A 72089-nucleotide genomic window follows, 5' to 3' on the forward strand; every position below is an offset into this window, starting at 1 on the left:
AAATATTTTTAAGAAATGTGAGAATGTTTGTGATAGAAAGGCTGGATTATGCATAGTTGGACTCATGGTTCCAGAGTTACTGCATTTCCTATTCTGTTTTTTTGTTGTCACAAAAGAATGCTTTGGATGAAAAAATACAACAAAGACCATTTTGAGATGGAATCTGTTCACAGGGATTGTAAAGGGATTGCATGGATTTGATATGTAAATCTCTGTATCGACAGGAATCGGATGAAATTCAATAAGCATTGATCAAAAACTCAAAAGTGCGGAGAGCAATTTCAAAATCTTGCGACACATATCTGCAGTAAGTGTGACAGATCAGTTCCACCAGTCAGCTAAATGTGTGTTTGCTGTTCGCCATGCATGTAACAGTTCAACCTGGTCTCCTAATCAACCATATTGTCTTCCCCCAACTTAACTGATACCCTTTTCTTAATAGGCGCGAAAAGGTGTCCAATTTAGGACAGCTTTAGTCTCTGTACGAGATGTTTTGACTTTATTGCAGTGGTTTGCCACTAGAGCTCACCCTAGATCACAAATTACCATCCCTCTGTGGTAAGAAATATAACAAAATAGCTTTAAACCCTCAGCTGATACATTCTTTCACTTTGTGTAAACCAAATCTTCTTTTTGCTATTGTGCGCAATGGGCATCAGGTCCTACAATGCTGTCACACACTGAGTGTACAAAACATTAAGGACAACTGCTCTTTCCATGACATCGACTGACCAGGTGAATCCACCTGAAAGCTATGATACTTTATTGATGTCACTTGTTGAATCCACTTCAATCACTCTAGATGAAAGGGAGGAGACAGGTTAAAGATTTATTTTTTAGGACATGAGACAATTGAGACATGGATTGTGTATGTGTGCCATTCAGAGGGTGAATGGGCAAGACAAAAGTGCATTCGAACGGGGTATGGTAGTAGGTGCCAGGCGTACTGGTTTGTGTCAAGAACTACAATGCTGCTGGGTTTTTCGCGCCCAACATTAGTGAATCAAGAATGGTCCACCACCCAAAGGACAAACCAGCCAACATTACACAACTGTGGGAAGCATTGGAGTCAAATTTTTAATTTAAAACACAATAAAATAACAATAATGAGGCTACATACAGAGGGTACCAGGGCCGAGTCAATGTGCGGGGGTACAGGTTAGTCGAGGTAATTTGTTCACGTAGGTACTGTATGGGTAAAGTGACTATGCATAGATAATAAACAGTGAGTAGTTGCAGTGTAAAAACAGGGGGGGGACAATTTGCCCGGATGACAATTTGATTAATTGTTCAGCAGTCTTATGGTTTGGGGGTATACGCTGTTAAGGAGCCTTTTGGACCTAGACTTGGCGCTCTGGTACTGCTTGATGTGCGGTAGCAGAGAAAACAGTCTTGGGTGACTGGAGACTTTGACAATTTTTTTGGCATTCCTCTGACACCGCCTAGTATATAGGTCCTATATAGGTCCTCTACCCTCTGTAGAGCCTTACGGTCGGATGACAAGCAGTTGCAGTGATGCAACCGGTCAGGATGTTCTCGATGGTGCAGCTGTTTAACTTTTTGAGGATCTGCGGACCCATGCCAAATCTTTTCAGTCTCCTGAGGGGGAAAAGGCGTTGTCGTGCCGTCTTCACGACTTTCTTGGTATGTTTGGACCATGAAAGTTTGTTGGTGATGTGGACACCAAGGAACTTAAAACTCTCGACCCGCTCCACTACATCCCCGTTGATGTGAATGGGGTCATGTTTGTCCCTCCTTTACCTGTAGTCCACGATCTTCTCCTTTGTCTTGCTCACGTTGAGGGAGAGGTTGTTGTCCTGGCACCACACTGCCAGGTATCTGACCTCCTCCCTGTAGGCTGTCTCATCGTTATCCATGATCAGGCCTACCATCGTTGTGTTATCAGCAAACTTAATGATGGTCTTGGAGTCATGCTTGGCCACGAAGTCATGGGTGAACAGGGAGTAGAGGAGGGGACTAAGCATGCACCCCTGAGGGGCCCCCATGTTGAGGATCAGCGTGGCGGATGTATTGTTACCTACCCTTACCATCTTGGGGCGGCCCGTCAGAAAGTCCAGGATCCAGTTGCAGAGGGTTTAGTTGCAGGGTCCTTAGCTTAGTGATGAGCTTTGTGGGCACTGTGGTGTCAATGAACAGCATTCTCACATAGGTGCTCCTTTTGTCCATCTTGGAAATGGCAGTGTGGAGTGCGATTGAGATTGCGTTATCTGTGGATCTCTTGGGGCGGTATGCGAATTGGAGTGGGTATAGGGTTTCCAGGATGATGGTGTTGATGTGAGCCATGACCAGCCTTTCAAAGCACTTCATGGCTACCATTTAGGCAGGTTACCTTTGCTACCTTGGGCAAAGGGATTATGTTGGTCCGCTTGAACACACTAAAGTCAGATGACGGAGATTTTGAGTTCCAAGTTTCCAGTTGTCTTGAACGTGGCATAAAGACCAAATCACGGAAGACGTGCGTCAAGCTAAATGAGCATCTTTCTGCCCAGCTAGAGCATTGCCCCTGGACTCTGGTATACAGCACCCAGAGACATGGCACCAGCCTGGGCACTCTGTACAAGAGCATGGGGGGCATGGACTAGCACCAGTAACCTCACGGTCATCAGAGACAACTGTGGACAGGTGTTTGGTGCATTTTGTCCTATCACTCTTTGATATACTATGTCATACTATGGAACAGGACACACATTCCTCTTCTCCTTCTCTCCACAGCTCCAGGTTTATGAATGGAAGTTTAGTAACTTTGTGAAGGGATGTCCAGACTACCTGGCATTTGATGGATGAGGGACGTCTCTTTGGCCTGTGATTAGACGATGGCCTGATCTGTGGGCAGAGCCAGAGGTGTGAGACATTTGACAATTACGTGTTGTCCACCTCTGAAGACTTCCTAATCAACGACCTGGAGGTTTGGGACATCTCCTGAAGACAAGGGACTGCATGCTACTGCTTACTTAAACATTATACAACCATTGTGACAGTGGATAGAACGGAAAAGACTGCACCTCCCATCTGAGGATCAAAGCATGGCTCCCTGTGCAAGGCTGTATCACATCCGGCCATGATTGGGAGTCCTATAGGGTGAGCATAAAAGGCATTTAGATCGTCTGGTAAGCTTGCGTCACCAGGCAGCTCACAGCTGGGTTTCCCTCTGTAGTCTGTAATAGTTTGAAAGCCCTGCCACATCCGACGAGCCTCAGAGCCGGCGTAGAAGGATTCAATCTTAGTCCTGTATTGACGCTGTGCCTGTTTGTTGTTTTGTCTGAGGGCATAGCGGGATTTCTTATAAGCGTCCAGATTAGTGTCTCGCTCCTTGAAAGTGGCAGCTCTAGTCTTTAGCTCGGTGCGAATGTTGCCTGTAATCCATGGCTTCTGGTTGGGATATGTGGGGATGTTGTCGTCGATGTACTTATTGTGGTATACTCCTCGATGCCATTGGATGAATCCCAGAACATATCAAATCAAATCATCAAATCAAAGTTTCTTTGTCACGTGTGCCAAATACAACAGTGAAATGCGTACTTACATGCCCTAAACAATGGTGCAATTTTTAAGTAACAAATAGGTATTAGGTAAACAATAGATAAGTAAAGATATAAAAAATATAAAAACAGTAAAATGACAGTGAAAATAACAGTAACGAGGCTATATACAGTTGGTACCGGTACAAAGCCAATGTGCAGGGGGCACCTGTTAATCGGGCTAATTGAGGTAATATGTACATGTAGGTACAGTTAAAGTGACTATGCATCAATGATAAACAGAGAGTAGCAGCAGCGTAAAAGGTGTAAAAGGGGTAAAAGCTGTTGAGAAGCCTTTTGGTCGTAGACTTGGCGCTCCGGTACCACTTGCAATGCGGTAGCAGAGAGAACAATCTATGACTGGGGTGGCTGGGGTCTTTTTAGGGCCTTCCTCTGACACCGCCTGGTGTAGAGGTCCTGGATGGCAGGAAGCTTAGCCCCAGTGATGTACTGGGCTGTACGCACTGCCCTCTGTAGAGCCTTGCGGTTGGAGGCCGAGCAGTTGCCGTACCAGGCAGTGATGCAACCAGTCAGGATGCTCTCGATGTTGCAGTTGTAGAACCTTTTGAGGATCTGAGGACCCATGCCATATTTCAGTCTGTGCTAGCAAAACAGTCCTGTAGCGTAGCATCCGTGTCATCTGACCACTTCCGTATTGAGCAAGTCACAGGTACTTCCTGCTTTAGTTTTTGCTTGTAAGCAGGAATCAAGAGGATCGAATTATGGTCAGATTTGCCAAATGAAGGGCATGTGAGAGTTTTGTACACGTCTCTGTGTGTGGAGTAAAGGTGGTCTAGAGTTTTTCTTCCTCTGGTTGCACATGTGACATGCTGGTAAAAATTGGGAAAAAACGGATTTACAGTGGGCTTCAAAATTACTGCCACCCCTGACTGGCAATGCACAAATAATGCTCAAACAAATATAAACAATATCATTATAGAGTTAAACTCAAAATACCAACATGTGAGAAATACGATACTTTATTAATGTTTCAATGGAACCAAACAAAATCATTTATTGATTTAATAAAAAATCAATGTCCTCCAGATCAAGGTTTCACAATTAATGGCATCCTTAAAGATTATTGTCATTAACATCTACCAAAAATAAACCACAAATTAAATTCCACTTATTTAAGTTTATCTAAGTCTTAAGGAACTATATTTATCCATTACATCACTTCCTGTTTCACTAGGGTATAAAAATGAGGTAACACACATGCAATATCCCACTGTTATCCAACACCATGAAGAAAACAAAAGAACTGGCAGTTCAAAAGAGACAGATGGTCATAGACCTTCATAAATCTGGTAATGGCTACAAGAAGATCCACAAACGATTTAATATACCACTGAGCACTGTCAGGGCAATTATTAAAAAATGCAAAAGATCTGGAACAGCTGAAAACCTCATGGGTAGAGGACGCAAATGCATTTTGCCCCCCAGGATAGGGAGGAGGATGGTGAGAGAAGCAACAAAATCCCCAAGAATCACTGTGAAAGAATTGCAGGCCTTGGTGGCATCTTGTGGTCAACAGGTTTCAAAAAGCACCATCAGACGCCACCTCCACAACCACAGGCTCTTTGGAAGGGTTGCCAGAAGAAAGACCTTTTTTGACCACAAGACACAGACGCAAGTGCTTGGAGTTTGCCAAACGTAATTTAAATTATGACTGGAAGAAGTTGCTCTGGTCAGATGAGACCAAAATTGAAAGTTTCGGTCAGATACAGCATCGGCATGTTTGGCGTCGAAACAGAGATGCATACAAGGAGAGGTACCTCATACCCACGGTGAAATATGGAGGGGGGTCAGTGATGTTTTGGGGCTGTTTTAATTCGAGAGGTCCGGGGGCACTGGTTAAGATTGATGGCATAATGAATTCTACCAAGTATCAGGCAATTTTGGCTGACAATCTGGTTGCCTCTGCCAGAAGGCTGGGACTTGGCCGTAGGTGGACTTTCCAAAAGGACAATGGCCAGAAACATACCTTAAAATCCACACAGAAAGGGTTCTGTGACAACAAAATCAATGTTCTGCCATTGCCATCTCAGTCGCCGGACCTCAATCCCTAATCGAAAACCTGTGGGCTGAGTGGAAGAGGGCAGTTGATAAGCGCAAGCCCAAGAATGTGAAGGATCTTGAAAGGATCTGCATAGAGGAATGGTCCAAAATCCCTCCAAATGTGTTCCTTAACCTTGTCAAACATTACAGGAAAAGACACCATGCTGTTATCCTTGCCGGAGGTGGTTGCACTAAGTACTAAATGAGGAGTGCCAATAATTATGAAACCTTGATTTTGGTTCAATTTATTTTGTTTTAAATAATTGTATGATTTTGGTTGGTTCCATTGAAATATTAATAAAGTACAGTATTTCTCACGTTGATATTTTGAGTTTATCTCTATATTCATATTGTTTATAGTTTTTTAAGTATTATTTGTGCATTGCCAGTCGGGGGTGCCAGTAATTTTGGAGCCCACTGTAAGTTTGCCTGCATTAAAGTCCCCGGCCACTAAGAGAACCACTTCTGGATGAGCATATTCTTCTTTGCTTATGGCTTTATGCAGCTCGTTGAGTGCGGCCTTAGGGCCAGCGTCGGTTTGTGGTGGTAAATAGAAGGCTACGAAAACTCTCTGGGTAGATAGTGGGGTCTACAGCTTATCTTGAGGTACTCAACTGCTAGCAATGCCTCGAGACTCCCTTAATATTAGACATTGCACACCAGCTGTTACTGACAAATAAGACACACACCCCCACCCCTCGTATTACTGGACATAGCTGTTCTGTCTAGCCGATGCGCAGAAAACCCAGCCAAATGTATATTATCCGTGTCATTGTTCAGTCACAACTCGGTGAAACATAAGATATTACAGTTTTCAATGTCCTGTTGGTAGGATAGTCTCGAATGGAGCTCATCTAGTTTACTCCAGTGATTGCAGGTTGGCCAATAGGACAGATGGTTGAGGTGTGTTTCCCACACGTTGATGAATTCTCACATGGCACCCTGATCTGTTCCCCCTGTACCTTATTTTCTTCATGCGAATGACAGGGATTTGGGCCTTGTCCGGGAGCAACATTATATCCTTTGCGTCAGACTCATTAAGGAAAAAATCTTCGCCCATTTCAAGCTTTTTTTGGACATAAGAGACGATAGCATCAACATTATGTACAAATAAGTTACAAGCAATGCGAATAAACACACAAAACAGCACAATTGGTTAAGAGCCCGTAAAACATCAGCCTACAATTCAGAGCCTACAACTCTCTCGCTGAAGCTCAGAAATCAGTGGACCTGTCTATAGTAATAAGGAGCAGAAACATGCAACACGCTTGCAGCTTCAAGCTAGTGTTAATAAACTGTCTAGTTTATGAAGTAACCCATCTAATTAAGAGATAATAACAATATGTCTCTTGTTGTCTCTCAGACCCCCAGTAGATACACTACATGACCAAAGGTATGTGGACACCTGCTCATCGAACATCTCATTCCAAAATCATGGGCATTAATATGCAGTTGCCCACCCCCTGCTGCTATAACAGCCTCCATTCTTTCCACTCGATGTTGGAACTTTGCTGCGGGGACTTGCTTACATTCAGCCAGAAGAGCATTAGTGTGGTTGGGCACTGATGTTGGGCGATTAGACCTAGCTCCTAGTTGGCATTCCAATACATCCAAAAGGTGTTCAATGGGGTCGAGGTCAAGGCTCTGTGCAAGCCAGTCAAGTTCTTCCACACCGATCTCGACAAACCATTTCTGTATGGATCTCGCTTTGTGCATGGGGGCATTGTCATGCTGAAACAGGAAAGGGCCTTCCCCAAACTGTTGCCATAAAGTTGGAAGCACAGAATTGTCTAGAATGTCATTATATGCTGTAGCATTAAGACTTACCTTCACTGGAGCTAAGGGGCCTAACCCGAACCATGAAAAACAGCCCCAGACCATTATTCCTCCTCCACCAACCTGTACAGTTGGCACTATGCATTGGGGCAGGTAGCGTTCTCCTGGCATCCTCCAAACCCAGATTAGTCCGTCGGACTTCCAGATGGTGAAGCGTGATTAGTCACTCCAGAGAACACGTTTCCACTGCTCCAGAGTCCAATGGCGGCGAACTTTACACCACTCCAGCCGACGCTTGGCATTGTGCATGGTGATCTTAGGCTTGTGTGCGGCTGCTCGGCCATGTAAACCCATTTGATGAAGCTCCCAATGAACAGATCTTATGCTGATGTTGCTTCCAGAGGCAGTTTGGAACTCAGTAGTGAGTGTTGCAACTGAGGACAAACGGTTTTTATGCGCTATGCGCTACGCGCTTCAGCATTCTGCGGTCTCGTTCTGCGAGCTTGTATGGCTTACCACTTCATGGCTGAGCCGTTGTTGATCCTAGACATTTCCACTTCACAATAACAGCACTTACAGTTGACTGGGGCAGTTCTAGCAAAGCATAAATTTGATGAACTGACTTGTTGGAAAGGTGGCATCCTATGACGGTGCCACGTTGAAAGTCACTGAGCTCTTCAGTAAGGCCATTCTACTGCCAATATTTGTCTATGGAGATTGCATGGCTGCATGCTTGATTTTATACACCTGTCTGCAACGGGTGTGGCTGAAATAGCCGAATCCACTCATTTGAAGGGGTGTCCACATACTTTGTATGTATAGTGTATGTCATCAGATTCCATTCTAATTATGTACCGTCCTTTTTTGTCTACTATCTGGATGCTATGATAACTATCTAGAATACATCTAGAAGAATAAATAACAGGTAGTTGGACCCTGACATCAACGAGAATCTATTGAAAAAGTCCCAAGCACAGGCACAGGCACCTTAATTGGAGAGGACCGGCTCATGGTAATGGCTGGAAAGGAATGAATGGAATGGTATAGAACACATCAAACATGTTTTCTATGTTTTTGAGACCATTCCATTCACTCCATTCCAGCCATTATTATCAGCCGTCCTCCCTTCAGAAGCCTCCTGTAGTCCCAAGCTATTCAGTCTAACTACTGTACTAAAAATCAATAGCAAACATGATAAAGCACCCCATCCACCATCCTACTGACTTTAGTACCAGAACCAACGCATCACTACATGTCTCTATCGACCCCCCCCCCAAAAAAAACTGAAACAGGGACACTGTAATATTTCCTGAGTAACAACTCCTGAGATTCACAATGGACAGCAGTACGAGAGGTTATTTGAGACTCTAGGGTAAAGTGTGGCACAACATAACACAGGGTTGGCATGTCTCCATGGGTAGTGCTGGGTGACATTTCAGTCACTCCAGGCGGCCCAGATGTGCTGCTTTGATGGAGCAGGGGCCCATCAGCTTTGACTGCAGGGCTGTGTTCCAAATGGCACCCTATTCTCTATTCAGTGCACTCTCTTTGACCAGGGCTCTGGAAATGCAAGAAGGGACAAAGGGGACTCCATGAGGCAGGAACTCAACTTCGAGCTCGAACCACTTATTGAAAGGGTAGTACTTGGTTCAAGCTCAAAGGAGAGGAGTTTGGAGGGACGGTTCAGTCTCGGCTGTCTCAGTCCATTGATCAGAGGATGTAGCAGTGGGCCTCAAATACAGGGAGAGGCACACTGAGGAATGGAGGAATTAAATAAAGCCGACTTATCACTTGCTCCATGTCAATTAATGCAGGGCTTTATCAAAGGATCCAACTTTATTAAAAAGCTGAGGCGCTGACAGGCCAATAACCTGGTGACAAATTAATTGAATTTTGACAGACGGCTCAGAACAGGCTGGGAGGACTCTCCGAGGAGAGACAATAGGGCTGGTAGCTTTGTTAGTGATAAAAGATAACAATGGAAAATGGGAAATAAAGCTATACACGGTCAAACATGCTTACAAATCTAAGACCTAGAGGAGTACTTAGTAAAAGCAGTAAAAGTAAATGCATATTATTCATGCATAACCTATGAGTTTATTCATTAAAATGCAGAGTTTAGCCCCTCTATGACACTATCTGTTTGAAGAAGAGGTGGGAGATCGACATATCTTTCCCCAAACAGTGGGTGGATGGTTGTTCACCTAGCACCTTGGCAGTGGTGTCAGTTTCTTAGAAAATGTGGGTGTGAGCTCTGCTCAGTACAAGGTGGACTGGAGCCAGTAATTGCAAGTGCTAACGAGAACCAGGAGGTCTGACGAGAGAACTGGCAGCAATTAGAGCTGTTTGATCTCTTACTGCGGCCGGGCCAGCATCGCACGTGCTCAATCGCACACACACACACACACTCACGTGCACACATACATACATACAATCAGGTCCATACTACATATTTTATACTTTAACAATAAATATACTGAGCTATATTGTATGCTCCAAAAAAATGGTGCTAATACAATTGCTCAGAGAAAGAGATTTTGTTAAATAAGTCAAATATGGTGGTGCATCTTTGATGTAATGAGGCTATTTTGCTTCCACTGGTCCTGTGACCCTTGTTAAGAACAACGGCATCATACATTTTTACCATGTACCAGGACATTTTAGCCAAAAACCTGGTTGGCTCTGCCAGGAGGCTGACACTTGATCGCAAGTGAATCTTCAAGAAAGACAATAATCTCAAGCACACATCAAAATGGTTAATTGGCCACAAAATCCACATTTTACAATTGCAAATCCTATATCTCTCGACACATTCACAAAAACAGTCATGGCCTCTAAACCTTCCAGCTACCTACTGGACCATATTCGAACTAGACTACTGAAAGAGCTACTTCCTGTGCTTGGCCCTCCTATGTTGAACATAATAAACGGCTCCGTATCCTCCGGATGTGTACCAAACCCACTAAATGTGGCAGTAATTAAGACTCTCCTGAAAAAGCCTATCGACCTATATTGAATCTCCCATTCCTCTAAATGTATTTTGAAAAAGCTGTCAAGTTCTTGCTTGGTATAGATCTTATCTGTTGGAAAAATATCAGTTTGTCTCTGTGGATGGTTTGTCCTCTGACAAATCAATGGTAAGTTTCGGTGTTCCTCAAGGTTCCGTTTTAGGACGCCTATTGTTTTCACTCTATATTCTACCTCTTGGTGATGTCATTCGGAAACGCAATGTTAACTTTCACTCCAATGCGGAAGACACGCAGCTGTACATTTCGAGGAAACATGGTGAAGCCCCAAAATTGCATACCCTGGAAGCCTGTGTTTCAGACATAAGGAAGTGGATGGAGGAAAATGTTTTACTCTGACAAAAAATAGATGTTTAGTTCTAGGTCCCAAGAAACAAAGAGATCTGCTGTTTGATCTGAAAATTAATCTTGATGGTTGTACAGTCGTCTCAAATAAAACTGTGAAGGACCTCGGTGTTACTCTGGACCCTGATCTCTCTTGACGAACGTATCAAGAATATTTCAAGGGTACCTTTTTTCCATCTTCGTAACATTGCAAAAATCTGAAACTTTTGGGCCAAAATTATGCAGAAAAGCTAATTAATGTTTTTGTCACTTCTAGATTAAACTACTGCAACACTATTCTATGGCTAAGCAGATGAAGCACTAAATAAACTTCAGTTAGTGCTAAATACAACTGCTAGAATCTTGATTTGAACCCAAAAATTTGATCATATTACTCTTGTGACTAGTTATCTACACTGGCTTCTTGTTAAGGCTGGGGCTGATTTCAAAGTTTTACTGCTGACCTACAAAGTGTTACATGGACATGCTCCTACCTATCTCTCCGATTTGGTCCTGCTGTACATTGTCCCTAAAATTTCTAAGCAAACAGCTGGAGGCAGGGCTTTCGGTAGCTCCTATGATTGAGTATAGACTGGCCCAGGGGCATGAATGTGAACGGCAAGACACTGGAGTGACGAACTGCCCTCACTGTCTCTGAATAGCCGGCTCCCCTCTCTCCACAGGGATTCTCTGCCTCTGACTCTATTACAGGGGCCGAGTCACTGGCTAACTAGTGCTCTTCCATGCTGTTACTAGGAGGGGTGTGTCACGTTGTGCCAAGCTTTTATCGCTATACTCGACTTGAGCTGATTGAGTCACTGACGTGATCTTCCTGTCCGGTTTTGCTCAGCCTTGTCTCAAGGTAGTAAGTTGGTGGTTTGTTGATATCCCTCTAGTGCTGTGCCGCTGTGTTTTGGCAAAGTGTGTTGGGTTACATCTTGCCTGGTTGGCCCTGTCTGGGGGTTTTGTCAGACCAGGCCATAGTGCCCTAGACCCACCCTGTCTAAGCCTCCAGTATCTATGCTGCAATAGTCTATGTGACAGGGGGCTAGGGTCAGTCTGTCCTATCTGATGAAATTGTCCTGTCTTATCTGATGTCCTGTGTGAACTTAAGTATGTTCCATCTAATCCCCCCCCCCCAGGACCATGCCTCAGGATTACCTGGCCTGATGACTCCTATCTATCCCCAGTCCACCTGGTTGTGCTGCTTATCCAGTTTCTGCTGTTTTGCCCATGGCTATGGAATCATGACCTGTTCACAGGACGGGCTACCTTGTCCCGGACCTACTCTTTTTGACCCTCCCTCTCCCTCTCCCTCACTCTCTCTCTCCCTCTCTACTGCACCTGCTGTCTTGACTTCTGAATGCTCGGCTATAAAAAGCCAACTGACATTTTACTCCTGAGGTGCTGACCTGTTGCACCCTCTACAACCACTATTAATTGACCCTGCTCGTCATCTATGAATATTTGAACATCTTGAAGAAAGATCTGGCCTTAATGGCCATGTACTCTTATAATCTCCACCTGGCACAGCCAGTAGAGGACTGGCAACTCCTCAGAGCCCTGTTCTTCTCTAGGTTTCTTCCTAGGTTCCTGCCTTTCTAGGGAGTTTTTCCTAGCCACCGTGCTTTTACATCTGCATTGCTTGCTGTTTGGGGTTTTAGGCTGGGCTTCTGTATAAGCACTTTGTGGCATCTGCTGATGTAAAAAGCTTTATAAATATATTTGATTTGTTCTCAATCTCCAGACTCGAACCCCATTGAAAACCTGTGGGTTGAATTGAAGAGGGCAGTCCACAAGCGCAGACAAAGGATATCAAGGATTTAGAAAGCTTTTGTATGTGTTCCCCAATCTCATAAAACATTTTAGAAAACGTCTCAGTTATCCTTGCAAGGGTAGGGTGCTGGAGTACTGAAAAGAAAGGTGCCAATAATGTTGACCCATATATCTTTTCGAGATGTTTTGTATTACTTGTTAAACAAAATGTATTTCTCTGAGCAATTGATTTCGTATAAAATAATATAATTTTGCAATTTTTTAGCATAAAATAGAGCTCAGTATTTGTATTATTTATTTGATAGTCTTTTTTGCTCATCTTTATCAAGGGTGCCAATAAATATGGACCCAACTGTACATGTGTATATGTGTTTGTACACACAAACACATACATGCTTGCTTACTTACTTGCTTGCTTATGGTAGTCCATTGTATCCGATGGTGACCTTGTGAGTCTTTATGTGACTGTAAAGTCTAAGTCAAATCCTTTGAGGCTGGAAAAGAATGATCCAAAGGCCCGATTAGTCTACATTTGATGTTGAACATCTGACTTTCATTAACTGATCAAGATGATCTGATCACTCTCACATTCAGATTGCCTTTTTATCTTGAATAAACTCCTGAATAATGTCTTTAATAAAGACGTGCTTTAGACATGGTTGTCTTTAATCGTCAGTGGTGCCTGCATTGGTACCCGATTTGTTTTATTTTTCATGTCAAAGTAGTTCAGTAGGCTACAGTTATTAAGACGATTACTTACAAACCAAAACGCCAATATGTGAAACCGTTAGAAACAGTGGTTATCTATTTTGGAATGCAGCCTCTGTGTCTTTCCAATGTACACACTCTGACAAGTTGTCATGGCTGCCAAGCTGAGAACCTCAGCAGCATACTAATATAATTACATAGATCTGTGTCCTTCTTAGTGGCGATTGGTTACCAATTACTCTAAAATGAGACGAGATCAGCTTTTGATAAATTGTAAGCATAATTGGATATGACTTAAACAGGAAATATACGTTGCCAATAAATGCATTATAATTTAATCTTGTTCATGGAACAAATCAACGCTCCTGTCATAGACGATTAGGCAGCGACATATACATATTTATTTGTGGCCCAGCTTAATATTACCGCACCTCTTAGAGTTTTCAATCTCATTACGTTCCTTACAGACCATGGTGGCTGAACTGTTGCTTGAGTGCCATCATCCAATTTACAACAGCTGCAGTCATAGGCCCATACAGTCACCATCCAATTAGAGTCAGTCAGCCACAGCCTCCTCTGATGTTGCACATTAATGTGTCAGACCAAGGCAGCTCAAATGTGGATTTCACCGCTTGTCACAGTTTCACTGGTGTGGCACTGACTGTAGTTTGTGCGTTTAGTACGTTGGTCACTCCCATCAGTTGGGTTTCGCTTGCTGTTGCTAATAAAATAAATCCTACTGTGCGCCCCAAATGGCACCCTATTCCCTAAGAAATGCACTACTTTAGGGTGCCATTTGGGACGTGCCAAAATGGATCAAATGAGGGGGAGCCTAACTAACTCAGCACATTTTGAGTACCACGTTTTTCCCACACACTATCAGTTCCAATGTATTCATGTGTGAGGCTAAACCAGAGGCAGAGTCAGTAAAAACAAATACATTGGGAGAACTGCTTCTGAGCAGGGGGCGGACTATTGCAGCCAATCATCTACTCCTTAATAAGGATAGGATTTTTGTATTTATATACTTGTAGTGGAGCAACTAGGTTGACTTACATCTCAAATTACAGTTTTTTTTTCACCAAGTCATCACTCATCCTCACTTCTGCCTGTTTGATATGCCTCTTTAATATACATTTGATATTCTAAAATAGCACCTCTATCTTTAGCATTACGTTCACAACTCATCTGTGCAGGCAGCAGCTCAGTGAATGCTCCTGAAGTAACGTCTCCCTTCATCTCTGTGAGGTGCCTTAGAGTGTGTCCCAAATGGTACCCTCTCCGCTATATACTATATAGGGGCCTATGGGGCCTGGTCAAATGTATTGCACTATAGATGGAATAGGGTGCAATTTGGGATGCAGCTTAGACTTGTTCCCACAGGTAATCCATTGGGGCTATAAAGAATCACTCCGCGAGGTTTATGCTGCTATAAGCACAGCAGGTTCTGGGATGGGAGATGATATGCTGGGTGATCAGAATGAAAAATACTTGTCTGCTCATTGGGTAATAACGTAACAACTTTGTCTAATCACTTCGAAATGAGATCTGTTTGTGAGCCATTCAGTTCAAGTATAATTCTCTTTCTTACACACAGCAGGCAGTGGTGGGAAAAGTACCCAATTGCCATACTTGAGTAAAAGTAAAGATATCTTAATAGAAAATGACTCACGTAATAGAGAAAATCACCCAGTAAAATACTTATTGAGTAAAAGTCAAAAAGTATTTGATTTTAAATATACTAAAGTATCAAAAGTAAACGTAATTTAACAATATAAAAAAGAAAAGAAACATGTATAGATAATTTCAAATTCCTTATTAGGAAAACCAGATGGCACATTTTTCAGGTTTCTTAAATGTATGGATAGTCAGGGGCACACTTCAACACTCAGACATAATTTACAAATGAAGCATTTGTGTTTAGTGAGTCTGCCAAATCAGATGCAGTAGGGATGAGCAGGGATATTCTCTTGATAATTGTGTGAATTTGACCATTTTCCTGTCCTGTTCAGCATTAAAAATGTAACGAGTCTTTGGGTGTCAGGGAAAATGTATGGAGTAAAAAGTAGATTATTTTCTTTAGGAATGTAGTGGAGTAAAATGTAAATAGTAAAGTAAAGTACAGATACCCCCAAAAACGACTTAAGTACTTTACCAATGACAGTAGGCACGAACATGCACGCACACACACACACACCGCATTGCACCATATTCCTTCAGAGGGTTGATGTTTCAGAAACAGACCAAAAGCACACAAGTAGCTCGTTCAAAACAGTTTTGTCAACGTTGAGTTCTCTTCCGAAACATGTTGTCCCTCGAGCAGCCCGTACAGGCTTGGAAAAATACATGATCATCATTAATTCATCCCCCTGCACTCAACAAATAGCTACTGAGCTACAAACAACTTGGAATGTTAGTGCTATCCCTATCTGGTGAGGAACCCCAGTGTACCATTGATAAAACACAAGGATTCAACACTACAACCTATGTAGAACACACTAAATGATTCAATAAAGTATTTTCTTAGTGTTTGCAGATGTGTGGTGGAAAATCACCCAGGAGGAACATCTCCTGTCTTTTCCTCTCCCCCTAATCTCCTGTTGCTCAGTGGGAACCACTCTAATGATGTCATATTTCTGCCCCACCACCTCGTCAAGCGCTCCAATGGCTCCCATTGCGGGTCATAAAAGTGTAATTTTGTAAAGGCACAGAATTCCTATCTACACACTATCACTAGAATCGCCTCACTACGAAGCACATTCAGTGACAGTGTTGCTGCAAACAAAGAGCCTCTGTGACTTCCATGGAGCTGGTTGGCGGCCATTATGAAAATGTCCTCCAGGAGGTAAATACAAAATATCTGCGACTGGCACTATAACTAAAAACAGATTTATCCTAGCTTCGTGTGAAATCTGGTGCCTTCATCACATCACTGAATTCCTGTCAAACAGGACAAAGTATGTGAAGCTGGGAAAACACCTTTCATACTCCCTATCTCTCTCTATTCCTCAGCAAGATTGCATGCTTTCCTCCAACTCTACACGAATGTCTGCACCTCCAACAACGCATCCATCAAACTACTGGAGTTTGCTGATGACACCACCCCGGTCGGTCTCCGGTGGTGATGTCTAAGTACCGAGGTGAGGTTGGCCGACTGGTTGCCTGATGCTTATAACTATAAGCTAAGTATAACTACAGTAAACACAAATATAAACGCAAAATGCAACACTTTCAAAGATTTGACTGAGTTACAGTTTATTTAAGGAAATCAGTCAGTTGATATAAATTCATTAGGCCCTAAATGTATGGATTTCAAATGACTGAGAATACAGATGTGCATTTGTAGGTCACAGAAACCTTTAAAAAAGGGTAGGTGCATGGATCAGAAAACCAGTCAGTATCTGGTGTGACCACCTTTTGCCTCATACAACGTGACACATCTCCTTCGCATCGAGTTGATCAAGCTGTTGATCGTGGCCTGTGGAATGTTGACCCACTCCCCTTCAATGGCTGTGCTGGATGTTGGCGGAAACTGGAACATGCTGCTGTACACGTCGTTCCAGAACATCCCAAACGTGCTCAATAGGTGGTGACATGTCTGGTGAGCATGAAGGCCATAGAAGAACTGGGACATTTTCAGCTTCCAGGAATTGTGTACAGATCCTTGCGATACGGGGCTATGCATTATCATGCTGAAACATTTGGTGATGGTGGCGGATGAATGGCACGACAATGGGCCTCAGAATCTCGTAACGATATCTCTGTGCATTCAAATTGCCATTGATAAAATGGAATTGTGTTCATTGTTTGTTACTTATGCCTGCCCATACCATAACCCCACCACCACCATAGGGCAATCTGTTCACCATGTTGACATTTGCCCGGTACATTTGGAACCGGGTTTCCTCTGTGAAGAGCATATTTAACCAGCGTGCCAGTTGCCATCGATGGTGAGCATGTGCCCACTGAAATCGTTTACAATGCCAAACTGCAGTCAGGTCAAGACCCTGGTGAGGATTGACGAGCACGCAGATGAGCTTCCCTAAGATGGCAGAATTTATTCGGTTGTGCAAATCCACAGTTTCATCAGCTGTCCGGGTGACTGGTCTCAGACGATCCTGCAGGTATAGAAACTGGATGTGGAGGTCCTGGGCTGGCGTGGTTACACGTGGTCTGCTGTTGTGAGGCCGGTTGGGCGTACTGCCAAATTCTCTGAAACGATGTTGGAGGCGGCTTATGGTAGAGAAATTATCATTCAATTCTCCTGCAGCCAATTGCACGCTCCCTCAAAACTTGAGAAATCTGTGGCATTGTGTTGTGTGACATAACTGCACATTTTAGAGTAGCCTTTTAATGTCCCCGCACAAGGTCCATTTGTGTAATGATCATGCTGTTTAATCAGCTTCTTGATATGCCACACCTGTCAGGTGAATGGATTATCTTGGCAAAAGAGTAATGCTCACTAACAGGGATGTAAACAAACTTGTGCACAACATTTGAGAGGAATAAGCTTTTTGTGCATATGAAACATTTCTGGGATCTTTTATTTCAGCTCATGAAACATGGGACCAGCACTTTACATTTGCGTTTATATTTTTGTTTAGTATATAAGACATCTAAGACGTGTCAAATAAATTATTACCAGCTCAGGGCTCCAGCTATGCATTTGTTTTTCTAACTTGCTTGTTACGTGGCTAGATGTCAAGATCAAGATTTTTTTCTTTCAGTAGATACATTGAATCCCTTCCTGGATCGAGATCCTTATGGCCTAAATTGTTTTGTGTGTAAATAGTGTCCCTTGCTGATGGTATGTTGGTACGTATGAAAATCTGGATATCGCCCAACCCTTTATCCCACAACCTCAAGTGGGAGGACAACATCACAGTGGTAACCACGAAGGCTCACCAGAGGATGTACTACACTCTTAGGGAAAAAAACTGCTAAGTAGAACCTTATACGGTTCTTCGGTTTGCCCTCATAGGGGAACCCTTTTTAGTGCTAGGTAGAACCCTTTGCAGAGGGTTCTCTCTAGAACCCTTTATGTAGGGCTCTTCATACAACCCATTTTCACTTAGGGGTGTACTCACTTTTGTTGCCAGCAGTTTAGACATTAATGGCTGTGTGTTGAGTTATTTTGAGGGGACAGCAAATTTACACTGTTATACAAGCTGTACACTCACTACTTTACATTGTAGCAAAAGTGTCATTTCTTCAGTGTTGTCACATGAAAAGATATACTCAAATATTTACAAAAATGTGAGGGGTGTACTCACTTTTGTGATATACTGTAGATACTTTTGTGCCTGTTTCCTCCAGCATCTTCACAAGGTCCTTTGCTGTTGTTCTGGGATTGATTTGCACTTTTCACACCAAAGTACGTTCATCTCTAGGAGACAGAACGCGTCTCTTTCACGAGTCCGGGTGGCGCTCGGCGGTCGTCGTCACCGGCCTATTAGCTGCCACTGATTGTCTTTCCTCCCCCTCCTTGTATGTTTATTGGTAGCACCTGTTTATGTATGATTAGTTTGTCTTTATTAGACAGCCGGCCCACCTGGTTGTTGTGCGGGATTATTTCAGTGTAACCTTCGGCTCTGTTGTAGAGGTACGTGTTAGTGCCTGGTCGTGATTTTTCCGTTGTACATTTTCATTCCCTGTGTTTGGGGCCGTTACTATTGTGAGCACCCTGTAGTGCGTTAGTGCTATTAAAGACGCACAGCATTGCACTCTCTGTCTCCTGCGTTTGACTCCACACCCACGACACCCGGAGCATTACAGTCTCCTTCCTGAGGGGAATGGCGGCTGCGTGGTCCCATGGTGTTTATACTTGCGTACTATTGTTTGTACAGATGAACGTGGTACCTTCAGGCATTTGGAAATTTCTCCCAAGGATGAACCAGACTTGTGGAGGTCTACCATAGTTTTCTGAGATCTTAGCTGATTTCTTTTGATTTTCCCATGATGTCAAGCAAAGAGGCACTTAGTTTGAAGGTAGTCCTTGAAATACATCCACAGGTACACCTCCAATTGACTCAAGTGATGTCAATCTGTCTATCAGAAGCTTTGAAAACCATGACATAATTTTCTGGAATTTTCCAAGCTAGTTTTAACTTAGTGTACGTAAACTTCTGACCCACTGGAATTGTGATACAGTGAATTATAAGTGAAATAATCTGTATGTAAACAATTGTTGGAAAAATTACTTGTATCGTGCACAAAGTAGATGTCCTAAACGACTTGCCAAAACTATAGTTTGTTAACAAGAAATTTGTGGAGTGGTTGAAAAACGAGTTTTAATGACGCCAACCGAAGTGTATGTAAACCTCCGACTACAACTGTATTGTGTATCCTCACTGTAAATTAGCTTATACTTCAGAGATTTGTGGTTCATGCTTACTGTATTTCTATTGTATTTTATGCATGTTGACTATGTTGACTGTGTCTGTATTCTGTTTGTACACAGAATACAGTATATTGCTGGAAGCACATATTCATTCAGCCAAATTCCTGGCTATGTGCAAATGTACTTGGTGAATAAAGTGATTTTGATTCTGAAAAGCCCTAAACTCACCTAAAATCTGACACTTTAGCCTCTGGGCAAAGAGCATAATGTCCATTGATTCAAGGTTAAAGGGCAAGCAGCTAATCCTCTCCAAGGCCAGAACATGCCTGAAGAACACATCTGTATACATCAACAAGGACTTTTCAGACAGCCTGAGTAAGAGATTGGAGCTGCTCCCTGCTACAAGGGAGGCCAGGGCACAGCGTGAATACACAGAGAGTGGAGAGTTCCTGAGTCCATCTCAACAGTGATCACAAAAACATTAGTCTGTATTCTGACGGTCCGTCTCATTCTCAGCGATTTTATCAGTCACTTCATTTCTGACTGATATCCACAACATGTCCTCTGTATCATGTCAAGCAAATCACTGCTCATCTCTTCCAAATAATGACATGATTGATTATTATGTTAATTATTCATTCAATCTCTGTTTATTCAACTGTGTTCCATTTAATAATCTCAGTGATGAAGAGCTTGGTATAGGACTGTCTGAAACATCTAGCCGGATTAAAATACCTAACGCTACAAATTCCATTGATCAATCCGAGATTGATTTGATAAGAGAAATTGACTCCCATAGTAATGACTTTCTATTTGGAAGTGATCCTGACATAAATTGCTTTTATGGAATGAAGCAATGTATTTTGTTTACAGTAAGTGTTGTCTTGAGAAAGATTTCATTTCTGACATGAACCAGAAAAAGATATTTAGCTTGCTGAACATTTTCTATAATCTTCTCCTTGGATTATCTAGCATTAATTACAGTTTCTAAATGATTGGCGTTACAAAGACATGGTTGCATAATGACAATGTTGAGATTCACTATTTTGAAAACTATAATCATGTCTACAAATGTAGAGAAGGCCGAACCGGAGGTCTCTTTGCACATTAATGAGAACATGGAATACTCTCAAAAGAATGATATTGAAGATTGTTTTTTTGTTGTCTGGAGAATCAAATCTAAACCAGTGATAGCGTAATCATTGGGTGCATGTACAGACCTCCTAACTCCAAGAGGAAATAATTTAACCTCCGCCTGGCAGACGCACTTGCAATATTAACCAGGGAGGGAAAGAACTGTTATGTCACGGGAGACTTCAACATTCATGTAATAAACTCTGCCAAACATGATCTTACTAAAGTGTTTTTGGATACAGTGCATTCACACTGTTTTATCCTCTCATTTTTAAACCGACTATGATTATAGAAAACGCAGCAGCTTTGATTGATAAAATATATATATTTTTTAAATTAATAAGGATTTATAGTACCAGTCAAAAGTTTGGATACACCTACTCATTCAAAGGTTTTTCTTTATTTTTGCTATTTTCTACATTGTAGACATTAAAAAAGAGAAGAAATTAAAACTATGAAATAACACATATGGAATCATGTAGTAAGCAAAAAAATGTTTAAAAAATGTAAATATTTGTATATTTTAGATTCTTCAAAGTAGCCACAGCTTTGCACGCTCTTGGCATTCTCTCAACCAGCCTCACCCAGAATGCTTTTCCAACAGTCTTGAAGGAGTTCCTACATATGCTGAGCACTTGTTGGCTGCTTTTTCTTCACTCTGCAGTCCAACTTATCCCAAACCATCTCAACTGGGTTGAGGTCGGGTGATTGTGGAGGCCAGGTCATCTGATGCAGCACTCCATCACTCTTCTTCTTGGTCAAATAGCCCTTACACAGCCTGGAGGTGTGTTGGGTCATTGTCCTGTTGAAAAACAAATGATAGTCCCACTAAGCACAAACCAAATGAGATGGCGTAAAGCTGCAGAATGCTGTGGTAGCCATGCTGGTTAAGTGTGCTTTGGATTCTAAATAAATCACATCTAAATAAATCACATCATCCAGCCTCCTCCTCCGTGCTTCACGGGGGGTACTACAAATGCGGAGGTCATCCGTTCACCTACTCTGCGTCTCACTAAGACACGTCGGTTGGAACCAAAAATCTCAAATTTGGACTCGTCAGACCAAAGGACAGATTTTCACTGGTCTAATGTCCATTGCTCGTGTTTCTTGGCCCAAGCAAGACACTTCTTCTTATTGGTGTCCTTTAGTAGTGGCTTCTTTGCAGCAATTAGACCGTGAAGGCCCAATTTACCCAGTCTCCTCTGAACAGTTGATGTTGAGATGTGTCTGTTACTTTTGGGCTGCAATTTCTGAGGCTGGTAACTCTAACTTATCCTCTGCAGCAGAGGTAACTCTGGGTCATCCTTTTCTGTGGCGGTCCTCATGAGAGCCAGTTTCATCATAGCGTTTGATGGGTTTTGCAACTGCACTTAAAGAAACGTTCAAAGTTCTTGAAATATTCCGAATTGACTTACCTTCATGTCTTTAAGTAAGGATGGACTGTTGTTTCTCTTTGCTTATTTGAGCTGTTCTTGCCATAATATGGATTTGTTTTTTTACCAAAAATCTTTTGTATACCACCCCTACTGTCACGAATCCCGCTTCCTGAGTCTGTGTTTGCCTGTGTTTCTGTCCTGGAGTGTGTTTCCGGTGTCCTGGAACGCACCCTGTCTGGTTGCCGGGCGAATTAGCTTGTTGGGAGATCGATGTTCACCCGCACCTGTATCCCATCAGTAATCTGCACACCTGTCCTGATCATCACCTCTCCCCTTCAAAAGCTCTGACCTGACATCCATTCCCTGCCGGATCGTTAGCCATGAACACTATGTTGTGCCCACGAACCAGCCTCCAGTTTATAGAGTTTGTTTTGTTTTATTGTTTTGTACGTCTTGCTTGCCTTTAACTTACCGTTGTTTGTTTTGTCTACAGCCATTCACCCGGAACCCATACCCCATCCCTGTCTGCTCGTCGCCAGTGTGTTGTTATCCATTGGATCTGCCTATCCACTCCCATCAACCCACCTCCGCTGCCCGCTCCTCCACCCGGAACTATCTACCTCCACGTTCTCATTGATTAATAAATATTCATCATCTTTATACTCACCTTGTCCTGGTCTACTTCTGGGTCCAATTCTGGTAAACCCTGACAGAACGATCCGGCCAGTGATGAACCCAGCGGACCTGGACTCCGTTTGCCATACAATTACCCAGCAGGAGAAGATGTTGGGACAACACAACACGGCGCTACACGAGATAGCGGGTTCAATCCGGAACTTATCGGATAGATTAACGAGTATCCAGGATCAGCTCAGGTTGCCGGCGGATCATCCACCACCTGTTTCACCCATATCACCTGCCGATTCGGGAGCGGGTTCCTTCCGTGAGCCCAAGGTTCCGACATCGGAGAAGTACGAGGGAGATCTGGGAGGATGCCGTTCATTTCTTTTACAGTGTGGGTTAGTTTTTGATCTGCAGCCCTACTCTTACGCCACAGATAAGGCTAGGATAGCTTTTGTTATTGAGCTGCTGCGTGGTAGAGCTCTGGAATGGGCTTCAGCTGTTTGGGAACGACGGGACACATGCATGACGTCATACCAGGGTTTCACGGCAGAGATGAGAAAGCTTTTTGACCATCCAGTCCGAGGTAAGGACACAGCTAAACGTTTGTTCTCTCTTCGCCAAGGAGCTCGCAGTGTGGCAGACTTTGTGATAGAATTCAGGACATTGGCTGTGGAGAGTGGTTGGAATGAGGAATCACTACAAGCGGTTTTTTACCACGGGTTGTCGGAGCAACTCAAGGACGAGCTGATCTCCTATCCAGAGCCTAGTGACCTAGATAGTTTGGTCACCTTAGCTATTCGGGTAGATAATAGAGTCTGAGAGACAAGGAAGGAGAAGCAGTGGGGTCCATTTAATCAATCTGAGACTCGGTTACCATTCGGGTCAGGAAGTGGACCAGAACGTGTTGATCATTTTCCCTCACACGGGATTAGTGGAGGAGTCCTGCCGCCAGATCCTGAACCTATGCAAGTGGGGCGGCACGGGTTAACTAAGGACGAGCGCCAACGTAGACGTGAGACCAACAGCTGCCTCTACTGTGGTAGCTCGGGACATTACATCTCCGTTTGTCCTCAGCGCCCGTTAAACTGCTCGGCTCGTTAAGTTTGGGAGGTTTGTTAGCGAGCCAGTTTCAACCTCAAGAGCCCTGTCAGACCTCGTTTTCCTGCTACCCTCATAAATAAGAATCAGAGTTTAGCGATTAACGCTTTCATCGATTCAGGTCCCGATGACAGCTTCATTGATGCCGACTTAGTGGAACAGCTGGGGCTTTCCAAGGAGCAATTACCGGAAGCCATTGAAGCAACCACTCTGAACGGCAGTAGTCTGGCACGGATCACGATGAGGACTGAACCGGTTAAGATGTTGTTGTCGGGGAATCATTCAGAGGTTATTTCTTTTTTCATTTTGCCTTCCCCCCATGTTCCTCTGGTTCTTGGATACCCCTGGCTAAGAGAACACAATCCTTCTTTCGATTGGGTGACTGGTAAGGTAACTAGTTGGAGCATTGAGTGCCATGCTAACTGCCTCAGGACTGCCTGTTCTCATGCTGTCCCCAGTCGGGTCAGTGAGTCTGCTCCTCCTGATTTGTCCCTGGTTCCTGAAACATATCACGAGTTGGGTGAGGTGTTCAGTAAGCAGAAAGCTCAGTCACTTCCTCCCCACCGACCTTATGATTGTACAATTAAGCTGTTCCCTGGAGCTGCCTTTCCCAAGGGACGGTTATACAGTATTTCTCGACCTGAGCGGGAAGCCCTGGAGACCTACATAAAGGAGTCTCTTGCTGCAGTTCTCATTCGTCCCTCGTCATCACCCCTGGGAGCTGGATTTTTTTTTTGTGAGTAAGAAGGATGGCTCTCTTCGACCGTGTATTGATTATCGGGGGTTGAATGATATTACGGTCAAGAACAAGTACCCCTTGCCCTTGCCCTTGATGAGCTCCGCTTTCGATTCTTTACAGGGTGCTACTGTGTTTACGAAGCTTGATCTACGCAATGCGTATCATCTGGTTCGGATCAAAGAGGGGGACGAGTGGTTGACTGGATTCAATACACCTATGGGACATTTCGAGTACCAGGTGATGCCGTTTGGACTTTCCAACGCTCCAGCAGTGTTCCAAAGTTTGGTGAATGACGTGCTGAGGGATATGATCGGTCTGTTTGTGTTCGTTTACCTGGATGACATCCTGATTTTCTCCAAGGAGCTTTCCAGCCACATCCAGCATGTTATTAAGCAGGTCCTGCAGTGGTTATTGGAGAACCGTCTATTTGTGAAGGCAGAGAAGTGTGATTTTCACGCCCACACTACATCCTTCCTCGGGTACATCATCTCCAGGGGTGAGATCAAGATGGACCAAGAGAAGGTTCGGGCAGTTCGGGATTGGGCCCGGCCCGGTACGAGATTGCAGCTCCAGAGATTCCTGGGATTTGCGAACTTCTATCGGAGGTTTATCCGTGATTACAGCCGGGTGGCCGCCCCTTTAACTGCTCTGACGTCTTGCACCAGAATTTTCTGTTGGACTCCTGAGGCAGACCGAGCATTTCTGAACTTGAAGAGCCGATTCTCTCTCAACCTGACACTTCCCGTCAGTTTGTTGTTGAGGTGGACGCGTCTGATGTGGGGGTGGGCGCCATCCTGTCCCAGCGTAGCTCCACTGACGGTAAACTCCATCCCTGCGCCTTCTACTCTTGTCGTCTTTCACCAGCTGAGAGAAACTACGATGTGGGTAACCGGGAGCTTCTCGCTGTGAAGCTTGCATTGGAGGAGTGGCGTCACTGGTTGGAGGAGCGGAGCAACCATTTGTGGTCTGGACTGACCACAAGAATCTGGCTTATGTGCAATCGGCTAAACGTCTCAACTCCCGTCAGGCCAGGTGGGCTTTGTTTTTTGGACGCTTCAATTTTTCCCTGACGTTCCGACCTGGGTCGAAGAACGGCAAAGCGGACGCCTTGTCCCGGATGTTCTCCAAGACGGATGAGAGTGGGGCCAAGACTGAGACGATTCTTCCCCAGAACCTTGTCGTGGGAGCCGTTACATGGAGGATTGAGGAGGATGTGATGGCGGCCCTTCGGACGCAGCCCGGCCCCGGTAACGGTCCACCCGGTCGGTTGTTCGTGCCTGAGTCGGTCCGTTCTGCTGTTCTTCAGTGGTCCCACGCCAGCAAGATAGCTTGTCACCCTGGCGTTGCTCAGACTATGGCGCTACTGCGCAGACGATTTTGGTGGCCTGCCATGGGAGAAGATACCCGGAGGTTTGTTGCCGCATGTCCTGTTTGTGCTCAGAACAAAAGTACCAATCGGCCCAGCTCTGGGCTTCTTCACCCCCTACCTATTCCTCGGCGACCTTGGTCGCATCTGGCCCTGGATTTTGTCACGGGATTGCCCCCTTCTGTTGGGAACACGGTCATTCTGACCATTGTGAACAGATTCAGCAAGTTTGCTCATTTTGTCCCTCTCTCCAAGCTTCCATCTGCCACGGAGACGTCCGAGATCCTGGTTAGGGAGGTTTTCAGGGTCCACGGATTGCCCAGTGACATTGTTTCTGACCGTGGTCCTCAGTTTACCTCTGCTGTCTGGAGATACTTCTGTTTGGCCATTGGAGCTACAGTCAGTCTCACTTCTGGATTTCACCCACAATCTAATGGTCAGGCGGAGAGAGCCAACCAGAAGATGGAGTCCACGCTGCGTTGTCTTGTCTCCTCTGATCCCGCCTCTTGGTCATCTCAAATACCCTGGGTCGAGTATGCCCATAATACCCTTCCTTCATCTGCCACTGGGATGTCCCCCTTCCAATGCCTGTACGGATACCAACCTCCCTTGTTTCCTTCTCAGGAGAGGGATCTTTCGGTTCCTTCTGTCCAGGCCCACATTCGTCGTTGCCACCGGACCTGGCATCGGGCCAGGAAGGTCCTCCGAGTTTCTGACCGGTATCAGATCCAGGCGAATCGTCACCGTATTCCTGCTCCCGCTTACACCATCGGAGATAAGGTTTGGTTGGCTACACGGGATCTTCCTCTACGGACTGAGTCGAGGAAACTGTCACCGAAGTTCATTGGTCCGTTTGTGGTGGAGAGAATCATTAACCCTGTTGTGGTCCGACTCAAATTGCCGGCAACGCTTCGAGTACACCCCACCTTTCATGTCTCCTGCCTCAAGCCGGTTCTCCTCAGTCCTCTGTTGCCCCCTCCTCCTCGTCCTCCTCCTCCTCGGATGATCGGAGGTGGTCCTGTCTACACGGTGCGCCGCATCATGGACTCCAGACGGTGGTGTTGAGGTTTCCAATATCTCGTGGATTGGGAAGGATATGGTCCAGAGGAGAGGAGTTGGATTCCTCGGCGTCAGATCCTTGATGACGACCTGCTTCGTGACTTCTACCGCCTCCACCCTGGCGCTCCAGGTAGTCCGCCCGGTGGCGTTCGTCGGAGGGGGGGTACTGTCACGAATCCCGCTTCCCGAGTCTGTGTTTGCCTGTGTTTCTGTCCTGGAGTGTGTTTCCGGTGTCCTGGAACGCACCCTGTCTGGTTGCCGGGCGAATTAGCTTGTTGGGAGATCGATGTTCACCCGCACCTGTATCCCATCAGTAATCTGCACACCTGTCCTGATCATCACCTCTCCCCTTCAAAAGCTCTGACCTGACATCCATTCCCTGCCGGATCGTTAGCCATGAACAGTATGTTGTGCCCACGAACCAGCCTCCAGTTTATAGAGTTTGTTTTGTTTTATTGTTTTGTACGTCTTGCTTGCCTTTAACTTACCGCCGTTTGTTTTGTCTACAGCCATTCACCCGGAACCCATACCCCATCCCTGTCTGCTCGTCGCCAGTGTGTTGTTATCCATTGGATCTGCCTATCCACTCCCATCAACCCACCTCCGCTGCCCGCTCCTCCACCCGGAACTATCTACCTCCACGTTCTCATTGATTAATAAATATTCACCATCTTTATACTCACCTTGTCCTGGTCTGCTTCTGGGTCCAATTCTGGTAAACCCTGACACCTACCTTGTCACAACACAACTGATTGGCTCAAACTCATTAAGAAGAAAATAAATTCCACAAATGAACTTTTAACAAGACACACCTGTTAATTGATTCCATGCATTCCAGGTGACTACCTCATGAAGCTGGTTGAGAGAATGCCAAGAGTGTGCAAAGCTATAATCAAGGCAAAGGGTGGCTACTTTGAAGAATCTCAAATAAAAATATATATTTTGTTTTGTTTAGCACTTTTTTGGTTACGTCATGATTTCATATGTGTTATTTCATAGTTTTGATGTCTTCACTATTATTCTACAATGTAAAGAAAAGCTGATTAATAAGTAGGTGTGTACAAACTTTTGACTGGTACTGTACTTTCTGGTATACTTTGCATGGATCTTCCCATATTCTTAATGAAATCAATCATAAAAGTTCTAGGATAGTCAGTCAACCATCAATCATTTAGAACACTTGATACAGCAAGTTTCTTGATGTAATACTTTAGATCTCAACACGCCTATACCCAGTTTTTGAGTGAAATATCCAGATACTACAATCTTGCCTTCCTTGAAAAAATAACATTTGTCAAAGTGCAGCCTAAACCAAGAAAACCCTGGCTGACCTATTGTATTATCAAGTCCCTTTTCTTCAAGAACAAATGATACAAAAACTATCTCGCAAACCCATTACATACAGCCATGAGAGATTCAAAACATACAGAAACAAACTCAATCGAATTATCAAACACCACAACTCTCAGAGCATATGAACAATATGAGAATATAATTGGGCACTATCAATGAACTCCTCAATTAAAGGATCAAATCAATATCCCTCCCTAATTATTTCCTAGTCGAATCACTTACTTCTGATCCAACAACAATAGCGCACAAGTTCAATCTGTTTTTCACAGAAATTGGGCATACTCTAGCAGACTGATGAAAGTCCACTCCAATTAATGAATCTGTCCCAATCTAGCAAGTTTCAATTTATCCCTGTGTCCTGTAATGAGGTACGTGACATCTTATTATCTCTGAAAAACACCACCTTAGGTCACGACAGATTGGATGCTCAGCTGGATAAAGAAGTGACTGATTTCATTATCACATCTTTTGCCAACATTTTCAATCTACACTCTTAGAAAAAAGGGTTCCAAAATAGTTCTTTGGCTGTCCCCATAGAAGAACCCTTTTTGGTTCCATGTAGAACCCTCTGTGGAAAAGGTTTCTACATGGAACCAAAATGGTTCTTCAAAGGGTTATCCTATAGGGACAGCTGAAGAATTCTTTTTAGGTTCTAGATAGCACCTTTTTAAATAGTTCATAGGGCATTGTGCCTTATGAATGGAAAAGGGCCAAAATCGTTCCAATTCATAAAGCTCATGATCTAGAAAACTTCAAATTACAGACTCATCTCATTTTTAGAGAAGCCTGCATGTAACAGATTAGTAATAGGTCTCCCGAGTGGCGCAGCGGTCTAAGGCACTGCATCTCAGTGCTAGAGGCGTCACTACAGGCCCTGGTTTGATTCCAGACTGTATTACAACCGGCCATGATTGGGAGTCCCATAGGGCGGTGCACAATTGGCCCAGCGTCGTCCGGGTTTGGGTTTGGCCGGGGTCGGTCGTCATTGTAAATAAGAATTTGTTCTTAACTGACTTGCCTAGTTAAATAAAGGTTTAATATATATATATATATATAATATCTTAACAAGGAAAGTCTGTTATCCAAACATCCGTATGGCTTTAGAAAATCTCACTCTACCTACATGGCTGTCATTTATTAAATTGACAAAATACAAAAGGCAAATGATCGCAAAGATCATACATTAGGTATATTTCTGGATCTCATTGGATAACATTTTATACTGTTTTATTTAAAACACTTGAAACTATGGGTGTGAATGAACAAGCTCTGCTTTGGTTGTTCAGCCATCTAAAGGATAGAAAGCAATATGTGACTTTCAAAGAAATAGACCCCCCCCCTCTGGTGTACCTCAGGGATCAATTCTTGAACCCCTATTATTTCTTGTCTATATAAATAATCTACCCAATGCATCCAAAGTGCTCTCCCAGATATGCTACTCGGCAAGCCATTTTGGTTTATTTTTTTCCCTTCTGCACATACTGTTTTTTACTATGTACAAACTCTTTTTATTTTTGTAAATAAATCAACTAAGCTAATTGAAACCCAGGGTATATGTGTTTCCCACTTTTACTTTGTGATCACAGCTAGGTTGGAATCCCATTTATGTTCATACAGTTTGGTCAACTTTGAGATAATAGTGTACAGGTGCTGTTGCAAATGTAAAACTGAACTAATGAAGCATGAGTCACTAGGACCATAATTGAATACCAGATTACAGTCTACATATTAGGACAACGTCAACCTCAGCAGGACTTCCGGATATTGGGATTGAGTACAAATACAAAGTGGTATCTTATCTGAATACACATTATACTGTACATCCCACAGCATCCTTGATTTACATCCCCATTGGCACTATCCCTCTAGAAAATCACATACAATTTCCTCTGATTCTTACATCTAAAGGAGATGTGACTTTGGAGTCGGCCTGGGATTTGAAGACGTCAATTGCTGTTGAATGGTGATAAAATGTGAAAAGGGTTCCACCTACATGAACGATTCTTCCATATACTGTACATATCCACAGAGGAAACCCCTTTAGCCAAATGAGAATGGAGACTGTCAGAGGGTAAATGAAACTAGATGTTGAAAACCAAACTTTGGACCTGGCAGTGTGAATAATGTTGCATAATATTACGTTGAATAATATTGTCAGGAGAAGACCGTTCATCGAGGTTATTTGTTTGGTTGACTTATTTGGCTGAAAACGTTCTGTCTTTCCTTGGTGATAGTGCAACATGTGTTTGTGAATACCTGACTTTGTTCCCTTCAGAAGCATGTTGGTATTACTATTTACATTGAACGATATCTTCCCTCAGTCTGCAGAAATACCAGCCGCCTTTATGTGTCCCGTAGGGCCCTTAGTGCTCTGATCAAAAGTAGTGCAGGGAATAGGGTGCCATTTGGGATACACCCTACCTCATTAGTCAACTTCATCTCCCAGAGTTCAGGAGCCAGGGTTAGCTGACAGGAAACCTCAATCCAATTAAAACGGATTTGTCTTCTTCCAAGACGACACTGTCCTGTAATTTCAGAGCTTCAACAATTAATTATCAGAGTAATAACTTTTGTAATTCCACTATGCGACCCAGAGGTAGTGTTCCATGACCCTAGCGCTGGCCATTTTAATAATGGGGCCCCGTTATCACACATATTTGCCAGGGGAGACATTCATTTGAGCATTATAGACATATTCTGGTAATGACACGTAAGCCAGAGGGCCCTCACCCAACCCTGAATTTCATCAGGTGACGGCCCTCAAGGACACTGGGATAAATGAAAACTAACCATGGGGTTTCGCTGGGACTATGAAGCAGCATTCACATACTTATGAAACTCACTCTTGAACTAAGGTTGATTCTCAACCCCCATTTCCATTTAGAAAGACCCTGACAATGTAATAAACTTGGTCCATTCTGCTAATTCTACTGAATGGATGAAACATCGTCTATTACGACTTTTACTCTACAAACAACGAATGATCTGTTTATGATTGCCTTGAGTCAGCCTAACTGGCCTCTAATGATAATTTACACACTGCAGACAACAACAGTTGATCCTATCCACCAGCCATCCCTTTCCCTTTATCTCTTTCTCTATTTCTCCTAAAACACAACAGGTGAAGTAAGACCCAGAGTGCAACAAAACACTCCCAGTGACGAAGGCAGTCTCATTGGCTAAATGTATTCTGAAGCCTGCCTGCGTTCCACTTCGGATTGACATTGAGATGTGAGAGGCTCTTTCGTGAGATCTAATGCATCGTCGGACAGTGGTTCATTTTTAAATCCTTCCTCCATTTTTTGGGGAAACGAGTACTTGCTCATTATTGTCTAATTTAATGCATGGGTGTTATAGTGTCAAATAAGATTTGTTTCACAGTTAGGAGAAGTAATTGGTGGAAGCTCTCTCAGTAATTTACTCTCGCCAATGCTACTTAGGTTTATGGTGAGTAATTGCCTCTGTGATACGACAGCCTTGCCAGCGGGGGAACAATGGTACAGAAAGGGAACAAAAAAGCACAAAGCACTATATGGGGGACGATAATACGTGAATCACGAGTCCTGAGTTCAACATATTTATTTATTTATTGATCATTCCCTGTTTCTTGTCAAATTTCCATGTAAGCTTTTTCAAAGATCATTTGGAAAACAATGTTCTGTGAAAAAAAAATATGTCAATTCAGCTGTCAGAATCGATTGCTGCAAGCGTTTCACTTAGTGTTTATTTAAGATCCACTTACTGTAAGCAGTTAGCACTTACAGAAAGCACACAGCCTGCTGTGCAGATTTGAGACTGTAGTGTTTCCTCTGGGAAGTTTTCACGTCGACCCCACTGACCAAAATGTAAGGGAATCAGTAAATGTTTTATGAGTTCGGCTATCACAGGATTTGAATGATTCAGAGCTCAACCAGGAGTTCTTCTCTCTGTGCGACTTTAATATTTAAACTCACAACTATGTTTCATAACTGTCATTAAAGAGAACTGTCATTTACTGTATACCCATGTTTATTAAACCTGTTTCCTTTGTCTTAGGTCAGAAATGAGTTGTTGTTCATATTTGACTGTCTTGTCTCTACAGGGGCAAAGTTCTGTAGGGAATGCCATTGAACAGGGCTGTGTCTCACAAGAATCCTATTAGGGTACATGGAAGATTGAATATATTAATGACTAAGCAGCAACCAACTCCTATAAATAGTTTAATTCTCAGGAACATGCTAAGAGTTCAGAGCTACTATTGAGGAACACTAGATGCGGAACTGGCTTGACTAGTATACGACTACAGATGTACTTCCTATGTTAGAAGAAAAGCCTGTCCAGAAGATCCGTTCAAACGATCAATGATTTATTCCATGTGGTGCATGGTAGGAGAATGTGTGTGAGAGCATGTGGTCTCTGAAATAGAGAGAAAGAGAGTACGCAACAATGAACATACATAAACAAGTCGTCAACGAATGAATAGCATGAACAACCGCAGACGTACAGCATGAGAATACAGAATACGTCACTTATATACTATAATAAGACTCTACCGCTAGGTGGCAGTAGCTACACCTAAAATGGCCACCAGGCACAACTCCGTAAAGAAGCCGGAAATGGCAATTATGAACAGGCAAGGTATAACACGAGGCAGCCGCCATCTTAGAGCTCAATAGGCGACATGAAAGTGTGCCAATAAAGTACAAACAAGTGGCATAAAGCAATATACACAAATAAAGACACATAGTAATAAGGCTTTAATAATTTAACACTATGGAGAAGTTATGTATAAACCATTTCCTATTTAATAGGTTACAGAACAACTGTATGGGAAATTACCAAAGTGCTCACATATTAAAATACAGGCAGGAATATGCATATAATATTCACCTCAGGTACCAAATGCAGGCTAATACGTTCGCTAGCATAGCATACTCACTGGCTTGTATTCTTGGATGCCAAGGAAAGCCAGGCTTCCCACAAAAATGTTATGTATCTCAGCCGAGAAAGCATCCGAGCGAAAGAAACAGCACCCCTCTGTCTCAGTATGTGTAGCATATCTATCTGATGTTCTCTGGTCAAACATAGCATGATATTGTTTCCGTCCGTAGCATTGAATGCAAGGGAAGCCAGCGAGCATTTAGCATCCCTTGAGTTTAAAAAAGAATAATAGCCCATCAGCAGTGAGCAAAACTGAGTGAACTCAGCTGTGAATGGTCCTGGCGCACCAAAAAAAAAAATGTCAAGGGAAGTGAGTTGGAATTTGGCTTCAGACCAATGACATCACATCAGAAGCCAAACATAATTGACATAAAAAAATATGCAATTGTTGTATCTAGTTGAGCCTTTGTACTCTGGTGGCTAGTTAACTAGAATCGTCCCTTTCCTAAATTAGCCATGGACGGAGATAGAGATTTGGACTTGTGTTTTACTTAATTCTCCGCACTGGCAAATGATTATAACGGTGATTCTGATCGAACCATTAATTCGTACATTGTGCCCTTGGCCTGAGAGGATGGAAGTTCAATATGTAGCTAGATGTAGTATGCTAATGTTAACTAGCTGGCCTGGCACATCATTGCCTATGAAAGGAAGTTAGGTTAGTGAGCAAGCATTTTAGCCAGATAACCTACGACAACAAAAAATAAAAGCGTGTACTGTACGACAGTCATGGACCATTTAGGCAACATGAAAGAGGAGGATGGCATTCACATTTCTCTACAAGTAGGGTGAGTCAACATGTTTTTTCTACTTGCATGCATGCACACACACACACACACACACACACACACACACACACACACACACACACACACACACACACACACACACACACACACACACACACACACACACACACACACACACACACACACACACACACGACTCAGAAATCAGTACCATCGACAGCCACACCATATTTAACTTATGTTGATTTGACTAATTTGTTTTTGGTATCTTTTTTTGTTGTATCTGCATTAGACGAAGGTGATTTGATGATGTTGAAATGTCAACGTTGAAATGGTGCTGGAATAGTGGAGGCAGCTCCTGTTGTCTTTGTGACTTGCGGTAACTCTCCGTGGTACTAAATCAATAGTTGTTCAGTAGTCTGAAAAGGTCGTAAACATTACCTTGCTTGACCATTGCTGTAGGTCATGTAACTGTTTGTTACACAGAATATGTTTAGTGGACTCCACCGGGCAGATGTTGTTCTCCGGTTAAGTAATGAAATACATGTGCGGTTGAATATTCCCCCTGCTGTGTCTTCTCATTGTCTCAGCCTTGGGCCTATATATCACGGTGTCAAGGCATATGAAATAACAGGTTATAGAGCAAACAATAAACTTATCACAAAACAGAGGTTGTAATATGGCGAGCAAATAGGCTAGATAGCAGAAACTTCTATACACAAATAGTGCTTAAATGTCGTCACAATGCAAAGATAACACAAGGCACTGAACTCCTCCGGCAGTTACGCACACTGCAGGCTTGCATCAGGTGGAATGGTGCACTTAAAGGACAATTCCGACCACTTTTCAACCTCATATTCATCTCTATTAACCAAACCAGTGTCTACACATGTGAGAACAGTGTTTCTATGGTCAGTGGTTAAAAAGGTAAGAAGAAAGGTCCTAAAAAATGCTTCTCTTTGACATCACAGGGTAGGACTAAAAACCTGCAACGAGTTGGAACATTGCTACATTGCTGTGGGGACTTGCTTCCATTCAGCAACAAGAGCATTTGTGAGGTTAGGCAATTCGGTCTGACTCGCAGTCGGCGTTCCAATTCATCCCAAAGGTGTTCGATGGAGTTGAGGTCAGGGCTCTGTGCAAGCCAGTCAAGTTCTTCCACACCGATCTCGACAAACCATTTATGTATGGGCCTTGCTTTGTGCAGGGGGGCATTGTCATGCGGAAACAGGAAAGGGCCTTCCCCAAGTTGGAAGCACAGAATTGTCTAGAATGTAATTGTATGTTGTAGCATTAATATTTCCCTTTACTGGAACTAAGGGGCCTAGCCCGAACCATGAAAACCAGCCCCAGACCATTATTCTTCCTTCACCAAACTTTACAGTTGGCACTATGCATTGGAGCAGGTAGCGTTCTCCTAGCATCCACCAAACCCAGGTTCGTCTGTCGCACTACCAGATGGATGATTCATCACTCCATCACTTTTGGGGCGGCAGCGTAGCCTAGTGGTTAGAGCCTAGTGGTTGGACTAGTAACCGAAAGGTTGCAAGTTCAAATCCCCGAGCTGACAAGGTACATATCTGTCGTTCCCTGAACAAGGCAGTGTTCCTAGACTGTCATTGAAAATAAGAACTAAACTGACTTGCCTAGTTAAATAAAATAAACTCCAGAGAATGCATTTCCAATGGTGGTGAGCTTTACACAACTCCAGCCATGGAGCTGCTCATCCATGGAAACGACAAACAGTTTTGATGTTGCTGATGTTGCTTCCAAAGGTAGTTTGGAACTTGGTAGTGAGTGTTGCAACCAAGGACAGCGGTCCCGTTCTGTGAGCTTGTGTGACCTACCACTTCGCGGCTGAGCCGTTGTTGCTCTTAGACATTTCCACTTCACAATAACAGCACTTACAGTTGACTGGGGCATCTCTAGCAGGGCAAACATTTGGTCGAACTGACTTGTTGGAAAGGTGGCATCCTATCACGGTGCCACATTGAAAGTCACTGAGCTCTTCAATAAGGCCATTCTACTGCCAATGTTTGTCTATGGAGATTGCATAACTTGTGTGCTCGATTTTATACACCTGCCAGCAACGGGTGTCGCTGAAATAGCCGCAGCCACTAATTTGAAGGGATGTCCACATATAACATATATATAGTGTATGTTGACACTGGCATCATCTGTTTACTCTAAGTCTAACTGCGGTATGTGTATTTCAGGCACGTATTCATCCCTCACAGACCTCTCTGCTCTCGATTCCATCTTCTGACCCTACGTTGACACTCTCCCATCCTCTTTCCTATAAACCCTCGAGCGACCATGACACGTTTATTCATCCCTGTGTCTTCCCTTACATGCTGTTCGTGAGGTGAGTCTCAAACAGCTATCAGTTAAAACACAAGTGGCACAGTAAGAGAAGGCAGGCCAGAGTAGCCGAGGCTATTAAACTAGAGCCCAGTCTTGTTTCAGTCTAGCCCTGCAGTCAGCCAGAGTCTGTATGACTCATTATGCCTGATCCCTGGCTGGCAGGTGCCATTAATAACCATTTGGGCCGGTTTGAGTGCCAGTGTCACATATCTAAATCCCAAAATAAAGCCCCCGTCCCTCAGACTAATGCTCAAGATAGGCTGCCCCAGGCTTCTTGCTTGATCTTGAGCTTTGTTAAAGGCTTGTTTTGTCTGCTTGTTCGCCCATTGTTTAAAATGTGTTATTTTCGACATAATCATTTTTGTACGTACAGTATGTTATTGTAGGTCAGTCCTTGAAGAGAGCGATAGATAGTTGGATCAGTAGTTGTGTCACTACAGTACATGCATTTTTATCTTCCCTGATTTCGTAGAGTAGGCCAAACGAAACTCTGAAGGTGACTACCGCCAGGTGAATGCCAGTCAGCTTGTACAGCCTTGCCCATAAGATACGGGAGATGAGTAGCCCTCCATTACGCTTTAACTTTCTGTAGTGTGTCCAGTTGATACTGTGTATTCGAAGTTTTGGATAAGGTAGATTCAGCTGCCAGCATCAAGCCAGAACCCAATGCAGTAAAAACAGTAGAACAACTTTTCTGGGATTAATATGTTGTTTAGGTAATTGCTTATAAATGCTGACCAATTCCAATGAATCAAGTACAACTGAGACGCACAAAAATGAAGAAGCAGTAATTATTCTCTGTGCGTCAGAATCTGACATCTGGTAATTCATTTAACTAACCAAAAAATGTCAGTTATTAATCCAGTACTGTACACTCATTGAGGAGAAAGATCATTATTCTGTATGTATTGACATTCAAGGTTGAACTATTCCATAAAAAAAAAAAATATTTAACATTTATTTTAACAGGGAAGACATATTGAGACCTTGGTCTCCTTTACAAAATACACCCTGTTCATACAACATAAATATACACATTATACACAAACTACACACACATTAAAATACAAAAACACAGTCATGGGAAGCACAAATAAAACTTAAATCACACAGAATAAATCCCAAATAAATCCTCCACAAATAAATCCCCAATCCATACTTTAAATTGCCTGAAAGGCACCAGAACATCAAGATGAAACATATTTGGAATTTTGTTCCAGCAATATGGTGCATTAAAACTAAAAGCAGATTTACCTAGCTCGGTGGAGACCCTAGGAACCTCAAAAGTTAACCAATCCTGTGAACGGGTTATGCAACTCAGGTGTCTATACTTCAACAGAAAAGTTCGATAAGACAGAAGTGAATGAAGTAGTGCCTAGTAAACAAAAAGAGAGTCATGTAGAGATCTACGGGTCTTTAGCGAAGTCCAGACAACTTTTTGATACAGGATGCAGTGATGAGTATCAAAACTGTCACCTGTAACAAAATGAAGGGCACTGAAGTAGACGGCATCCAAAGGTTTAAGAGTAGTAGCAGCTGCACTTTGATAAATGAAATAACCATAATCAAGAACACATCCAAAGGCTGACTGAATAATCTGCTTCCTACTGCTTCTGTTAGGCAATAAGGCCCGGGGGGGTGTGTATGGTTAGTTCTAGAAACCCAGACAGTAGGCAGCAGCAGCGACTCGGGTCTGGGATTAATGACGGACTGACTCTCTTGGTAACTTCAATAAAGGTAAAACACATTTTGGGGGAGGGTTCTTTTCAGACAGTCAACTCTCCCAACAAATCACGAGGCAGACATGCCAGAACGTCGTGATTCAAAATCAACGTTTAAGGCAAAACCTTTGCAATGGTTTTAGTGAAGGTAGTTGATGCAAACTAGATACTTGCGAAATGCACTCATTGATGAAAAATAATCTCTGTAATTTCCATCTTGCTAGCTACTATTTTGTGTCTGGGGGATGTTGGCAACAAGCGGATAAGACAGTGACGTAGTTCGTCTACAGTGGTTCCCAAAGTTTTTATAGTCCTGTAACCCTTCAAACATTCAACCTCCAGCTCCGTACCCCTTCTAGCATCAGGGGCAGTGCACTCTCAAATATTGTTTTTTGCCATCATTAGAAGCCTGCCACACAAACACTATACAATACTGTATATAGACTTTCTTTTTTTCTATTGTGTTATTGACTGTACGCTTGTTTATTCCATGGGTAACTCTGTGTTGTTGTTTCTGTCGCATTGCTCTGCTTTATCTTGGCCAGGTCGCAGTTGTAAACGAGAACTTGTTCTCAACTATCTTACCTGGTTAATTAAATAAAGGCAATTAAAAATAAAATAAAAATACATGTATTAAACATAAGAATTAGTGTGAGTTTTTGTCACAACCCGACTTGTGGGAAGTGACAAAGTGCTCTAATAGGACCAGGGCACAATTAATAATATACTAATAATCAATTATTTTTCTCTGTATTTAACAATCTTACATATAAAACCTTATTTTTGATCAAAAATGGTGAATTATTCACCACAGCTTAATGAGAAGGGTGTGCTTGAAAGGATGCACATAAGTCTGTAATGTTGGTTTGTATTGGAGAGAGTCTCAGTCGTAAATCATTTTTCACAAACAGTCTGTGCCTGTATTTAGTTTTTAATCATTCAATCACATTTATTTATAAAGCCCTTTTATCAGTCGATGTCACAAAGTGCTATACAGAAACCCAGCCTAAAACCCTAAACAGCAAGCAATGGAGATGTAGAAGCACGGTGGCTAGGAAAAACTCCCTGGAAAGGCAGGAACCTAGGAAGAAACCTAGAGAGGAACCAGGCTCCGAGGGGTGGCCAGTCCTCTTCTGGCTGTGCCCGGTGTAGATTAGTATATGGCCAAGACACAACAGTACATGGCCAAGATGTTCAAACGTTCATAGATGACCAGCAGGGTCAAATAATAATAATCACAGTGGTTGTAGAGGGTGCAACAGGTCGGCACCTCAGGAGGTGAGTTAGAGACAGCAGGTGCGGTGGAGAGAGTCGAAAACAGCAGGACCGGGACAAGGTAGAACGTCCGAACGTGAACAGGTCATGCTTCCATAGCCACAGGCAGAACAGTTGAAGCTGGAGCAGCAGCACGACCAGGTGGACTAGGGACAGCAAGGTTATCAGGCCAGGTAGTCCTGAGGCATAGTCCTAGGGCTCAGGTCCTCTGAGAGAAGAGAAAGAGAAAGACAGAGAGAGAGAGAAAGAGAGAACAGAGAATTATAAGGAGCATACTTAAATTCACACAGGACACCGGACAAGACAGGAGAAATACTCCAGATATAACAGACTGACCCTTATCCCCCCTTACACATAAACTATTGCAGCAAAATTACTGGAGGCTGGTTTTCATGCTAGTGAGGGCTGAGAATCCACTCTCACATGGTTGCAAAGGGCATAAGTGTCTTAATGTCTTAACAGCGCGATTTGCCAAGGCAGGATACTCTGAGCGCAGCCCAATCCAGAAATCTGTCAGAGGCTTCTGATTAAATTAAATTGTCCCAGAACCGCTTGTTGCAATTACGATGCGGCTCTCTTGTTCAGATATTGGTAAGTGGACTGGAGGCAGGGCATGAAAGGGATAATGAATCCAGTTGTGTCATCCGTTTCGGGAAAGTACCTGCATAATTGCGCACCCAACTCACTAAGGTGTGTCGCTATATCACATTTGACATTTTCCGTAAGCTTGAGTTCATTTGCACACAAAAAAATCATACAATGATGGAAAGACCTGTGTGTTGTCCTTGTTAATGAAGACAGAGAAGAGCTCCAACTTCTTATCATAGTCTCAATTTTGTCCCACACTTTGAATATAGTTGTGGAGAGTCCCTGTAATCCTAGATTCAGATCATTCAGGCGAGAAAAAACGTCACCCAGATAGGCCAGTAGTGTGAGAAACCCATCATCATGCAAGTGGTCAGGCAAGTGAAAATTATGGTCAGTAAAGAAAACTTTAAGCTCGTCTCTCAATTTTAAAAAACGTGTTAATACTTTGCCCCTTGATAACCAGCGCACTTTTAAAAGCGGTACAGGGTCGCTGCCCATATCATTGCATAGTACAGAAAATTCACGATAATTCAGGGCTTGCTTTAACAAAGTTAACCATTTTCCCTGTAGTGTCCAAAACGTCTTTCAAGCTGTCAGGCATTCCCTTGGCAGCAAGAGCCTCTGTGGATGCTGCAGTGTACCCAAGTGGTGTCGGGAGCAACTGCTTGCACGCGCGTTACCACTCAACTATGTCTCCCTGTCATGGTTTTTGCACCATCAATACAGATACCAACATGATCAGCAGCTACGTTTGGCAACATATGGACCGTTAGTGGAATTCCCGCGAGAGAGTAACAGTTAATGTGATTGGATAGGCTATCTGTATTTGACATTGTGTTGTTATTTCGCTGAACATTAGATGGTTTCATTTTATTTTTGGCAGTGAAACAAGGCTATTCAGGCGAGAGAGAAAAAACTCACCCTGTTGGAAAATATAAATGGACTGTTTGAAAATGTGAAGAAAAAAAAATGTCAAAAAAAATACAAAACAATTATTATATTAATATTTTTTTCAAAATGTGAATCACATTTTTATTTGGCGTACCCCTGGTGGCATTGCGTGTACCCCTGGGGGTTTGGGAATACCTGCTCTATGCCAAACTGACGTGGAAGCCAATTGGTTCATTGTGGGAGACAACCCATCTGTCTAGAGAGACTAGTAGATGGTCAATATACCATGGCTAAGGGCTGTTCGTAGGCATGATGCGAAGCAACATTGTTGCAGATGTTGTAGAGGCAGACATCAAGCTTTGTACAAAACCCTGTTATTGCAAACCAAATACTCGGCCAGAAGCAAGGTGAAATAATGTGTTTAATAAAAGTGTTATTGCTTTTCTCTTGTCATTAGCTGTGGTATATCAAGAACGGTGTCGTGAAAGTTCAAATAGAACAGTAAACAAGTATTTTTTCTGTCATTCTCGTGATATATCGTCTCATATACGTACACGCGGCTAGAATACTGTTTCAGCCTATTAGCATCCAGGATCCAAACTAACCCGTTTATAAACAGATTTACAGTATGTATTGAGGTTCACATGAAGTCCACAGTGTTTGCAATGTAATGCCGAGCAATGTTGGCTGTGCAGTACTCAGAGACGGAGTAAATGGGAAATAACGCAGAGGCTGTATAGAGCCAATATTGTTCTCTCATCTCGAGGCCATATCCAACTTTTGAAATAGTGTCTGGACACTGTAGACATAATGAAACTAGTTCCCTTTGCCTGTAGCGTTTCTGTACTCTCAGGTTGTGTGTGAAATAGTTGACTCTTTCTTTAAGAATCCCCAGAGTCAGTCAGTAGTCGAACAAGAGACTGACCCTGATGCAAAGACAGACTTCAAAACTCCAGTCGTTGCTTTCTGAGAGATCAGGTTTTCAGAGAGTTGTACTTGTGCCCAGTTCAGCATGACTAAGTGCGGGCTCAGTGTAGGGATGCATGCGGCCCATGGACCACATCCCAGCAGCACGGTTTAGATGAGGAGGATGTGGAGTCAAAGTCCATTAGCATTCCACACTAAACACTCACCAAGCATTTGAGCAACACCGTGCGTACAAGCTTCGCTGCTCGTCATAGGGGGCTCCACCTCATAGTGAAAGGAACTATTGATTTCGCCCCAAAATAAAGGTCACCAATATCTATTCTCTGCAGCATAGCCCATGAAAGCATTGATGGATTAACTCCAGACCAGGAGAAACAAAGCCACCAGTGATTGGATGGTTGTAACCCCTGGAACCACCACCCACCCCCCCAACACACGTCACACACATTCAAACATATGCGTGATTTGTGACGCCAGCTCTCCACCGTGGGATTTGGAGACTAAATCTGTAATGCTTCTGACAGTCCTGCTTACAAGCTAGACAGGAAACGAGGCCTGACGTGAAATTAATGGTTTTGCCTCCGTTATGATCTGTTTATAAAATAAGTCCTTAACTGTCTATGTGAGGTATTAGTGGCACTCCAGGTTGTGTATACATGATATTCTACAGATCAGGGATCATCCTGAGATGATTTAGCGGTTAAATTTTTTTTTCAACGTAATGAATTTAGTAGCTCTGCGTACCAAATGGCACCCTATTTCCTATATAGTGCACTACTTTTGACTGGAGCCTTATGGGTCCTGGTCAAAAGTAGTGCACTATAAAGACATTTAGGGTGCCATTTGGAACACAACCATGAGTGGGATGGGAATCATCAAACACGGTGGTCAGTAGTGAGATACACTAAAGAAAGAAATATTGTGAAAGTTTAATACAGGTTTTGTTATCATTCGGATTCTGAAAGCATATTCATAAGAACTAGCACGCATCATTGTCTGAAAATATATTTCAACCCCGAGCATCAAGGACTATTTGCACTGGTGGCATAAAGGCCGATATCTCTTTTGAATGTTGATAGTAAGATTCTCGAAAATGCTTTGTGTCTTACAGGCCAATATCTCTACTAATTGTTGATCATTGAAAAAGAAAACAGGATTTAGTCAAGGCAGAAATTCTTAAATATTGTAGATTATTTGACATTACTTACATCTTAGGGTATCCGTGCATGAACTTTTGGACGAAGCTTTAACGTCTTTCTACAAAATGCAGTTCACAGTAGAAGACACTCTTGAAATGTAGATAATTAGGTACATAACCTGTGTGGCGTTCTTGTCAACTTTATATAAACATGGTATACTTAATCTGTAATCAGCTTTAAATGGAGTCATGCCTTTTCAGTGGGTGACAATGAAAGCCAAACTAATAATGTAGGCCTATACTGTTGGAATTTTATTGGTGAGGATGGGGCCTGTCCTTTGGGGCACTAGGATATATTGCCTGAGTAAAATACAAATACGTGCCAGGGGGTCTATGAGCCTCTAAGATTACGCCTGGGACACTAAAGTAAATATGAAATTCCTGTTTCTATGGCTACCAATGTTCCTGGCTAATAAAAAATGAAACCGAGAAGGCAGCTTTCATGGTGTGTTGTGAGAGGAAGCCAAGAGAATGCTTAATGAAAAGTATAATGAGAGGCAAAACAGACATCTTCATGAGTTAGCGATTTCGCAATGAAACAAAACATTTTAATAAAAATTAAAAATGAGGTTTGTGTATGTTACCAGTGAGATTTCATTCATGATCCTGGAGCATGGTGTGTGTGTGTGTGTGTGTGTGTGTGTGTGTGTGTGTGTGTGTGTGTGTGTGTGTGTGTGTGTGTGTGTGTGTGTGTGTGTGTGTGTGTGTGTGTGTGTGTGTGTGTGTGTCTTAGTGTTTTGTATTCAGAGGGACCATGTCCCCCTGACGTGTGTTGGATGATGAACGATGTGTCATGCTTCCGGACAGACATGTGTTTGACATCTCCCTAGGGTCTGAGAGGGGCTCAAGAGGCCATGCCCTGAGTGTGGGGCCACTCTCTGTCCTCACTCTGACTTACAGCTCTCCCCAGAGTACCTTTGATGGTATCTGCGCCAGCCATTACGTCAGCGAATGTGAATACGTCAAAATGGTTCAAACTCATGCAACGGCTGAATAACAACAAACTCAAATTCACTTGTAAATAACACTATAAAAGGAGTGACATCCTGAATCTAAATCCAATTTGTGGCTATGAATCATTGAATATCAAATCATGTTTGTTTGGTAATGAAATAATGTTGAAATGAGGAAATATCCTCGGCTTGGGGTAGTTGACGCATTGCATCAAATTTGTTTTCTGTCCAGCCCTTAAGCAAATGATTGAGTGAAAGACTGGAAATAATTTGTATGAGGGATTAGGTTGGAGGCCTGTCAGGTTGAATGTATTAGACGATATCCGATTCTGAATTTGTGACACGGTGCCTATCTCTCCGGCTGCTTGTGGAGGGCATAGGAGGGCTATCACATCCGTGCTCAGAGACTGATGAAACTCTGATGCCTCTCCTGCCAGCCGCTACGGCAATAAAGACCCTTTCACCTCGGGTCATTCACTGAGGCTAAGGGATTGAGGAGAAGGAAAATCTATCGCATCTGAATCCTAATATCAGTATTGCATGACACTCTCAGGCTCTCAGGGAAATTACAAAGGTCCTGTCGCTCTCTATCAGAAGAGCAGTGCTCGTGAAATGTTTGCATTATCCTCATTATTAATATTCATGACTTAATTGCTTTGTTTCTGTCAAGAAAATACAGTGCCTTGCGAAAGTATTCGGCCCCCTTGAACTTTGTGACCTTTTGCCACATTTCAGGCTTCAAACATAAAGATATAAAACTGTATTTTTTTGTGAAGAATCAACAACAAGTGGGACACAATCATGAAGTGGAACGACATTTATTGGATATTTCAAACTTTTTTAACAAATCAAAAACTGAAAAATTGGGCGTGCAAAATTATTCAGCCCCCTTAAGTTAATACTTTGTAGCGCCACCTTTTGCTGCGATTACAGCTGTAAGTCGCTTGGGGTATGTCTCTATCAGTTTTGCACATCGAGAGACTGAAATTTTTTCCCAATCCTCCTTGCAAAACAGCTCGAGCTCAGTGAGGTTGGATGGAGAGCATTTGTGAACAGCAGTTTTCAGTTCTTTCCACAGATTCTCGATTGGATTCAGGTCTGGACTTTGACTTGGCCATTCTAACACCTGGATATGTTTATTTTTGAACCATTCCATTGTAGATTTTGCTTTATGTTTTGGATCATTGTCTTGTTGGAAGACAAATCTCCGTCCCAGTCTCAGGTCTTTTGCAGACTCCATCAGGTTTTCTTCCAGAATGGTCCTGTATTTGGCTCCATCCATCTTCCCATCAATTTTAACCATCTTCCCTGTCCCTGCTGAAGAAAAGCAGGCCCAAACCATGATGCTGCCACCACCATGTTTGACAGTGGGGATGGTGTGTTCAGGGTGATGGGCTGTGTTGCTTTTACGCCAAACATAATGTTTTGCATTGTTGCCAAAAAGTTCAATTTTGGTTTCATCTGACCAGAGCACCTTCTTCCACATGTTTGGTGTGTCTCCCAGGTGGCTTGTGGCAAACTTTAAACGACACTTTTTATGGATATCTTTAAGAAATGGCTTTCTTCTTGCCACTCTTCCATAAAGGCCAGATTTGTGCAATATACGACTGATTGTTGTCCTATGGACAGAGTCTCCCACCTCAGCTGTAGATCTCTGCAGTTCATCCAGAGTGATCATGGGCCTCTTGGCTGCATCTCTGATCAGTCTTCTCCTTGTATGAGCTGAAAGTTTAGAGGGACGGCCAGGTCTTGGTAGATTTGCAGTGGTCTGATACTCCTTCCATTTCAATATTATCGCTTGCACAGTGCTCCTTGGGATGTTTAAAGCTTGGGAAATCTTTTTGTATCCAAATCCGGCTTTAAACTTCTTCACAACAGTATCTCGGACCTGCCTGGTGTGTTCCTTGTTCTTCATGATGCTCTCTGCCCTTTTAACGGACCTCTGAGACTATCACAGTGCAGGTGCATTTATACGGAGACTTGATTACACACAGGTGGATTGTATTTATCATCATTAGTCATTTAGGTCAACATTGGATCATTCAGAGATCCTCACTGAACTTCTGTAGAGAGTTTGCTGCACTGAAAGTAAAGGGGCTGAATAATTTTGCACGCCCAATTTTTCAGTTTTTGATTTGTTAAAAAAGTTTGAAATATCCAATAAATGTCGTTCCACTTCATGATTGTGTCCCACTTGTTGTTGATTCTTCACAAAAAAATACAGTTTTATATCTTTATGTTTGAAGCCTGAAATGTGACAAAAGGTCGCAAAGTTCAAGGGGGCCGAATACTTTCGCTAGGCACTGTATATATTTGTAGCTTTTTATGTTCAGCCAAAACCTTTGAGATGTTCCTCCTGCCCACTGGGTTTTGCCACATTGGCAGGAAATGCTTCCTATAGTGCCAAGTTGTGCTAAAAAGTCACAAGAGGAGCAGGTCATATTAAGCCACTTTTCAGAAGTATTTGTCAGTGTGTACTACAACACGCCATTTAGTGTTTAGCATATTTAGTGTAGGATTTAGATGCCCTGTTATGCAGTAATTAAACATCTCAGTAAATACATAGCAGCTGCAGCCACAAAGAATATGCTTCTGGATCCGAATTAAAGAGAAAAACTATAAATAAGCACATGGCCTTGTATGTGTGGAAGTTGCTGTCAGAAATGTGACAGCGAGTGCAATTATGGGCTCCATAAATGACTCACCAGTGAGATTCCAATCATACAGTAGGGGGCTCAGTCGAAGAAGTTTGTGTTGTCTTTTAAACTTTGTAAAAAGCTGACTCAAAGACAAACAACTGTGGGTGTCGAGAGAACCGACGCTATATGAAAGATGGATCGTAGGCCTATATATTTCTGTTTTTACCCTGTGCCATGAAAACACATGAATTAAACATAGGGTATGTCTATTACTGTTGAGCTGGCTGAGTGACACCTCGTTAAAAGGTTGTCATTATGAGGGAGGGGAGAAATAAGACACGTTACAAGCCATTTTCAGCAATTATTGTTATTTCATTTGTGTTTGCTTGTACTTTTTGTGAAATAGTATAATGGGCCACCAATTTTAGATAATTAATAGATTTGTAGTATGCCTACCTTTGGTGTGAGGCATTCAACTTTACAGTCCATGAAAGAACATATTGGACACAGAGCAGACAGCCATTTTGGAAGATAATAGGACCTATTATTAATGTTACTTATGGGTTTGAATCTAGGCCATGTGTAAATGTCACCCGTGTTCTTTTCCCAATTATGACTATCGGTTGAAAATTACTGCCATCATCTTGATTGGTTCCAAATGCTCTCTTATCCATGTGTATGTTCCCCAAGCAGTATACACACTACCATCCTTGTGTGGACATTTCCTTCAAAAGGTTTAATTTAAGAGACATATGAATTTCTTTGAGAACCTTCACATGATACTCCAGCTCTAGTTTAGTTGAAACCAAACTAATCTGCTTTGTCCTACATAGACGCGGTATTTCTTTATTGTTACGAGACTAATTGCCTTGAATGTCAAACTGTGTCTCTCTGAATCTGCCTTTCTCACTTCAGTTTTATCAATGACATTTTCTTTAAAACACAACGACTTAGCTTGCGAGACTGTGTTAACTTACTTCAGTTTTCTCACAGTGTTCTCCATTCATGCATTTGAACGTGGCGCTGAAGGCACACGGGGAAATGTGTTCATCCAGCTCTCCTGTCAATGTGGTAAATGCCAAAGAGCAATTAGCCTCCTGTGGGCCTCACCGCTGGGTGTTCCATCAGTAGACACTCATACAAATCAGGCTTAAGCAGCCCCTTCTCAGCCTGACAGCAGCCTCGGCCCTGCCTGCCTGGCTGCCTCAAGGCCACTGGCACAGCTGCCTGGGCAGAATGAACTTACTGTGGCTTAGGGCGCTGATATCCATGCCTAATTGTTGGGCTTTGTTGTTCTCAGCCTCTTGTCCATGTTGTAGTGTTCGAACCAGTGAAGAACGACCGTACTGCAGGCATTGTTTGCAGAAAACAGGATCACCATTATAGTGAATGGGAAAAATGTCAATCTTCGTGGTCAACCTTTAAGTAAATACAACTTTTTTTCACACCTTTGTTTCAAAGGCAATAATTGCTTCTATTACACCAGATGTATTTCCTCAAACCTCAAATAAGTTATAAGGAACATTTAGTAGCTATTGGCAGCCTGCAGTACCCCGGTTGGCCATCAACTTGAGATAATGAGAGGAGGCAGCAATGAGCTAGACTGCAACATCACTTTCTGGAGTAGCTCAAACTGTGCATGGTAAGTCTCCATGAGACTCCATTTTAACCCAACTACCTTGGCTTCAAATGTGCTATTGAGTCTTCACATAAGAATGAATGGTGTCACATACAGTCAGTGATTCAAACATGTCACTGAAATATGCAAATTGATCTACATTGAGATAATGTTTATACTTATCTCTTGAAAAATGTTGTACCTTTGGCATTACACACTACACTTGATATGAACTTTTAGTCAAATGAAGTACGTAGTAGTACTGGCAAATTCTGGAATGTTGATCATATGGGGCGGCAGCGTAGCCTAGTGGTTAGAGTGTTTGACTATTAACCGGAAGGTTGCGAGTTCAAACCCCCGAGCTGACAAGATACAAATCTGTCATTCTGCCCCTGAACAGGCAGTTAACCCACTGTTCCCAGGCCGTCATTGAAAATAAGAATGTGTTCTTAACTGACTTGCCTGGTTAAATAAAGGTAAAATAAAAAATAAAATATGATTCTCACCCAAAAAAACTGTGATATATGCAGGCCAACATCCATATTGAGCACTGATCACAATACATGTAAGATCTGAGTATATATTTTTGAAATAACATGGATTGATGCTTTGTATAGTCAATAGTTTATCCCAGGTGGATCCAGATTCCTACTTGACATTTTGATTGACTTTCACTCAGAGGGCCTGGCTGCACTTTGTATGTTCTTATTCGCGTGTTTATGTCTGACACGGAATAGAGGACAAAACAAATGATTTTCACTACAGTACATATCTTTCTGCCCAGTTTGAGTGGCATACGCAACCTGCATTGTGCTATTCTCCAGAGTAGAAGTGCTGATCTACGTATCTAGAATCAGGTCCCCCCCTGACCATTCATTATAATCTAAAAGGTAAAACTGATCCTAGACCAGCCCTCCTACTCTGAGACGAATACAGGCGTAGAAAAAGCATTATTGGGCAGGATCAGTATTGGCATCATCCTATGCCTCTGGCAGTATATAAAAATAGACCCAGACAGGCATTCTAGACATATTTTCACCCTCTCGAACAAAGGAGACAAAGTTGACAGATTGTAGATACAAATCGGAAGACAGTAATAGGGCTTATCATTTATGTATGTGAATTAGAAATGCAGATGATTCTATGAGTCACCGTGGCTCTTCAACCATAGAGTGGTGGAGGGTGGGGTCGGCTGTGGCTACAGTTCCTAGACCGATTGAGACCTGGAGACAGATCAGCTGATTAATGGCTGTGTGGTACAGTAGTGGCACTCCGCTAGGATGAGTCAGGGATGATGCTGCAGTGTAGGTCAAATAAACATGGTCATGTATTACCCTTCACTCCTTGCACAAATACTGTACATTATCTTGATGATATGAAGACCTGGATTAACTTTAAAGGGAAACGTTACAAACATTTCAATTGTATCTCATCTGATGGTTAACTAGAAGGTAGTCTATGGACCCAGAGAGTCAAAGACCCATGATTTTGGCTTCATGTATTTAGCTACACTAAAAGCCCTGCTGTACCTGAATTGTAATGCTGTAAAAAGAAAAAAAAAGACCAACAGCGTGCACAAGAACAGCCACTGGAAAATCCTCTCAACACGTGGCTTCGCCCATAAATTTAGCGGACTCATTAGCTGGGTCATTCCACCAATTCGATGCCTTTTGAGAAGTGTAAGTTGGTAAAAAGAAAACATTTGATTTCACCTCATTTTAACATTCTGTCGTAAAGAGCACATGCTCAACCTCATAAAAAAGTTGTTTTCCCATCTCAAGAGGTCAATAAAAAAATACTATAGTAAGTAGTAAGTGCCAAATAAAGTAACAGGGTTGACCGTGACAGGGTTGACAAGTTCATCTTAAATCAACCATAAATCCCCTTGTATTATGGGGAATGGAAGCTTGCTGTGTGCAGCCGGGAGTGGCAAATGGATGCAAGCTTCAATTCAAATGGTTTTCACTGTTAAACAATTTCTAGCCTTTCTATCTGTGGGTAATAGGGTTGACGTGTTATTGTCAGTTTTCCACCTCAAAACACCAGAAAATTGCCAAAAACACATGTGGTGGCTAATTTCTGTATTACCAAATGAGGAGAAACAAACTTCACACACCAGTCAGAGTTATGCTTAAACTACATTTTTAATAATAAGAGCTTTGCAATAGCACTTGACTTTCAATGATGCGCCATTTCTAATGAACCATAGAAAAGTGACAACACAAAAGTACAAAGACCTTTTATAGCCAAGATACACCCCTCTCAACCTACATGACGAACAACACATACATAGAATGGTCACAAGGTTAAGATTTGTATGAAAGGTATCTACTTCATTGTAAAGACCAGTGTCTGGTCCTCCTACTCCAAACTGGAACCGTCTCTCCCTGGTACGGTATAGAACAGAACCAACAGAACCATTCTCTGGAATGCGCTTTAGGCTTTATTACACAAAGACAACGTAAATCTCCTCCGTCAGTGTTATCTCATAGAGGCCCATCCTCAGTAGAACACACACACAATAGTTAACAGAACACTCTATTCTGTCGAATAAAAACAAGCATTATAATGCAATACAAGAATTATAACATAATCCTGAAATTTCCACGACACACACTATTTAGTGTTTAGCATATTTAGTGTAGGATTTAGATGCCCGGTTATGCAGTAATTAAAGATCTTAGTACATCCCACTATGATTTGACTATTAGATGTTCAATGTTTCTTTTGATGTTTAAAAAAAAAAAAGGAATAGTTTTACCATATTCAAATGAGAGTTCAGTTCAACAGGGTTGACCTACAAATGAGGGACAGACGTAAATGGTTCACTACTCACTTGAAGTAAATAATCATCTTCAGAAATGACTGTCAAAGCAACAACATAACTAGAGCTTTACAATGATGGTGAACACTTTGGGGTTGTTGGGGTTAAGTTGGTTAAAAATCTTCCTAAAAGTCAGAGGATGCACAGGGGGACATGTCAAAATGCGGAGTTTTGGTACTTTAACTCGTCTTTAATCATATTTTTAAAAATCGGATTTATTGAATTCTCCAAGTGGTTTATATTAAAGGGCACTTCATTTAATATAACAGCATTTTATAATGAATTATTGGTGCTTCATTTCTATTTCAAAGATCAAAGGACACTATTTTCGTGGAACGACCAAGCTGCATCTGTAGAGCATTTGAATGTGCCTTCCATGTCAACAACAACACGACCACAGGGTGGGTTTCTGAGGCATGCATCATGGATGAACTCTCTCACCCATTCTCTTCCTCATTGCCATTGACTGGATGATAAAAACACTGTAATCGACATATCATGGAGCATGTTGAAATGTTGCATCCCCATGTGGTCACATTTATTTCACATGAGATCATGTTTCCCGATATTTTGAATATCAGGTGCGATCAACACTTATTACTTGAGGATCACAACTTTGCAGATGACATTGCTCTGCTATCGTACCAACACACCCACTTGTAGCAGAAGACAACTCTGCTGAACCCGTTTGCTGACCAACTGGGCCTGCAGAGAAAGGTAGAAAATGAATTAAACATATCTTATATTTCTCCACCTTTTTTTGTTCTTACAGTAGGCGTTTGTCATGCACTGTAATGTTCTTACAGGGTTTTTGGTGTTAACCCTTATGGAAAAAAGACATGAATTTCACATGTGAACATATGTGATCTTGTGTGATCACATGTAAAGTTAATGTGATAACATCTGAAGCAACATATGATAAGATGAAACTACACATGACAACATTTGAGCACGTGAAAACATGATGTCATGTGAGATAAATGTGACCACATATGGGGATGCAACATTTTACAAAACATTTTAGCACATGTGAAAACCCAGGTGTCACATGTCATTGAGAATATTTGACTTTAAAAAGGCATAGTTAACATGAATTCATTAAACAGTCATGGTCCCCAGCAGGCTTTGTCTCGTTCCCTTTGTTCCAGGGACGTCTCCAATAATGTTTTTAGAACATTGTGTCAAGTATTATGTAACGCGTTAATGTTAAATGACAGTATGCTGCTGCCTTGAGACTCAACCTCACTCAGGATTTTACTCACAACCTTCTTGGTTGCTAGGTACCTGGAGTTCCTGCTGTGCCACAAGGTCTGTGGAAACAATGGAGATTGGTTATACATACTTTATATTGCCAATAATACATTTCTGAACGTTGTATCAAGTATATACAACAACTTGAAGGTGTTATTTATATAAAATGATAGTATGCTGCTGTATTCTGATTTCAATTAGTGTAAAATATATTGTACTGTGATCACACTCGGGCCTCAGCCTTAACTAGGATTTGAATTTATAACCTCTTGGTCGCTAGCAACCTGAAATCTCCTGCTACATGTCTCGCTATATCACCAGGTCTGTGAGCATAAAATAGATATGGCCACAGGCAAATTTGCAATAATACATTTCTGCACTTTGCTAAAAGCTGCCTAGAATCTAGTAAATAATTGTACAATTATCACTACCAACGTAACATCAATGTAAAACTAGCAGTGCTCAGGGACACTTGTCATGGTGTATAGATGAATGCTTTGGGGATTTGAACTCGCTGAAAGGAATTTTATAATATCTGTACATTATAGGAACACCTGTAATTACAAAAGTACAATGATTCATGTTTTGCTTTAGCTTGAGATTAAGAATCAGTGGTAGAGACTTTGTATGTGCATGAAGAGGTCAACTGTACAATAGTCAGATGTCTGTGTGTTGAAACTATACGTTCAGTTCCTGTTGATACTATTTCCCAGTCTTACTTCTGCTGGCACATGATAGCAATAGGAGGAAGAAGGATTGGGAAACTAACTGCAAATAACAATAAGCTGAACTCCGCCTAGCAGAGACATCTTTGTATTAGAAACTATTAATTATGAGCTTATATGGTATTAAAGTTAAGGGCCTTACCCTGGGTGGGGTGATCCTCAGTGGGGGATGAAAAGGGAAAACACCATCTTTTGTACTGAGTGTGTCACTTGCAAATGACTGTACGTGTACACTCCAGGTTGCAATCTGGCTTGCAATCCTTATTAAACAAACTAACCTCTGATCAAAGAAGTTTCCTGTGGTCTCTTGTATGAACATAGGGCAGAATTCCCTTACAGTGCATCAATGTTTCTGCAGTGCCACCAGGTTTGTACTTATTGCTTGGAACATGTATTAAGACATAAACAAATAAAATAAGGGTATGGTTAGGGTACAGTGTTGTTCCCTGGTGTACAAAAAAGTCAAAGGTACACTACACAGGTATGTATAAGAACTCACATGTTACAGTTCGGCACCTTGTAGGTATAATGGGACATTTTTCAATCCAATATTTTTAGTCTAAGGTGCGATCATTACTGTGCTTTGATAGGTGGGAGAAATGTACTGGTAGGGTGCATTCGCATATTTTGGGGTGTGGTCAAATATATATGTATTTGTGCCAACCGTCAATGGAAGTGTTGTAGCAGTTTAAGTGTTATATGGTTATGCTGATGCAAGTTGAGCTCGCCCTTTGACACTGTCTGTTCTACAAACTTTGTGAGCATATGTGTCACTAATGAGCTGCTCTGTAGTGAAATCATGTGTGTTTGGAACACATCACGTTACATTTCACATAGGAAATCATATGAAAATTTGGTTTTGGAACACTTCACATGTGAAACCATGTGGTTTTGGAACTCTTGACATGTGATATTTCACATGTGAATTCATGTGTAATCATGTGTTTTTAGAAGACTTCACATGTGACGCCACGTGAAATCATGTGCAAACATGTTTTGGGAACACTTGACGTTAGATTATGTTGTCATGTGTAGTTTTATGTTATCACATGATGAAATTGTTTCACATGTATTTCACATGAGATCATGTTTAGTGTCACGTTATCACATGTTGCTCTCCATGTTTTCCATGTCATCACATTAACGTCACATAAGATCACATGCTTACATGAGATCACTTGAAATTCATGTGGTTTTCCGTAAGGGTGAAGAACGTGTTAGGATTTTTGTTAGATGTTCTCAAGACATTTGGTTTACCAGTCGTCAGGATGTCACGTGATGGTCCCGGAGTGTCCCAAATCATCCCAAACCATTATTAAGTAAAGTAATGGTATGGCTGTTCAGCTAAAATATGACCCCACCTGGGATTTGAACAATCTCTGGATTTGAAGTGTGCTGTTCTTTCTGCTACACCACAACGTCTGTAACAAAGTCTGTAAGCTGAAATGTCTGTGTCAATAAGTATTCAACCTTTGTTATGGCAAGCCTAAGTAAGTACAAATGTGCATTACAAGTCATATAATAAGTTGCATAGAATAACTCTGCATGCAATAAGTGTGTTTAAAATGATTTTGGAATGACTTCCTCATCTTTGTAGCCTATACATACAATTATATGTAAGGTCCCTGCATTGACCAGTGAATTTCAAACACAAGGATTCAACCACAAAGACCAGGGAGGTTTTCCAATGCCTTGCAAAGAAGGGCACCTATTGGTATATGGGTAAAACAATTAAAAAGCAGAACGTGAATATCCCTTTGAGCATGATGAAGTTATTAATGACACCTTTGATGGTGTGTCAATACATCCAGTCACTACAAAGATACAGGTGTCCTTCCTAACTCGGTTGCCGGAGAGAAAGGAAACCGCTCAAGGATTTCACCATGGGGCCAATGGGTGACTTTAAAACAGCTACTGTGGGTTGCGAAAGTATTCACCCACCTTGCCATTTTTCCTATTTTGTTGCCTTACAACCTGGAATTAAAATGGATTTTTTAAAGGTTTGTATCATTTGATTTACACAACATGCCTACCACTTTGAAGAGTTATTATTGTGAAACAAACAAGAAATAAGACAAAAAAAACAGATAACTTGAGCGTAACTATTAACTATTCACCCCTCCAAAGTCAATACTTTGTAGGGCCACCTTTTGCACCAATTACAGCTGCGAGGATCTTGGGGTATGTCTCTATAAGCTTCGCACATCTAGCAACTGGGATTTTTGCCCGTTCTTCAAGGCAAAACTGTCTGTTCCAATACATTTAAATGTTTCCCCTTAAACCACCCGAGTGTTGCTTTAGCAGTAAGCTTAGGGTCATTGTCCTGCTGGAAGGTGAACCTCCGTCCCTGTCTCAAATCTCTGGAAGATTGAAACAGGTTTCCCTGAAGAATTTCCCTGGATTTACCACATCCATCATTCCTTCAATTCTGACCAGTTTCCCAGTCCCTGCCGATGAAAAACATCCCCCACAGCATGATGCTGCATACACCATGCTTCACTGTGGGGATGGGGTTCTCAGGGTGATGAGAGGTGTTGAGTTTGCGCCAGACATAGCGTTTTCCTTGAATGCCAAAAAGCTCAATTTTTGTCTCATGACCAGAGTACTTTTTCCATATGTTTGGGGAGTCTCCCACATGCCTTTTGGCGAACAGCAAAAGTGGTCGGTTATTTTTTTCTTTAAGCAATGGCTTTTTTCGGGCCTCTCTTCCGTAAAGCCCAGCGGTCGCACCGCCTCCGTTTTGGTAAAAAGCTGAGGGATGGGCCTGGAGAAATGTAACCACTTTTAGATTAATAGACAGAGCTATGGATGCAAGGACTGACCATCCATGATATCAAAAGTATTGTTTTAACCATGTTATGAGGCTATACGGTGTTTGTTTACATTTACAATGTTTACAAACATTGGAGAAAAACAAGCTCTTTTTTTGGGTTCTCATGGAGTGTGACAGTTGAACTAAGCTAAGTTATATTCTTCAAGAATCAATGGATATATATCTATATACAGTACCAGTCAAAAGTTTGGACACACCTACTCATTCAAGGGTTTTTATTTACTTTTACCATTTTCTACAGGGTAAAAAAAATCACTGACTACCTACGAAGAATTGGTAGCTAACGTATCTTTCATAACAATATACATTTTAGGTAGTTTTTTACATGTAAAACTAGCTGGCTAGCTAGCTTACTATGATTCGCTAGCTGGCAATTATGACGTTAAAAGCTTGCGCTTGCTTTATGTAGTTATCTTGTTTCGTCTGTATTTCGTCTGGAGTGGTTGGGAGTGTGCATTGCTTCTCAAATGTCATTTTTTACGTGTCTCGTCCTCACAACAACGTACTCGAGAGAACGTCCTTGGAAAATGAACTCGGCGCATGAGAGTGTGGAGAACGGTAGGTATTATGCATATTGAGACACACCCATTGTTTTAGTTTACATGTGGTCGTTCAGTGAGAACCTTGTCTGCTTCATTTTGAGGTACATTTACCCCAGATAGCCTATTGTTGTCCTTATTGTCCTATCCATACTGCTATGCAGTGTGAAATCTCTCTTCCACAACACCAGACACTCCAGACACCTTTGGAAGTGGTACAATTTGGTTGGAAGTGGTTATTGATGAAGGGGTTCACACAGACCAATTGAATCCACCATAGCTTATCATTGAGATGATTGAAAGCCTGAGCCCGACAGCAAGCATGTGTCCAGCTCTCCAAGTTTAATGAAGGCGATGAATGAGCATGAGTAAATTAGCCTGCCCATCTCCTCCCTGTCATTGGCCCTCTTCGCCAACCTGGACATGGCTAATTCAACCAGAAGCACCTGATCCACCCAGCAGACACATCAGAGGCATCTGAGCCATTAAGGATGCATTGCCCCGGGCCACACGAAACCCATTTAGCATGTTAACAGACATTGTGGTGCATAAATCTGTCATTGGCAGGCAAATATTAAACAAGATTAATGTTCATGAGGGCTGGACAGTGCTGTCACTCCATCTGTTCTGCTAAAGCCATGTAACCTAGACAATAGACGCTAACACTGACAGCCAACAGCCAGGGGTAGGTCTATATGTGCAATCCAAACACAAAAGTGTGTTCACGCATGCACAAACACACACACGCACGGACCTACCCAGACACGTATGCACACACACACACACACACACACACACACACACACACACACACACACATACACACACACACACACACACACACACACACACACACACACACACACACATGCTCTTTTTAAGAACAACAATTACTAGTCTTCAAGGGTCTCTGTACTGTCCCTGAAGACCACCCACACAGGCTATGCACGCGTGTGTGTGTGTTTGCGAGCCATTCTACCATGTGAGTGCTTCTGAGAGTGCAATCTCCACTGACACAAATTGTATAAGCAGAACCTAGCCAGATAAATTACCACTTGGTATGTTTTTTTTCTACCTTAAATCACCTGACTGGCTCAGTCTTGAGACATTCTGCTCTCACAAGGGGTAACACCTCAATAACAATACAAGTGGAGTATAATCATGTAATCAACTTGAACTTTAATTAACCCACCACTAAATCAAGAGACACTCATTGGTTCATGATAGTTAATCAGTACTCTCGTCCACCAGACGGCTCTGTCTCTGTCGAACCGTCTGGTTTCACAGCGTCTCGGAATGGAACTTGAATCTATGGCAGTAGCTGCGAAAACAGCCAGTGGTTTTAATTGGCTAATATCTCAGCTCATAACCATTGTCATGACGTTGGTCTCTTTGGGTATAGCAAGCCCATCCCCCTCTCCCTGCCTCCCCCTTTCCTCCTTCAACTAAGTTGCTGTGGTCAGAGAGACGTCGTAAATTCCTGAGAATCTCCTCATGGACACACAGTATAGAGAGAGTAGATTTTCATGGAGAACAAAGGAAATCCTTCCACCTCACAGAACTTGAGGTACAAACAAATTTCATGTTCCCGGAGAAAGTATAAAAGATCGGTGAAGATTCCATCTACAAACTGGTCCGTTTGTCACAACTTGGGGAAGCTCATGGGAGACGGTGTGGCCACATTACCATAACGCTGTTTATATAATAGCCTCAGATATGAGGTTTACATCTAATTGTTGTATAAGATGAATGAGTGAGTATGATACTGTTTGTATAATTGTGTAATATGATTTTGGACTATTTAATTAAGAAAAATACAATTCCCTTTTGATTTGAACTAAATCAGAGGACCGCCCCTGAGCCCAGTTAGGGTCAGGCCTCCTGGGACAGCCCCTTTTCTGCCATTCCGAATAAAAACCAACTTTGAGAAATTATCGGCAGACCGAGCTTACCTCAATTACGAGATGGCTAAAGGTTTCAGACCATGTTTTTCTCCATTAGGAGGACAAAGGTTGTTGACCATTGCTGAATCTTTTAACCATACCACGTGGTTAAACTCTTAAACTATCGATACCGACAGAATAAGAACAAGTCTTTTTTATTAATTACTAGTCTGCAGCTAGGAATTCGGTATCATTGAACACGAAGAACGACAACCGCCGAAACATCCATTCTATAACGAATGTCACTCTGAACAATCCCCTTTAACCACAAGCGAGAGAGAGAGAGGGAGAGAGACTGACAATTCTACAAAATAAATTAACTTTTCACCAGCGATCAAGACGACACACTGAGCGTAAATATATATATTGATTGCAATTGTTCCCAAATGAGTGAGCGTTCATGTACAAAGGATTAGCATTTCAATTGTTATAATTCACTTTGTAGTGACTTCTTAGTCGACCTCCACTTCCCCTTTTGTCAAACAAGCCGCCATGCCGGTTTAGCGCACTAGGGCACATTCTCATTTCATGTAACCACATTTACCTTGTTTGTTTGTTTGTTTATGCATTTCTGTGAATTACTTAGTTAGTAATAAATAAATGATTTAAGACAATTGATGTATGGATGACTCATAGTGAAGACTGGGTTCGTGCAGATAACCAACAATTTACAACGTTCGCAATGAGACTAACGTGAGGTAAAGTAAATTTCGAAGACTAATTGATCAGATAAAATATCTGAAAAGTTATTTTAGGAAATGATAACTTTGTAATCTGAATATTTTTCCTTGGTGCCCCGACTTCCTAGTAATTACGGTTACATGATTAATCCCGTAATAACTAATTACAGATAATCTTTGATAAAAAACTATCAGTCTTCTGTTAATGATAGTAAAGACACGACACCATCTAGCGCAACTTTTATAACCTCCCCCTACATTGTGCACTTCAAAGCGCAAGCAGTGCAAGTGATTTTGGACATAATGAGTTTGGATATAAACTTTATATGCACAAACTCAGAATCAATTGGGCTTTCCCAAAATAATATGTTTAATGTGATAGAACATTTATTTTGATTGCCGATTTTCACATTTCTCAAAGTCCCATCTAATATAACTGCCGCAGGCTCGCTCCCTCTTTCCACTAGCCTCCATTGTCACGTTCTGACCTTAGTTCCTTTGTTTTGTCTTTTGTTTTAGTATGGTCAGGGCGTGAATTGGGTGGGTTGTTTATGTTAGTTTGTCTATGATTTTCTATTTCTGTGTTTGGTATGATTCGTAATCAGAGGCAGCTGTCAATCATTGTCCCTGATTGAGAACCATATTTAGGTAGCCTGTTTTCCATTGTGTTTTGTGGGTGGTTGTTTCCTGTTTAGTGTTTTTGTTTCACCTTTCAGGACTGTTTGTTTGTTGTTTTGTCTAGTGTTGCATATATCATTAAATAATATGAACACTTATCACGCTGCACCTTGGTCCTCCTCTCCTTCCCCAGACGACAAGCGTTACATCCATAGCTACAAAGTCAGATTCCACAGCCACAAAGTCCAAATTTGTTTAAAAAATGTGCCTTTTGGTTAGGGTTAGGCACAATGTTAGCAGTGTGTTTAAGGTTTGGGTTAGGTTTAAAATCAGCTTTTGAGAAGAGTAATTGTTGAAATAGGCAGAGTTTATGACTTTGTGTCTGAGTTAACTAATGACGATCCTCTCTCGCCTCAATTTAGAGCCACACCTCATAGGTCAGTGTCTCCTGACCCCTCCTGTCTCAGCCTCCAGTATTTATGATGCAGTAGTTTGTGTCGGGGGGCTAGGGTCCGTTTGTTACATCTGGAGTACTTCTCCTGTCCTATCCGGTGTCCTGTGTGAATTTAAGTATGCTCTCTCAAATTCTCTCTTTCTCTCTTTCTTTCTCTCTCTCGGAGGACCTGAGCCCTAGGACCATGCTTCAGGACTACATGACATGACGACTCCTTGCTGTCCCCAGTCCACCTGGCCGTGCTGCTGCTCCATTTTAAACTGTTCTGCCTGTGATTATTATTATTTGACCATGCTGGTAATTTATGAACATTTGAACATCTTGGCCATGTTCTGTTATAATCTCCACCCGGCACAGCCAGAAGAGGACTGGCCACCCCACATAGCCTGGTTCCTCTCTAGATTTCTTCCTAGGTTTTGGCCTTTCTAGGGAGTTTTTCCTAGCCACCGTGCTTCTACACCTGCATTGCTTGCTGTTTGGGGTTTTAGGCTGGGTTTCTGTACAGCACTTTGAGATATCAGCTGATGTACGAAGGGCTATATATATATAAATAAATTTGATTTGATTTGCTCAGAATTTGAATTATTTAGCATGTCACTCAGTAAATCCAAACCCCCTAAAATCCAAACAATCACACATTGTTACCAGCCTCTGGTAACAGTGGTATGGTTTTATACCTTTATACTTTATATACAGTGTCATGTTTTTTTTAACCTTTAACTGTAGAAATTACCACGCAATTCAAATATTGCCAATTTGAACACTTGAACACATTTGATTTGCAACTACTCAAATGTACCCGAAATAACACTGGCATGGGTCACATGTAACTTGATTACACTTTATTTTATTTTATGTTTTGTGCAGTATATGATTCCTGTAACTATTGTCAAGCATGGCTAATGCCTGAAAAAAAGTCAAGGGAATGAGGAGCAGAGCCAAAACAGTGTTCAGTAGAATATCTCGTAAGTGCTAAAGGGAGGAGTATAGACAGAGAGCAGGACAGCAAGATTGGTAACTACCATTAGTACCATTGTCTACTCTACTGTAAGGTGCCACTGTAAGGTTCCACTGCATGAGTGTGCTAAAAGGAAGCTAGGGTTGCGAAATTCCAGTAACTTTCCCAAAACTCCCAGGTTTTTCAGAAGTCCTGGTTGAAAGATTCCACCCACTGGGCACAGACGTCAATACAAGATTCAAGTTGTTTCCAACAGAATTTAATGGAGTTGACTTGGAAACAATGTTGATTCAACCATGGTGTTCCCAGTGGGTAATGTGGGTAATGTGGGTAATGTGCTTTAGTCAGCCACAAATTGTGCAAGTTCTCCCACTTAAAAAGATGAGAGAGGCCTGTAATTTTCATCATAGGTACACTTCAACTATGACAGACAAAATGAGAAAAAAAATCCAGAAAATCACATTGTAGGATTTTTAATGAATTTATTTGCAAATTATGATGTGAGTGATACCGTATGACACAACGTTACAGTGAACGACTGAGATGGTATTGGAAATCTTTCAGCAACACATTTGTGTGAACATATTTCAGACAAAGCCTTGAGATGAAGTGAGACCAAATGTACTACTACTTCCGGTGCCGACAGAGATGGCTGCCTCGCTTCGCGTTCCTAGGAAACTATGCAGTATTTTTTTTTACGTGTTATTTATTACATTGGTACCCCAGGTAATCTTAGGTTTCATTACATACAGTCAGGAGGAACTACTGGATATAAGAGCAACGTCAACTCACCATCATTACGACTAGGAATACGACTTTCCCGAAGCGGATCCTGTGTTTTGCCTACCACCCGGGACAATGGATCCCAGCCAGCGAACCAATACAACGACACCGTAAAAGGGGCAGACGAAGCGGTCTTCTGGTCAGGCTCCGGAGACGGGCACATTGCGCACCGCTCCGGAGCATACTACTCGCCAATGTCCAGTCTCTTGGCAACAAGGTTGATGAAATCCGAGCAAGGGTAGCATTCCAGAGAGACATCAGAGACTGCAACGTTCTTTCCTTCATGGAAACATGGCTCACTCGAGACACGCTATTGGAGTCGGTACATCCACCTGGTTTCTTCACGCATCGTGCCGACAGAAACAAGCATCTTTCTGGTAAGAAAAGGGGCGGGGGGGTATGCCTTATGATTAACAAGATCTGGTGTGATCATAACAACATACAGGAACTCAAGTGCTTTTGTTCACCTGACTTAGAATTCCTCACAATCAAATGTCGACCGCATTATCTACCAAGAGAATTCTCTTTGATTATAATCACAGCCACATGTATCTCCCCCCCCCAAGCAGACACATCGATGGCCCTGAACAAACTTTATTTGACTCTGTCGACTGGAAACCACATATCCTGAGGCTGCATTCATTGTAGCTGGGAATTTTAACAAGGCTAATCTGAAAAAGAGGCTCCCTAAATTCTATCAGCATATCGATTGTGCTACCAGGGCTGGTAAAACCCTGGATCATTGTTATTCTAACTTCCGCAACGCATATAAGGCCCTCCCCCGCCCTCCTTTAGGAAAAGCTGACCACGACTCAATTTTGTTGCTTCCAGCCTATAGAAAGAAACTAAAACAGGAAGCTCCCGCTCTCAGGTCTGTTCAACGCTGGTCCGACCAATCTGATTCCACGCTTCAAGATTGCTTCGATCACGTAGCTTCGATCACGTGGATTGGGATATGTTCCGCATTGCATCAAACAACAACATTGACGAATACGCTGATTCGGTGAGCGAGTTCATTAGCAAGTGCATTGGCGATGTCGTCCCACAGCAACTATTAAAACATTCCCCAACCAGAAACCGTGGATTGACGGCAGCATTCGTACGAAACTGAAAGCGCGGACCACTGTTTTTAACCAGGGCAAGGTGACCGGAAACATGATCGAATACAAACAGTGTAGCTATTCCCTCCGCAAGGCAATCAAACAAGCTAAGCGTCAGTATAGAGATAAAGTAGAGTCGCAATTCAACAGCTCAGACACGAGATATGTGGCAGGGTCTACAGTCAATCACGGATTACAAAAAGAAAACCTGCCCTGTCGCGGATCAGGATGTCTTGCTCCCAGACAGACTAAACAGCGTCTTTGCTCGTTTTCAGGACAATACAGTGCCACTGACACGGCCCGCTACCAAAAACTGCAGAATCTCCTTCACTGCAGCCGACGTGAGTAAAACATTTAAACGTGTTAACCCTCGCAAGGCTGCAGGCCCAAACGGCATCCCCAGCCACGTACTCAGAGCATGCGCAGACCAGCTGGCTGGTGTGTTTACGGACATATTCAATCAATCCTTATCTCAGTCTGCTGTTCCCACATGCTTCAAGAGGGCCACCATTATTCCTGTTTCCAAGAAAGCTACTTCCGTCATCATGAAGTGCTTTGAGAGACTAATCAAGGACCATATCACCTAAACCCTACCCGACACCCTAGACCCACTCCAATTTGCTTAATGCCCAATAGGTCCACAGACGACGCAATCGCAACCACACTGCACACTGCCCTAACCAATCTGGACAAGAGGAATACCTATGTGAGAATGCTGTTCATCGACTACAGCTCAGCATTTAACACCATAGTACCCTCCAAACTCGTCATCGAGCTCGAGACCCTGGTTCTCGACCCCGCCCAGTGCAACTGGCCAACCCCAGGTGGTGAGGGTATGTAACAACATCTCCACCCAGCTGATCCTCAACACTGGGGCCCCACAAGGGTGCGTTCTGAGCCCTCTCCTGTACTCCCTGTTCACCCACGACTGCGTGGCCATGTACGCCTCCAACTCAATCATCAAGTTTGCAGACGACACTACAGTGGTAGGCTTGATTACCAACAACGACGAGATGGCCTACAGGGAGGAGGTGAGGACCCTCGGAGTGTGGTGTCAGGAAAAATAACCTCACACTCAACGTCAACAAAACAAAGGAGATGATCGTGGACTTCAGGAAACAGCAGAGGGAGCACCCCCCTATCCGACAGTAGTGGAGAAGGTAGAAAGTTTTAAGTTCCTCAGCATATACATCACTGACAAACTGAATTGGTCCACCCACACAGACAGCATGGTGAAGAAGGCGCAGCAGTGCCTCTTCAACCTCAGGAGGCTGAAGAAATTCGGCTTGTCACCAAAAGCACTCACAAACTTTTACAGATACACAATCGAGAGCATCCTGGTACGGGAACTGCTCCGTCCACAACCGCAAGGCTCTCCAGAGGGTAGTGAGGTCTGCACAACGCATCACTGGGGGCAAACTACCTGCCCTCCAGGACACCTACACCACCCGATGTCACAGGAAGGCCATAAAGATCATCAAGGACAACAACCACCCAAGCCACTGCCTGTTCACCCCGCTATCATCCAGAAGGCGAGGTCAGTACAGGTGCATCAAAGCAGGGACCGAGAGACTGAAAAACAGCTTCTATCTCAAGGCCATCAGACTGTTAAACAGCCACCACTAACATTGAGTGGCTGCTGCCATACATGTAAAACATTTATCACTAGCCACTTTAAACAATGCCACTTAATATAATGTTTACACACCCTATATTACGCATCTCATATGTATATACTGTACTCTATACCACCTACTGCATCTTGCCATCTTCATGTAATACATTTTCACTAGCCACTTTAAATAATGCCACTTAATATAATGTTTACATACCCTATATTACTCATCTCATATGTATATACTGTACTCGATACCATCTGCTGCATCTTTCCTATGCCGTTCTGTACCATCACTCATTAATATATCTTTATGTACATATTCTTCATCCCTTTACACTTGTGTGTATAAGGTAGCTGTTGTGAAATTGTTAGGTTAGATTACTCGTTGGTTATTACTGCATTGTCGGGAACTAGAAGCACAAGCATTTCGCTACACTCGCATTAACATCTGCTAACCATGTGTATGTGACAAATAAAATTTGATTTGATTAGATGTTCATAGGTTTTCAGGTGAAGCTAGAACATTTTGTATTTAGTAGCTGTGTCTGACACTGGGTAAGGGGTTAGCTGGGGGGGGGGCAGGACAGGAATAGTAATGGAGGAGATTAAAAATGCATTGGTTTCTGTCTGATTCCTAAAGCTTCCCAGTTTGGTATTTTCACCGAGATCCAGCTCAGACATCATAAAGCAGGTGTAAATCATGATTTGATGTAAAATTGTGTCTGAGGCTACAGGTTGCACAAACTCATCCCCAATTTATGTTTTTCTCCCTGCAGCAATAATTGAATGAACAGAAGCACATTGAAATGCATTAGTTGGTTATTAAAAACGGAGATCAGTCTCTACAGTCTTGACTGGTCACATCTGTTCCCCCCCCCATAAGACCATGCCATCTGATGGTACTCTGAGTCCGGTGCTGGATAATTAGGCAAGGAAGGGGAGGGGTCACTCTGCAGGTGGACAAACTGGATCCTTAATCTTCATGAGTCTTCATCGTTCTTTTGTGATAAAGAAAAACACACAATCACTGGGGTTAGTATCTCTGATGTATCTAATGGGTTGTAACTTGAAAAGGAGATTCGCTTTTGATTTCTTTATGAGGGAAAGGCATTATGCCGGTGTAGTTTAGAGCTATTCGTATCGCACTGCCTCTCTTTCTCAATATGAGATTAATTATGTTTTTGTCCAAATGTATTGACATCAAAATGTTGTCTTTTACAAAAAAGCTACATTCCTCGGCCCTTTCCCTTTTAACTCCTTGGTTCTATGTCTCGTCCCCTCTGAAGATGTTGTCCGACTCATTTCAGTGCGGGCAGCGGAGCCTGTCCAGGCAACCTTTTCAAAAAGCTGACAGTGAGGCCGTCGATAACTATCGACATGTCAGGACACTGTCAGGAGAGAAGGGCTTTGAGGATCTAAACAAGCCTTCGACGCCCCCTGCCCAGGCCTTTTGTCTTGGTATAGCGCTGGGTCCATAACACAGGTCATTTTGAGTGTAACAGCATAGAGGGGCAGGGTGACTAAGTCTGGTGTAAACACTCCACTACTATGGATTTGAAGTGCGGGAGCTTTCTTACCTCTTAGACGACACAGTGAACCCCTACCTCTTTTTCTTTTATGAGGATTATATAGTCGGGTGAGAGTGTTGTATGTGTGTGTGTATGTGTGTGTGTGTATGTGTGCGTGTATGTGTGTGTGTGTGTGTATGTGTGCGTGTATGTGCGTAGAAAGTCTTCGTCACTGTCAATGTATCTGAGAGTCGTAGATAGCGACAGAATAACCTTTTGCGGTAGCATTATTAGTTACGTGGATCCCTTTCTTTAAAGAAATTGCAGTAGTCCTTCAAAAGTTTGTGTCGACAAGCAAGCATTATTATGCCTGCATGCAGATATCCCAGGAGAGCGAGGAACTGTTGACATTTGCGTTAATTAAAAACGTTGACGCCGTGTGCCTGTGTCTTTTTAACAACGTGTCGTTCTCTCATCCATTCCCCTACAAAAGTAATTAGATGTCGCACAACGCTGTGCTTTATGCAGACAAGGCATTATTAAAACAACATAATGGTATGTCGCTCATTCACCTGGATGTCCAGACACATGTACTAGCGTCTCAAACAGAGACTATATATACACGGTGACCATATTAGGACATGTCCTGTTGAGGCTTAGACTGTCCTGATATGGTTGGTTCATCCTCATTATCCTTGTCACGTCTCAGACAGTGGGTGTACTGTTGGTGAATGCTGAACTCCTCAAGGTTGCATACAACAGCTACAACTGTACCGATGCTTTGTATCTGCCTTTTTTCCCCTTCATTTTGTTACAGTATTTATTTGCCGGCTGTCACCTTCTTCAGTCTTGATGCCAGACGTGTCAGACATTATGTAAAAACGAGCTATAATAGGAAAAGCTGGAATAGGTTACTTGGGCTTTTTGAGTTTATACATTTTGCAATTAAATATTGACATTGTTATTGCTATGCATTGTAATGTAGATGATTACCAGTAAGATGGATGTGGGTCCTACAGGAGTAGGATGCTGGCAGCAAATGTGCATCAACCAAAAAAATCTGTATTGTTTCCTACTTCAATAACAAGCAGATGATTCAATCTATTACAATTTGCATATGCATACTCTTTGCCAAAACTGCACTGGCTCTCTTCAGACTCTGAGGATTTGGAGGGTTTTCAGTTGAAACCTTCTCTTTTCCACATTCAATTACTTGCAATAACCCTAAACAAAGGAAGTGTGATTTATGATATCACCATCTGCTGTAATTAATATCATTTTCTCTGTGTCAGACAGAGAGGAGGTGGTAGCCATCATGAGGCAGGTGTTTACTGTGTAAATCACAACTATCATTTCTACACCCCGATTGGCAGCACTCTGTGAGGACAGAGAAATATTGAGGAGGGAGTTTCAGAGGGCACTGAGCAATCAAGCACGACATTAAGGCGGATTCAGAGCCACTCCTCTATGCAATGAATCACCAATACGGTTACGGCTGCTGTTGAACTTGTACCAATACTACACCACTTGAATTAACACAGTAATGATGAAGGATGATGAGATATGAGAAGTAGGGTTGGGGTCAATTCCATAGCAAATACTTTAAATTCAGTTAATGAATTGAAAAACACTCACTGGACATGATTTTGAATGTTTTTATTCAACAACAAAATGTCTATTAATTTCCCTAATTCGACAGATGGAAATGAGCAGTGTAAATCTAATTTAGTTACTGATTTAACCTGAGAGTGGAGTTTGATAGGTTTACACAGAAAGTTCCTGAGAGCAGTCACTAAGAATAATTGGAATTAGTTTCGATCAGCAGCCAGCTTGTTAGCACTCCTTTTAAATTAAAACAAAGAACCTGTTGCGTTCTGTGAAGATGGTCTCATCCAACTTCTCACTGTTCCCAACTCTTGACACGTTTCCATAGAAACTAGTCATTACTTTCAAAAGTATATTAAAACAATTCTCCCCAAGGACGTTAGAGAGAGCAGATGGACACTCTTTATCCCTGCTAAAGGTTTATTGAATAAAGCAAAATTGATAGAATCGTGAACAACCAAGTCAATTCAAGGATTCAATGTGCATTTGAATTTGACAGCACTGCTAAGGCTGACGCCATAGAGTATAAACCAAGGCTCAAGCGTTGCTGACTTTAGTTGTTCACCGTCACATCACACTGCTTATAAGATACACTTTATCAGTCCATACAGGATCAGAATTGTTGTCTTCTTTTCCAACCCTTCCCATATACACACATGGTGTTTTTGAAGGTAGTAGGCGGTTTGAGCAGCTTGTGTTCGCGTCACATGAACACTCCAATCAATGGACCGGTTCTCTCCATTGATTTTCAGGGAAATAGTCATTATTTGTGGAACAAAACTTGCGTTAAACCTCAATCTTCCCATTTGATTCAACTCAATTAGCTGACACTCTCTACCGGGTAATTACTATCAACTTTCCATTAGGAAATATTGGTATCCTTTATGAACAGGAGAGCCAATACATCTCTCTGGATTATGGTGTCCATATTAGGACATGCTCAGTCTCAGCATATTGATTAAAGAGACAATATTACACGCCTTCCAAAATGTTACATACTTCAAAGAGTGTCCAGGTGTTGGGTTGATATCAGAGGTGTTATTGGCTGAAGCTGCATGTCTATGTCTTTACTCTCAGTGTCCTGAACATCGCTCTCATCTCATCGTCTCCACAGGTACCCGGCCTTTGAAGTTTGCTTACTCTATTAATATTCAATCTGGGTGTCCCTTTGATTTTTTTTTTCACCTCAGCGCTGCGAAATGTCACATTGAGGGCGAATGGAAAGCACCCAATACGTCCTCTGTATAGTTGTGTCAGTTGAAAATTGGCTGTTTTGAAATACTATGAGGCGAGACACCTACTGTCGTTGGCTCTTCCACCATTCAGTCTGAATGTGAACAGTAAGATAGAATTTCATTGGCTGTGTTTGAGCTACTGTGCTGAGACACCTATTGTGATTCACCCTGCCACCATACTGAAAAACTATTAAACTATTAATCTAAATGAGAATGCAAAACTTGTTGTCGGGATGGTACATTGATGGTGTTTTAATCAATCAGGACTACCGGGCCTGTTGACTCCTTGCTGTCCCCAGTCCACCTGGTCGTGCTGCTGCTCCAGTTTCAACCGTTATGCCTGTGGCTATGGAACCTTGACCTGTTCACCAGACGTGCTACCTTGTCCCGGTCCTGCTGTTTTTTGACACTCTCTCTCTACCGCACCTGCGGTCTCTAACTGAATGATTGGCTATGAAAAGCCAACTGACATTTACTCCTGAGGGGCTGACCTGTTGCACCCTCTACAACCAATGTGATTATTATTATTTGACCCTGCTGGTCATCTATGAACCGCTGAACATCTTGGCCATGTACTGTTATAATCTCCACCCGGCACAGCCAGAAGAGGACTGGCCATCCCTCAGAGCCTGAATCCTCTCTAGGTTTCTTCCTAGGTTCCTGCCTTTCTAGGGAGTTTTTCCTAGCCACCGTGCTTCTACATCTGCATTGCTTGCTGTTTAGTGTTTTAGGCTGGATTTCTGTATAGCACTTTGTGACATCGGCTGCTGTAAAAAGGGCTTTATAAATAAATTTGATTTATTGATCACAGATGATAATGGCTCTTTTGTCACGTCCTTTCAAAATCGAACCCAGAAGCAGACCAGGACAAGGAGAGTAGAAAGAAGGTGAGTATTTATTTACAAGTGAATGTGAATGGGTAGATATATCCAGGTGGCGTAGCGGGCAGCGGTGGTGAGTTGATGGGAGTAAATAGGTGGATCCAATGGGGTAGCGGAATCCTCCGACGACCAGGCGGGAATGGGGTAAATGATCCGGGTGAGTAACTGAAGACAGAACAAACGGAGGTAAGTTTAAAGCAAGCAATACGTAAAAAACAACAAAACAAATTCTATCCAACTTGAGGCTGATACTCTGGCACAACATACTGTTCATGGCTAACGATCCGGCAGGGAATGGATGTCAGGTCCGGGCTTATGAAGAGGAGAGATGATGATCAGGACCAGGTGTGCAGATAGCTGATGGGATACAGGTGCGGGTAATCAGAACTCCCAACTGGCTACATTGCCCGGCAACCAGACAGGGTGCGTTCCAGGATGCCGGAAAAAACACTCCAGGACAGAACACAGGCAAAAAACAGACTCAGGAAACGGGATTCGTGACAGTACCCCCCCTCCGACGAACGCCACCGGGCGGACTACCCGGAGCGCCAGGGTGGAGGCGGTAAAAGTCACGAAGCAGGTCATCGTCAAGGATCTGACGCCGAGGAATCCAACTCCTCTCCTCAGGACCATATCCTTCCCAATCCACTAAATACTGGAAACCTCGACCCCACCGTCTGGAATCCATTATGCGGCACACCGTGTAGACAGGACCACCTCCGATCATCCGAGGCGGAGGAGGAGGAGGGGGCAACAGAGGACTGAGGAGAACCGGCTTGAGGCAGGAGACATGAAAGGTGGGATGTACTCTTAGTGTAGCAGGCAACTTGAGTCGGACCACAACAGGATTAATGATCTTCTCCACTACAAACGGACCAATGAACTTCGGTGACAGTTTCCTCGACTCAGTCCGTAGAGGAAGATCCCGTGTAGCCAACCAAACCCCATCTCCGACGGTATAAGCGGGGGCAGGAATACGGCGACGATTCGCCTGGATCTGATACCGGTCAGAAACCTTAAGGAGGGCCTTCCTGGCCCGATGCCAGGTGCGGTGGCAACGACGAATGTGGGTCTGGACAGAAGGAACCGAGAGATCCCGCTCCTGAGAAGGAAACAAGGGAGGTTGGTAACCGTACAGGCACTGGAAGGGAGACATCCCAGTGGCAGATGAAGGGAGAGTATTATGAGCATACTCGACCCAGGGTAATTGAGAGGACCAAGAGGTGGGATCAGAGGAAACAAGACAGCGCAGCGTGGGCTCCATCTTCTGGTTGGCTCTCTCCGCCTGACCATTAGATTGGGGGTGAAATCCAGATGTGAGACTGACTGTAGCTCCAATGGCCAAACAGAAGGATTTCCAGACAGCAGAGGTAAACTGAGGACCACGGTCAGAAACAATGTCACAGGGCAACCCGTGGACCCTGAACACCTCCCTAACCAGGATCTCGGACGTCTCAGTGGCAGAAGGCAGCTTGGAGAGGGGAACAAAGTGGGCAAACTTGCTGAATCTATCCACAATGGTCAGAATAACCGTGTTACCAACAGAAGAGGGCAACCCCGTGACAAAATCCAGGGCCAGATGCGACCAAGGTCGCCGGGGAATAGGTAGGGGGTGAAGAAGCCCAGAGCTGGCCCGATTGGTACTCTTATTCTGCGCACAAACAGGACAAGCGGCAACAAACCTCCGGGTATCTTCTCCCATGGCAGGCCACCAAAATCGTCTGCGCAGTAGCGCCATAGTCCGAGCAACACCAGGGTGACAAGCTATCTTGCTGGCGTGGGACCACTGAAGGACAGCAGAACGAACCGACTCAGGCACGAACAACCGACCGGGTGGACCGTTATCGGGCCCGGGCTGTGTCCGAAGAGCCGCCATCACCTCCTCCTCAATCCTCCATGTAACGGCTCCCACGACAACGTTCTGGGGAAGAATCGTCTCAGTCTTGGCCCCACTCTCCTCCGTCTTGGAGAACATCCGGGACAGGGCGTCCGCCTTCCCGTTCTTCGACCCAGGTCGGATGGTCAGGGAAAAATTGAAGCGTCCAAAAAACAAAGCCCACCGGGCCTGACGGGAGTTGAGACGTTTAGCCGATTGCACGTAAGCCAGATTCTTGTGGTCAGTCCAGACCACAAACGGTTGCTCCGCTCCCTCCAACCAGTGACGCCACTCCTCCAAGGCAAGCTTCACAGCGAGAAGCTCCCGGTTACCCACATCGTAGTTTCTTTCAGCTGGAGAAATACGACAAGAGTAGAAGGCGCAGGGATGGAGTTTACCGTCAGTGGAGCTACGCTGGGACAGGATGGCGCCCACCCCCACATCAGACGCATCCACCTCCACAACGAACTGACGGGAAGTGTCAGGTTGAGAGAGAAATCGGGGTGTTGGTGAATC

The 72089-nt window shown here is 42.9% G+C and overlaps 1 protein-coding gene and 1 long non-coding RNA gene across 2 annotated transcripts; both read left to right on the forward strand.

Moving 5' to 3' along the window:
* Positions 1–22789: 22789 nt before the first annotated feature.
* On the forward strand, positions 22790–25473 carry LOC135572058 (uncharacterized). Its single transcript, XM_065019065.1, has 2 exons — positions 22790–23485; positions 24471–25473. The coding sequence occupies exons 1-2, from the start codon at positions 22790–22792 to the stop codon at positions 25428–25430; spliced, it is 1656 nt and encodes a 551-aa protein (XP_064875137.1). The 3' UTR covers positions 25431–25473.
* A 1484-nt stretch (positions 25474–26957) lies between these two features.
* LOC135572180 (uncharacterized) lies at positions 26958–27624 on the forward strand. Its single transcript, XR_010464077.1, has 2 exons — positions 26958–27349; positions 27456–27624. It is a non-coding gene; the product is annotated as an uncharacterized LOC135572180 (long non-coding RNA).
* Positions 27625–72089: the final 44465 nt, after the last annotated feature.

The sequence above is a fragment of the Oncorhynchus nerka genome, linkage group LG6 (genome assembly GCF_034236695.1).
Source record: "Oncorhynchus nerka isolate Pitt River linkage group LG6, Oner_Uvic_2.0, whole genome shotgun sequence".
NCBI lineage: Eukaryota > Metazoa > Chordata > Actinopteri > Salmoniformes > Salmonidae > Oncorhynchus > Oncorhynchus nerka.

Excerpts from the sequence above, each read along its gene's own strand:
- LOC135572058 (XM_065019065.1), top strand. The coding sequence starts at position 22,790 with ATGAACCCAGCGGACCTGGACTCCGTTTGCCATACAATTACCCAGCAG. Across the intron at positions 23,486-24,470 it reads TGGTCACCTTAGCTATTCGG|TTCTCATTCGTCCCTCGTCA; the intron begins GTAGATAATAGA and ends CTCTTGCTGCAG.